This window comes from Mesocricetus auratus, unplaced genomic scaffold, assembly GCF_017639785.1.
Source record: "Mesocricetus auratus isolate SY011 unplaced genomic scaffold, BCM_Maur_2.0 Super-Scaffold_100066, whole genome shotgun sequence".
Taxonomy (NCBI): Eukaryota; Metazoa; Chordata; class Mammalia; order Rodentia; family Cricetidae; genus Mesocricetus; species Mesocricetus auratus.
Window position 1 is genome coordinate 2,365,770 of NW_024429235.1, and position 67,430 is coordinate 2,433,199.

General features: G+C 50.3%; 5 protein-coding genes across 16 annotated transcripts; 2 read left to right on the top strand and 3 right to left on the bottom strand.

The window, feature by feature from the left end:
* Positions 1-16,402: 16,402 nt before the first annotated feature.
* Positions 16,403-24,735, top strand: Rnase13 (ribonuclease A family member 13 (inactive)). Of its 5 annotated transcripts, none has more exons than XM_005139358.4 (5): positions 16,403-16,659; positions 18,462-18,665; positions 19,974-20,079; positions 23,154-23,240; positions 23,461-24,735. In XM_005139358.4, exon 5 carries the CDS (start codon positions 23,469-23,471, stop codon positions 23,928-23,930), a length of 462 nt encoding a protein of 153 aa, XP_005139415.2. In that variant the 5' UTR covers positions 16,403-16,659; positions 18,462-18,665; positions 19,974-20,079; positions 23,154-23,240; positions 23,461-23,468; the 3' UTR covers positions 23,931-24,735. The 5 variants fall into 5 exon arrangements, with proteins under 5 accessions (XP_005139415.2, XP_021079214.1, XP_040592640.1 ...); XM_021223555.2 differs by having other exon boundaries at positions 23,464-24,735; XM_040736706.1 differs by having other exon boundaries at positions 23,154-24,735.
* A 732-nt stretch (positions 24,736-25,467) lies between these two features.
* Tppp2 (tubulin polymerization promoting protein family member 2) lies at positions 25,468-27,929 on the bottom strand. The gene is made up of 4 exons (XM_005087030.3): positions 27,833-27,929; positions 27,445-27,663; positions 26,684-26,837; positions 25,468-25,741 (listed from the first exon to the last, which is right to left on the bottom strand). The coding sequence occupies exons 2-4, from the start codon at positions 27,615-27,617 to the stop codon at positions 25,556-25,558; spliced, it is 513 nt and encodes a 170-aa protein (XP_005087087.1). The 5' UTR covers positions 27,618-27,663; positions 27,833-27,929; the 3' UTR covers positions 25,468-25,555.
* Positions 27,930-32,074: 4,145 nt separating this feature from the next.
* Ndrg2 (NDRG family member 2) lies at positions 32,075-41,399 on the top strand. Of its 8 annotated transcripts, XM_013125955.3 has the most exons (17): positions 32,119-32,182; positions 33,464-33,533; positions 34,607-34,687; positions 34,995-35,036; positions 35,444-35,549; positions 35,775-35,895; positions 36,052-36,114; positions 37,475-37,535; positions 37,753-37,839; positions 37,947-38,003; positions 38,150-38,253; positions 38,840-38,884; positions 39,152-39,203; positions 39,614-39,661; positions 39,888-39,923; positions 40,081-40,132; positions 40,345-41,399. In XM_013125955.3, exons 3-17 carry the CDS (start codon positions 34,613-34,615, stop codon positions 40,509-40,511), a joined length of 1,116 nt encoding a protein of 371 aa, XP_012981409.1. In that variant the 5' UTR covers positions 32,119-32,182; positions 33,464-33,533; positions 34,607-34,612; the 3' UTR covers positions 40,512-41,399. The 8 variants fall into 8 exon arrangements, with proteins under 8 accessions (XP_012981408.1, XP_040592588.1, XP_012981409.1 ...); XM_013125954.3 differs by lacking the exon at positions 33,464-33,533 and having other exon boundaries at positions 32,075-32,182; XM_013125956.3 differs by lacking the exons at positions 32,119-32,182; positions 33,464-33,533 and adding an exon at positions 32,735-32,807.
* Positions 41,400-47,949: 6,550 nt separating this feature from the next.
* Positions 47,950-51,611, bottom strand: Slc39a2 (solute carrier family 39 member 2). Its single transcript, XM_005087033.4, has 4 exons — positions 50,434-51,611; positions 50,144-50,274; positions 49,863-49,913; positions 47,950-49,505 (listed from the first exon to the last, which is right to left on the bottom strand). Exons 1-4 carry the CDS (start codon positions 50,546-50,548, stop codon positions 48,873-48,875), a joined length of 930 nt encoding a protein of 309 aa, XP_005087090.1. The 5' UTR covers positions 50,549-51,611; the 3' UTR covers positions 47,950-48,872.
* Positions 51,612-52,200: 589 nt separating this feature from the next.
* Mettl17 (methyltransferase like 17) lies at positions 52,201-59,009 on the bottom strand. Its single transcript, XM_005087034.4, has 14 exons — positions 58,864-59,009; positions 58,594-58,747; positions 58,369-58,503; positions 56,870-56,951; positions 56,543-56,624; positions 56,194-56,267; positions 55,474-55,568; positions 55,097-55,167; positions 54,710-54,817; positions 54,443-54,511; positions 53,697-53,747; positions 53,144-53,236; positions 52,523-52,707; positions 52,201-52,441 (listed from the first exon to the last, which is right to left on the bottom strand). The coding sequence occupies exons 1-14, from the start codon at positions 58,939-58,941 to the stop codon at positions 52,336-52,338; spliced, it is 1,383 nt and encodes a 460-aa protein (XP_005087091.1). The 5' UTR covers positions 58,942-59,009; the 3' UTR covers positions 52,201-52,335.
* Positions 59,010-67,430: the final 8,421 nt, after the last annotated feature.

The window sequence follows — 67,430 nt, forward strand, 5'->3', positions numbered from 1 at the left end:
CTGGGTATAGTAGTTTGGGTTGGTATCCATGGTCTCTTAGTGATTGTAGAATATCTATCCAGGACCTTCTGTCTTTCAGAGTTTCCATGGAGAAGTCAGGTGAGATTCTGATAGGTTTGCCTTTATATGTTACTTGACCTTTTTCCTTTGCTGCTCTTAATATTCTTTCTTTATTCTGTATGTTTGGTGTTTTAATTATTATGTGTTGAGGGGATTTTTTTTTGTGGTCCACTCTATTTAGTGCTCTGTAGGCTTCTTGTACTTTCATTGGCAGGTCTTTCTTCAGGTTGGGAAAGTTTTCTTCTATGATTTTGTTGAATATGTTTTATGTACTTTTGAGTTGGGTTTCTTCACCTTCTCCTATACCTATTATTTTTAGGTTTGGCCTTTTCACATATCCCATATTTCCTGGATATTTTATGTTAGGAATTTTTGAACTTAAGATTTCCTTTGGTTGATGAATCTATTTCTCCTAGTGTATCTTCAGTACCTGAGATTCTCTCTTCCAACCCTTGTATTCTGTCGGTTATGCTTGCATCTGTAGTTCCTGCTCATTTACCCACCTTTTCTATTTCCAGCATTCCCTCAGACTGTGTTTTTTTTATTATTATCTTTATTTCAGCTTTCAAACCTTTTGGTTTGTCTTTTCTTCCATTTCTTTAAAGGATTTTTCTCATTTCCTCTTTTAGGGTCTCTGTTATCTTCATGAAGTTGTTTTTTTTATTTTTATTTTTTTAAGATTTATTTATTTATTAAGTATACAGTGTTCTGCCAGAAGAGGGCACCAGATTGAATTGTAGATGGTTGTGAGCCACCATGTGGTTGCTGGGAATTGAACTCAGGACCTCTGGAAGAGCAGTCAGTGCTCTTAACCTCTGAGCCACCTCTCCAGCCCCATGAAGTTGTTTTTAAGGTCGTTCTCTTCTGCATCATCTGTGTTGGGATGTTCAGGTCTTGCTGGTGTAGAGTCCCTAGACTCTGGTGGCGTCATATTGTTTGTTCTGTTGTTGAATGTGTTCTTATATTGTTGTCTTCCGATCCTGTCTTCCAGTGAGTACAGGTGGGATCTCTTCCTCTCCTGGTGGGTGTGGGTCCAAGGTTCTCTTCTAGTGGGTGCAAGCAGGTCCAATACTCTGATGGGTCTCATGGTGGGTGCAGGCAGATCTGAGGTACTCCCTCTCCAGGTGAGTGAGAGCTGGAGTAGCTCAGTGCAGTCAGCAGACTCGAGGTTGCTTGGTGAGCGGGGGTGGTGGGTTAGGGGGGTGATTTGACCTGCCAGCAGTCCCCAGGGCAGGAGATCCCAGCATGGCAAGCAGAACTTGAACTTTACTTATTTATTTATTTATTTTGAGAGGAGGCTCTGTGTAGCCCTGCCTGTCCTAAAACTTACTCTGTAGACCAGGTTGGTCTTGAACTCAGAGAACTTCCTGCTTCTGCCTCCCAGGTGCTGGGATTAAAGATGTGTGCCACCAGCGTCTAGCAGAAATACTTAGTTTTTATACTCCTTAGGGAGCTGGTCTTTTCGGAAAATAAAATAAACTAGAAATTGGTTTCATTTGGGAAGAAGCACTAAAGGTGTAATTTTAGCTACTTCAACTTTTCATGGGGCAGATGTTTATCTCCAAAGCACTAACAGCCATCAGAGCTCACCAGCAGTGGGGTTGAAATGGCTCAGCCTTCCAGCCTGCTTCCAGTCTTTGGGACACACAACATGGAAAGGGAGAACCAACCACAACTTGTCTTCTGACCTCCGTGTGAGCATGGCAGGCCCATGCTACCCCCTGCTCAAGAAGTTTTAAAACACTACACAAATAGAAATACAATGAATTGTGAAAAAAATATTCAGGTGCCTCTAAGTGTTTGCCTTCATATGCATCTCAGTTTAAAAAATCATTTATTTAGAATAAGTATATAACGGGCTGAGGAATGTATGTAACTCCTCGGTGGAATGCTTGCCTAGCTTGTTCGAGTCTCTAGGTTCAATTTCTGGTAGCATACACACGCATGTACACACACACATAAACAAATACATGCATAAATGTTGAGTATGGTGACCATAGGAGTACTGAATTGTTAATTATTATTTTGAGAAAAAGTTTATACATTTTTTTAGAGTATTCTGCAAGTCACGATATGATGACAGTGTCCTGTCTTCGGGAAGTGGTGATTTTACTTGGTTGTTTAGTCTTTGGTTACAGTGTGTGTTTACTGTGTCTCTATTTTCCAGCCACGTAAGGGCCAACTCCTCTACTTACTAGCCTCACATCCTGTTTGAATTGTCACTTTCCCAGATGTGGCTCCTCCCCTCCTCCTCCCCTCCTCCTCCCCTCCTCCTCCCTTCCTCCTCCCCTCCTCCTCCCCTCCTCCTCCCCTCCTCCTCCTTCTCCCCTTCTCCTCCCCTCCTCCTCTCCTCCTCCTCCTCCTCCTTTCTTCAAACAGTAACTGGGGATCCTGTTTTCACAGGAGTAGTACTATGCCAGTGAGCTACATCGACAGATCATCTTTCCCAGTTTTCTCCGCTATCCTCAAACCCTGCTTCACTTTGCAGGACTGTGCCTGAAGGTGTGCCCCTAGGGTACCCAGTGAGAGCCACAGGAGCTGAACAAAGCCCCTGGCAAGCTTGGCAGCGTGCTTACTTTGATCTGCTGTTTGCCAAAGGGGGGAAAGGCTACTACTACCATTTGCCAACATCTGGTGCTTTCTGGTACCTGGGATTGGCTGGAGTTTCTTAAGTTTTATTTCTTTTTTGTTGTTGTTGTTGTTTTGTTTTTTTGAGACAGGGTTTCTCTCTGTAGTCCAGACTGGCCTCAGAACTCACAGAGATCTGTCTGCTTCTTCCTCTTGAGTGCTGGGGTTAAAGGTGTATGCCATCACTGCCTGACCTTAAATTTTATTTCTAAATCTTCCTACAGTGCTGTTTTATTTTGTTTTTGTTTATATTTTTTGATAGGTAGGATCATTCCTGTTTGTGCAGACAGGTTCAGGAGGAGTGTTCAAGGTCACTTACCAATTGAGCCAGGAGCCAGGATTATGAAATTCTGCCTGGTTCCAAAGCTCATCTGACTCCAGTTAGATGCACGCTAGCAGGAGGAGTGGGGTAAATCACTCAACAAGTTTGGGACGGCCTCACAACGGGGCTAGTTTGGCAGAAAGTGGACATGGGACACAGGGCACTTTGGGACTGAGAGGGAGGAGGAGAGGAGGCAATGGCCAGGTAATTGTCCAGGACTTTCCAGCTCTACTCTCCAGAGGGAGAGATACTGCCTGCAGTCCAGGCAACAGGGAGATGACCTGGCCCTACCTCAACCCCTCAGGCCCTGGCAGACCGCCAGCGTGGAGAGCCAGGGAAGCACAGAGAGAGAGAGAGCAAGGGAGAGGCATGGCAGGGAAGGAAGCCCTGTCAGCGTTGCCAGCCTGCTTCTGACAAGCATGCTGTGGGCCACGGGAGTTTCTTAAGGTCAAGGGAAATGTGATCTGGAGAAATGAAATGGAACTGGGACCCCTCACCCTCGCCATCAGGCCAAGTGGCAGGCACAGGGAACCCAGCTCTACAGAACTCCCAGAATCCATTTCCTCATGGGTGAACTTTTACCCACTCCTCTTGTCTCTGTGATGTTTTCCTTTCTCGTCCAACTGGTACGGTAACACAGCGGTTAAGGACACCTATTTTTAATGTCAAGGTTCTACCACCAGTCAATCAGACAAGCGCCTTTTAAATAACACGTTTTGAAATCTGTTTCCTCATCCACGAATGAGGCAAGTGATCCCATCAAGTCCGTCTTCAGCAGGGATTAGGCATGAAAGACAGAAAGCCCCCATAAATACGGTGTAGAATGTCATTGTCCCCTTTCCTTCCAGCCTTCTGTCCCTACAGAAGTCACCTCACTCGGTCAGAGCTGGAAAATTCTACTGTGGGATTGGAAACAGCACTGCCTGGGAACCGCACACACCCCTTCTCTGTTTATTTCTTCCGTTTGTCGTATTTCCGTTAAGATAGGACAGGCAGAGACAGTCAGAGGATAAACCAGGAAGCCCATCCCCCTTGAGCTCACTCATCCCTTTCTGGGAGCCACGCCCCTGGCTCTCCACACTGTCGGTCGGCCAGGGCCTGAGGGGTTGAGGTAGGGCCAGGTCATCTCGTTGTCACCTGGACTGCAGGGAGTATCTCTCCCTCTGGAGAGTAGAGCTGGAAAATCCTGGACATGAACAAAAATATGAAGGCGAACTCCTTGGAGCTTGACCCACTAAAGTGTCTTCTTCTTCATTTATTTATTTATTATGTATACAGTGTTCTGCCCAGGTGGTTGTGAGTCACCATGGGAATTGAACTCAGGACCTCTGGAAAAGAACAGCCAGTGCCCTAAACCTCTGAGCCATCTCTCCAGCCCTCCTCTGGCCATTCTTGCAGGCTATCTTCAGGGTCTGGCAGGTGGCGGTCACATTAGGAAAAGACAGATGCAGGCAGACGCTGAGGCTTTTGAAGTCTTTTTGTGTGCTTGTTGGTGGGATCCATGGTTGAGTCGCATGCTTGAGGGCTGGGCTGCATGTTTTGAGAGTTAAATTCTGAGATGAGGTCACATGACTAGGCTTGGTGCTGACTGGGACTTCCGCTACCCACAGTGTCTGGAGCGGGAGGGCAGAGTCTTACTCTGGTTGGGAGCATCTCTCTCAGAAGAGTCACGATGGAAGCTGGGGCTGCTTGGGGCAGAGAGTAGAGACTACTCAGGAGACTGTTTTCCTGTACTTTGTCCTAACTAATCAGCCAATCTCCTTACCTTGATGGCTCCTTTTGTGCACCGTTTGAACTCAACACTACCCAGGTACTGACATCTACCGTGATACGTTTCATGAACCAGTATCTTGGCATCTTATGCCGTGCTTCATCATGAACCAGTATCTTGACATCTTATGCCGTGCTTCATCATGAACCAGTATCTTGACTTTTAATGCCTTGCTTCATCATGAACCAGTATCTTGACCTCTAATGCCTTGCTTCATCATGAACCAGTATCTTGACCTCTAATGCCTTGCTTCATTCTGTTCCTGTCTCCTTTCACTCTCTGCCTTGTCCCTTTGGGTCTCCATTTGCTTGTGTAGGGACTGGAGGAAGCCCTGAGTGAGTGAAGCCCCAAGCGGATGTATATTGTGGGCATGGTCACAGCCATGTCAAGGACCCGAGTGCCTCAGCCTCATGGGAGTGGCAAAACTTTCGCTGGATGAAGCTCAGAGGGATGGCAAAGCCTTCCTTAGGGGTCTGAGTGAGATTGGCTGACCAAGTGTGCACGAAAGCTACCAACTGTAGCTTCACCCTTCTGAATGTTTACACTCCGAGTCTACTAGCCTTAGGAGACTGTTGGGGAAGTCTTGTGTATATGTCAATAAATTACTGCTGGCCAATAGGAATCTAGATAGGTGGGGCTAGGAGTCCAGGAGGATTCTGGGAAGGAGAAAGACGAGAGAGTCAACATGTGACGCCATGGGGGTAGGACGCCGGGAACTATTCTCCGGTAAGAAACATACTTAGATTAACAATTATGGGGTAATTACTTAAGGCAGAGCTAGTCAGTAAGAGACAAACAAGGCCAACAGCTTCATAATTAATCTAGCCTCCTGTGTGTTTATTTGGGACTCATGCGGATCTAGAACCAGGCTGGCGCGGCAGAGCCCAGGCGACTGGCGGGGGATAAACCAAAGCGGCTAGCAAAAGAAAAAGCTTCTCTTAACAGGAGACCTACTACTGAGACTAGTTAGCCCCTCTGTGGTGATTTAAATGAGAATAGCCCTCCCCAGTTCACGTTTAAATACTTGGTTGCAGGTCAGTGGAACTGTTTGGGAAGGATTAAGAGGGAGTGGCCTTGTTGGAGGAGGTATGTTACTGGGAAGAGACTCTGAAGCTTCAAAAAGGCAATGACACTCACTGTTAGCTCCCTCTGTACTTCCTATTTGCAGATCAAGATATGAGCTTTCTCTGGGCGGTGGTGGCACATACGCCTTTAATTCCAGCACTGGGGACGCAGAGGCAGGCAGATCTCTGGAAGTTTGAGGGCAGCTTGGTCTGCAGAGCAAGTGCCAGGATAGGCTGCAAAGCTACAGAGAAACCCTGCCTCAAAAAAATTATCAAAAAAACAAAAAAGATGAGTGCTCAGCTGTTCTTTCTGCCACATGGACTCTAACCCTCTGAAACAGTAAGCTCAGTAAAATGCTCTCTTTTATCAGCTTCCTTGGTCTTGGAGTTTTGTCATATCAACAGAAAAGTAACTAAGACAGAAGTTGGTACCAGGAATGGAGCATTGCTGTGACAGGCCTGACCATGTTGTCATTTTGACAAATGTGGACTCTTGGACTTACAACTAGAAAACAGTTAAACGGTGGGCTGGAGAGATGGCTCAGAGGTTAAGAGTACTGGCTGCTCTTCCAGGGGTCCTGAGTTCAATTCCCAGCAACCACAACCTCACAGCCATCTGTAATGAGATCTGGTGCCCTCTGCTGGTGTGCACAGATACATGCAGGCAAAAGGCTGTACACATAATAAATCTTTAAAAAAAAAAAGAAAACAGTTGAACGTATAAACAGAACTCAATGGGCCAGCCTAGTAGGAGCTCAATGGGCCAGTCTAGTAGGATCTTAGAAGACAGTGGTGCTGAAAGTGTGGTCTGTGAAGGCCAAATTTAAAAGGTTTCCAGCAGGGGAATGATTTAAGAACTAGGATAGAGACCATTCTTGTGACATTTTGGCAAGGAATGTGCCTTTTGCCCCTGTCCTAAGAATTTGCCTGAGGCTAAATTGAAAAGTAATGAATGGGGCTGGAGAAATGGCTCAGAGGTTAAGAGCACTGGCTGCTCTTCCAGAGGACCCGAGTTCAATTCCCAACAACCGCATGGTGGCTCACTATCAACCTGTAATGAGATCTGGTGCCCTCTTCTGGCCTTCAGGCAGACATGCAGACAGAATACTGTATATATAATAAATCCTAAAGAAAAGTAATGGTTGAATTTCTTTGGTGGAGGAGACTTCAAGACAGCCTAACATTGACTCTATATTGACTAGTATCACTCTCAAGTAGGGAGAAAAGAAATCCCAAGTGTATAGTTGGAGGAGAAAGAGAGCACCAGAAAGTTTAGTGTTGGAACCAAGGCTCGCACTGAAAGAGATGAAAAGATTTGAGAGAGGTTTGAAGTAAGATGGAATAAAGAGAGGGTGCCCTCAGGGCAAGGCCCCCTTCAAGTTAAGCTTCCAACTTGTAAAAAGGAAAGGCCTGAGGAATGTTCTGCTCCTAACAAGCAACAACACATCAAAGCTTATGCAAATGTGATTCAAGAAGGGAGCCAGGCTCCAACCCAAGTAGGAAGCCAAACTTGGCCGAATCATTCATGTGGTTATAGCCTTAGTCATGAAGGACAGATGAACAAGGGGTTTGGGATATTCTTCTATTTTCAAGGAGAGCTTCGAGGCCAGGCATATGGCATGTAGAGGGCACTGGGTAAATCTGTGAGAGGAAAGTCTGGATTTTGTTGGTGACTCTGATATTGGAGATGCCAAACCCTTGAGACACCAGCCAAGAAAAGCTGCAGACGGAGAGTGGAACCAGCCAAAGAGGGAGAAGTGTGTTTAGGGGACCAAGCTGGAAGGGCGGTGCCATCTAAGCCATGGGATGGTAGATGTAGAGCTATAGGATTTGGAATTTGCTCCACCGGGTCAAGATGTGAGCTCTCCGCTGTTCTTGCTGCCAGCATCGACTCTAACCCTCTGAAACAGTTAGCCCAGTAAAGTAAAATGCTTTCTTTTGTCGGGCTTGCTTTGGTTCAGTGTTTCCTGGAAATTTATATTCTACAACATTGTCTATTGGAAGTATGTAATTTGATTTTTTGATTTTACAGGGGAGTTGCAGTTGAGAGATTTCCTTGAGTCTCAGAAGAAACTTTGGACTTTTAAACTGTGTTGGAACTGTAAAAGATCACGGGGACTTGTGAAACTGGACTAAGTGCATTTTATATTATGATAGTACTACTTAGTGGCTTGCTCCTCGTGGCGTGTTCAACCTGTTTTCTTACAGAAGCTAAGACCACCAGCTCAGGGGTGGCCCCACCCACAGTGGACTGGGTCCTCCCCTCTCAGTCACTAATCAGGAACATTGCCCTACAGGTTTGCCTACATCCTGGTCAGTCTTCTGAGGGCATTTCCTAGATTGAGGCTCTCTCTTCTCAGGCGACTCAAGCTTATGTCAAGGGAGCATAGAAACTAGACAGCATAGGAAGGGCGTCCTCAGGGAAAGACCCCACCCATACAGGATTCCAACGTGTAAAAATTTGGTGGAACTCTTTGGGAAGGATTATGAAGGGTGACTGTGGTGCTTTTGAAAGACCCCCCCAGTAAGGGGAGACCCTCACTCATGTCTCGGGATAAGCCGACTCCCCAATAATTCAAGAGAGACCGTTCTTGCTGTAAGCACACAAGGTTTATTCGGGGAACCAGTGCACTGGGGCCGAGCTCATGATCCTCACAAGGGCAGAGGAGTTCGACCCTCAGTAGCTGCAGTCGGGGGCTTTTAAAAGGGAGAAACCGAATCGGAGAGTTAGGAAAGCATCATAAAGGATGAGAAGTTAAATGATAGCTTATGTCTTAACAGGAAGGTTATCTCAAGCAAGCATTCTTTGGGCATTGTACAGTTAAACATTGAACAGGAATGTGGTGAGCTAGTTCCTGGATCAGAGAGTGTTATCTTTTAAGTTTATCTTGAGGTCTCCGGTTTCTCAGGAGAGGGCAGAAGGGCAAGTCACTCTGTGATGGGCTAGTCGCTAGGGGTCTAAAAATGTTGAGTTGGGATCTCTCACTTTGAATGAGAATGGCGCCCATAGGCTCATATGTTTGAATGCTTGGTTCCTTGTTATTTGAACTGTTTGGGAAGGAGTAATAGATGTGGCCTTGTTGGAGTAGGTGTGTCACTGGGGTGGGTTGAGCTTTGAGGTTTCAAAAGCACATTTCAGGCCCAGTGTCTTTCTCATTGCTCCCTGCCTGCGGGTCAGAACGTAAAGCTCTCAGCTATTGCTCTAGAGCCATTCTTGTCTGCTTCTCACCAAAATGATCATGAACTAACCCTCTAAAGCTGTAAGCAAGCAATCTCCCAATAAAATGCTTTCTTTTTTCCAAGAGGTATCTTGGTCATGGTGTCACTTCATAGCAATAGAACAGTGACAGAGACAGAAATTGTTATCACGTACTTGGGTATTGCTGTGACAGCCTGACCATGCTATTGTTCGGAGAAATATGGAGGACTTTGGATTGGAAAAGTGATTGAATACTTTCAGTGGGTGTACTGGCTGGTTTGTGTATCAGTTTTAGACAAGCTAGAGTCATCACAGGAAGGAGCCTCCGTTGAGGAAATGCCTCCATGACATCCAACTATAAGGCATTATCTCATTTAGTAGTCAATGGGGAAGGGCCCAGCCCATGGTGGGTGGTGTCTTCCCTGAACTGGTGGTCCTGTGTTCTATAAGAAAACAGGTTGAGCCGGGCGGTGGTGGCGCGTGCCTTTAATCCCAGCACTCGGGAGGCAGAGGCAGGGGATCTCTGTAAGTTCAAGGCCAGCCTGGACTACCAAGCGAGTTCCAGGACAGCCTCCAAAGCCACAGAGAAACCCTGTCTCGAAAAACCAAAAAAAAAAAAAAAAAGAAAACAGGTTGAGCAAGCTGCGTGAAGTAAGTCAGTAAGCAGCACCCCTCCATGGCTTCTGCATCAGCTCCTGCCTCCAGGTCCTGCCCTGCTTGAGTTCCTGTCCTGACTTCCTTTGGAGATAAACAGAAATATGGAAGTGTAAGCCAAATAAACCCTTTTGTTCTCAACTTGCTTTTTGTTGCAGCAATTGAAATCCTAACTATGACAGTGGGGCTTAATGGGTGTGGTGCTTTGAAAGAAAATGGACAGACCGCATAGGTGGTGTGGCCTTGTTGCAGTAGGTGTGGCCTTTTTGGAAGAAGTGTGTCACTGTGGGGGAGGGGGATGGTTTTGAGGTCTCCTGTGCTCAAGCTACACCCAGGGTGGCACACGGTTAACTTCCTGTTGCCCGAAGGTCAATATACAAACCTCTCAGCTACCTCTCTGGCACCGTGTCTGTCTGCAGGCTGCCATGTTTCCCACCATGATGATAATGGACTAAACCTCTGAACTGTAAGCCGGCCCCAATCAAATGTTTTCCTTCATAAGAGTTCCCATGGCCATGGTGTATCTTCATAGCAATAAACCCTAAGACAATGGACCATCTGAGTGGGAGCATAGAAGACAGTAGTGTGGAGGGTGATTTGGACTATAGAGGTTTGGTTCTAGAAGTTTCAGAGGACAAGAATATTACTAAGTGGCCCATAGACCATTCTTGTGATATTTTGGCAAAGAATGTGGCTGCTTTTTGCCCTTGTCCTGAGAATCTGCCTGAGGTTAAATTGAAGAGTTTGGATTAATGCTCTTGGCAGAGGTGATTTTAAGACAGCTAACTATCAGCTATGTCACACGGCTACTAGTGATTACTCTTATGCAAATCTATAATGAAAAAGAACCAGTGGGGCAAAAAGAAGCATAAAATGCAGAAAAGGGGACCAGGAAGTACAACGGTGGGGCCGAAACATGTGCTGAAAGAGATGGGATGTTTAAGGAAAGTCCTGATTCCAAATGGAAGGAAAGGAGTGACACCCCCGGGACAAGACACCAACCAGATAATCCTGCAGCCTGTGAAAGGAATAAACCAGCATGGTTCCTTCAACCTAGAAACCATGAACAACTGAAAACTTATGCAAATGCAAGTCAAGGAGGGGGCCAAGTTTCAACCTCAACAGACAGAAGTAATTGGCAGCTTGGCCATGTGTAGTTCTGGATTTAGAGTTAGGGAAGATAAAAGGGGGCTGTGGAATCTTCCTTCATGGTTAAGGAAAGGTGCTGAGGTCAGGAATGTGGCAGGAGAAATGGCCAGAGAGGCCATTTCATGAAGCTGTGAAGGTGAATCCTGGATTACACTGGAGATCCCAAGATGTTGGAGATGCTGGAGACCCGGGATACTTTCCAAGGAAAACTGTATTCAGGGTGTGGTACCAACTCAAGAGAGAGAAATTTGTTGCAGTCAACCAAGTTGGGAGGAGTGGGAGATTGAACAAGCCATCTAAGACAGAATTTGGAGTTTGATCTGTGGGTCTCAGTCTCACTTTGGTCCAGTATTTCTTCACTATGCCCTCTTTCTCTTTACTCCCTTTTGGGTTGGTTATGTAAATTCTGTGCCATTGTATGTCGGAAGAATGTGACCTACTTTTCCATTTTACAAGAGTTTACAGTTAAGAAACCGCCCCAAGACCCAAAAGGGACTTTGAACTTTTAAACAGTTTTGAGACCGTTAAAGGCTATGTTGACTTTTGAAGTTGGACTGAATATGTTTGCATTGTGATGTAGTTACAAGGCTATGGGGCTAGGTAGTGGAATGAGAATGGCCACCATGGGCTCATGTGTTTGAATGCTTAGTCCCTAGTTAGTAGAACTGTTTGGGAAGGATTAGGAGGCGTGGCCTTGTTGGAATAGGTGTGTTACTGGGGGTGGGCTTTGAGGTTTCAAAAGTCCATGCCAGTCCCAGAATCTTTCTACTGCCGAAAGGTCAGGGTTTAAATTCTTAGCTGCTGGACCAGACATGGTGGCCCATGCCTTTAATCTCAGCACTTTTGGAGGCAGAGGTAGGTAGAGCTCTGTGCGTTCAGGCCAACCTGCTCTAAATAGTGAGTTCTAGAACACCTAGAGCTATGTGGAGAGATCTTGTTTTTAAAAGAAAGCCTTCAGCCGGGCGTTGGTGGCACACGCCTTTAATCCCAGCACTCGGCAGGCAGAGGCAGGCGGATCTCTGTGAGTTCGAGGCCATCCTGGTCTACAGAGTGAGTTCCAGGACAGCCTCCAAAACAATACAGAGAAACCCTGTCTCGAAAAAAAAAAAAAAGAAAAGAAAAGAAAGCCTTCAGCTACTGCTCCAAGCAGCCTGTCTGCTTCCCACCACGATTGTCATGGACTGATCCTCTAAAACTCTAACCAAGCAATTCCCAAATGAAATGGTCATGGTGTCTCTTCACAGCAGAAGAGTAAGACGGTGACCCTGTTGTAGGAGATATGTCACTAGACTTGGAGGTTTCAAAAAGCCCGCACTATTCCCTGTTAGCTCACACTCTCTCTGCCTCCTACTTTTCAGTCACGATGTGAGCTCTTAACTATTCCTGCTGCTATGCCTCCACCCCGCATCATGGACTTCAATCCTCTGGAACATAAGCTCGATTAAATGCCTTTTTAAAATATGACTTGCCTTGGTCATAGTGCTTTATCACAGCAATAAAAAAGTAACTTAAGACACCCTTCTCCCGTACTGTGCATAAGAAACATGCTGGGGCTTCAGGTGGCTGCAGAAGTTTTGACTCTGTCAGAGTACACACAGCACACAACCCCAGCCTCTCTGTATGTGTGTCTGTCCTTCCTTCATTCTCTCACTGCCCTTTGCTAGGGTTCTAGACCCAAGCTGGGCAGGATGAGACACCCTTGGACTCCCTATGTCCTAAGTCTATATTTCACCCCATCCCCATTTTTGTCTCATTTTTTCCTATCCTCTACATCACTGCCTTCTCTTCCATGCTCTCCCTCTTCTGTCCATTTTATTGCTGACCTGACTCATCTGGACTGAGCCTACGCTTCTCTGTCCTCCCTTCTCAATTATCTTGGTGCTGGCCCTCCTGTCTTTCAGTGGCTGTGCTGGCTGGTTCAGGGGCTGGGGATGCATCTGCCTTGGCTGGACTGGCAGTCCTCTGAGGACCTTTGCAAGTCCCAGTTCATTAAAGACAGGCATGCTGCCTCTCACTGGGTACAGGCTGGGGAGCAACCTATATATCAGGAAATGAAACAGCTTCAGGCCTCTCTACTTGTACATGTACCAAGTAAGAGCATACCTATGGAGCTCATTGGCCCGCCTAAACATATCCAGCAAAAAAGAATCTTGAATCCTCACATTCAAAACTGTATTTGGCCTCTGGCCACATGGTTTCGGTAACTCCTATTAAAACATCTGACACAGGTGTCAACTCAGCTGAATTTCAGAGAGAGTTGACATTAATCTTTTACATGTACCTCTGACTCAGTATCTGGTGAAGAGTCAATCCCTGTGGCATTAAGGATTGCATTTTTCCTAAGTTGTGGTATAGACAGAGCAGTTCAGAAAGTTAGTTGGCACAACTTCTTGCCATCTAGGTATACTGCTTGTCTCCTGGAGGACTTGGAGGAAGCAAGATGTAGTGGAATAATCTTTTTGTTCGCTGTGAAGATGTGTCTTTGCCAAGGTGTCTTCTGACTGGTTTAATAAAGAGCTGAATGGTCAATAGCTAGGCAGGAAGAGGTTAGGCGGGACTTCTGGGCAGAGAGAAAGGAGGAGGTGATGAATCTAGGAACGAGCGGGATGCCAGAGGAGATGGAGATGAAACAGGAGGTGCAGCCGGGCGTTGGTGGCGCATGCCTTTAATCCCAGCACTCGGCAGGCAGAGGCAGGCGGATCTCTGTGAGTTCGAGGCCAGCCTGGTCTACAGAGTGAGTTCCAGGACAGCCTCCAAAGCTACAGAGAAACCCTGTCTCGAAAAAACCAAAAAGAAAAAAAAGAAAGAAACAGGAGGGGCAAGATGGAAGGGGGCAAGTCTCAAGACAAAATGTAGACTGATATGAATGGGCTGATTTAAGTTATGAGAGTTGGTGGGAAAGCCTAAGCTATAGGCGGGGCTTCAGAATTAATGATAAGCCTCCATGTTGTGCTTTGTGAGCTGGTGGCCTAAAGAAAAGGCCGTCTACAGCAACAGACAGGAACGAATCTTCAGTCACCATGGCCAGTGCCTCAGTTATTCCAAGATTCATTTCTCCAAGCCTCCCCAGTTCCAGGTACTGATCAAAGCCACCTCCCTTTACCAAGAGGTGGCACCTAGCCTCTCCCATTCTTTCCCCGCCCTTCCCTACTTTATAGAAAGTTGTAGAGCTTAAACATCACCCAAGTGTTTTGCGTTTAAAATGCTATCAAACATGCGGCCTCAGCCCTTCCTTCACTGGACAATTCCTGCCCCCGTGGTGGTTACAGCTTGTGTTTGCCCTGCTTTGGGAGCTCCCGAGAGCCTGGAATATGATGCTCGGCGACAGGAAGCATCTCTTTCAGGATAGGAGCACACAGAAAAGGGGTGGATGAGAGTCACCGGATCAGGTCATCTCCTGCTCCTGAAGTGCACACAGTAGAAAGAGCAGCTGCTTTGTGCTGCTGGTATAGCCAGTGTGTATCCGTGCATGAGACAAACGTGCCTGCTTTGCAGAGCTTACATTACTCCGAAGAAAGACTGAAAACACGTATAACCTCACTCAAAGGGGTAACTGCCAAGAGAAAGCAGAGTAGGCTGGGGTAGGCGGAGACTACCCAATGAGTAGACCATCAGGACAGAGAGACAAAGATGCGAGGACAGATCTGTGCTTGTCTGGATGTTCCCAGTAGAGGGGGCAGCGTTGGGAGGCCCTTAAAGCATGCAGACTCCTGGGATGCCGGAGGAACAGCAAGGTGGGCAGTGTGGCTTAGTCCAGAGAAAGGGGAAACCTTAGGACCACGAGAGAGCTTGTGGTTTCACTCTGAGGAGTCAAGGGCCTGCTTTGAAGGACACCTAATCCGTAGACACACGTGAACCATGTTGATTATGAAGTTTATGTTTTGGTCTAAGAATTAGGGTTTTTTGTTTTGTTTTGTTTTTCGAGACAGGGTTTCTCTGTATTGCTTTGAAGGCTGTCCTGGAACTCGCTCTGTAGACCAGTCTGGCCTGGAACTCACAGAGATCCGCCTGCCTCTGCCTCCCGAGTGCTGGGATTAAAGGCGTGCGCCACCAACGCCCGGCAAGAATTAGGATTTTTAAAAAATGTACTGTGGTAAGTTCTTTGAGTGTGGTAGGTATACTCTGTCTCCATCTCCCTCCCCACAGACGTTGGGATTTTGAGCAAGGAAGCACGTTTCAAGATCAGGGAGAGGTCACTTTTGGTAGACAGCTCAGCTGCGGTGACTCAGGATGGGTTTCTGTAAGAACGGGCGGTGTTGGAAAAGTACAAGGCCACTAGATGGCAGCACCAAGAGCAGGTTCACACAGGTCTCTGCTGCGTTTTCCCGGGGGAGGGTTGGCCCCGAAGCGAGAGAGCTGTTTGTTCGCTTCTTTGTTGAGGTGTCAGAAGTTCTGGATGGACTGTTCTGCCACGCTGCTATAGATACACAGGTACAAACACGCACACACGCACATGCACACACATGCACAAGCACGTGAATGAACAGAATCCACATTTAGATCTTATATACTTATTTATGGAGAGGGGAGGGGGGAAGAGAAAGAGCTCCGAGGCGATGAGGTCAGAGGTCAAGTTGCAGCAGTCAGTTCTCTGATTCCACCCTAGGGGCAGCAGGGACTGAACTCGGGTTGTCCAGATTGGTGACACATGGAGCCATCTCCCCAGTCCCAGAACCCACGTTTTAAAAATAGGCCGTGGACCAAATTCATCTCAGCTCAGTCGAGTCCTGCCCGCTGGAAGCGCAGGCTAGGGTGGGGAGGAGGGAGCAAGAGGCTCTAAGCTCATTAAACATTCTTCGCTTAGAGTCCTTTGCAATTTCCATTCTCCCCAAGTATGAGGCTCCCAAACCGCGACCTGAGCTGCTTTCCCGTCGCTGCATTGTCCTACTCGCTCCTAACTCTACTATTCCGGGCTTTCCAGAAGGCTGCCTTCCTGCTACTGGGTCCCAGCGAGACAAAACGAGGCTCTGCTGTCTCAGGCCAAAGGGGAAAGGAGCAGGCCTTCACGTTTGCACACAGACGTTGAAGTAGGAAGGTGGAAGCCTACAGTCTGCGCCATTCAGGCTGAAACCTTTGCCTGACACTTGGATTTGGTTTTACTAGCCCTCACTATTCCAACTTACAAGGTCGGCTCCGTTTTGCACTTGGTAGGATGGGTTTTCCCCCTTTGTGTTCATTGCATTCGTGGGAAAAGGAGGAAAACATGAGGGAAAGAATAACGACCGGAAGGAAGGCAGAGCGAAAGACGATGGTAGGAAGAAGGTGCCCACCCTGGCCTTCTGTGTTACTGGAAACTGCTGTTGGCCCAACTTCTTTCTGTGTGTGTGTGTGTGTGTGTGTGTGTGTGTGTGTGTGTGTGTGTGTGGTTAAAACTTAGGGTGGGTCTTACGGAAATCCCAGCAGTGCCAGGTGGATCGCTGCCTGTGTTCCCACAGGACAACAGCTGCTGCTTCCTCGAGCCTGCGGTGGGAGGGAGCAAGGGGGCGGGCAGGGAGACAGAGAGGCTGGACCTGGATTAGTGCCTACCCTTCAGAGCCAAACCTTGCTTCCGGAGTTCCACACAGCCCACAGCCTCTAGATACCAAAGGAAAGCCCATGGGAGAGCGTTTCCCTCCAGACAGGAGCGGATCCAAGTCCTGTCAGCCTGATGTAGACCTTGGATAAATAAGGGTAACAGGCACATTTTTATATTTGGAGAAAGTGAAACATACTCCAACGTTAGGGTCAGCTGCGGGGCTCTCTTCAGGCCTTTGGATTCCCATGACCTTTCCTGGAACAGCTGTGGATTTGGAGGAGGCAGCCCTGACCGAAGGTTAGAATCCTTGGCTCCCAGACCTTTAGACAAGCTAGGCCGTAGGGGAGAGGGGCCTGGTCTTAGGGTGAGGTTATCAGGTTATCTGTGCCCTCAGCCCCTTAGTGAAGCACTCCTGAGTTACAGCCAGAATTAGTTCCTTAGTCCACACACTCAAGCCTGCACTGCCTGGCAGGCCTGCCTTTCTAACTTTGTCTTATGGGTAGACATGATTTTCATAATCTTTTTTCATGCTACTTAACTTCTAACTGCCCAGGGAGACTGGTTCCAGGGTCTTAGAATAACCACCTTCCTCCTCAGGAAAATTTTTTCAGATTCTCCCAATTCCGAGAGTTGTTTGTTTGTTTTGTTTTTGTAGGAGAGTGGGGGGACAGAGTTTAATGCGACCCAGGCTGGTTTGAAACTTGCAGTGTAGCTGAGGATGGTCCTTGAACTCCTGATCTTCCTGCCTCCACCTCCCTAGTCTCCGTAGTATGGGGATTTCAGGTGTGTCCCTCTGCAGCCGGTGCTCAGGATCAAGCCTCAGCCTTGAACACTCTGCCAACTGAACTTTCATCTCTGCGTTCCTGCAATACTCACTGTCTTCCAAGAAATATGATTGGGGGGTGGCAGAGAGATGGCTTAGCAGTTAAGAGAACTTTGGGTGGCGGCGCACACCTTTATTCCCAGGACTGGGGAGGTAGAGGCAGGAGGAGCTCTGTGAGTTCAAGACCAGCCTGGTTTACAGAGTGAGTTCCGGCATAGCCAGGACTGTTATATAGAGAAACCTTGTCTCAGAAAACCAGAAGAAAAAAAAAAGAGCGGCTGGAGAGATGGCTCAGAGGTTAAGAGCACTGACTGCTTTTCCAGAGGTCCTGAGTTCAATTCCCAGCAACCACATGGTGGTTCACAACCATCCATAATGAGATCTGGTGCCCTCTTCTGGCGTGCAGACATACATGGAGGCAGAATAAATAATAATAATATTATTTATCATATTATAATATCATAATAAATAAATAAACTTAAAAAAAGAGCACTTGCTACTCTTCCAGAGGACCTGAGTTCAGCTTGTAGCACACACATCTGGTGACTCACAACTGTCTGTAACCCAGCTCCCGGGTATTCTATGCTCTGGCCTCCACAGAAACCTGTACACATGTGCACACACCTCCGTGCCAACCCAAGTGACACATTTACACACCTACTTATGATTTAAACACAAACCTTGAAAAAGAAATCATGGTTGTGGAATAATCTGTTTGTACACTGTGAAGATGTGTCACTTGGGTTGGCTTACTAAAGAGCTGGGCGGCAGGGTTTTCAGGGCAGAGAGGATGCTGGGAAGAAAAGGGTTGAGTTGGGTGGAGACACAGAGGAAGCGGGAAAGCCTGATGGACGGTATGGAGACGGGACAAATGAGCCTTGGAGCAGCACATGGAGGAAGAGAAATGGGTTAATTTGAGTTGTAAGAGCTAGCCAAAGACAAGCCTAAGCTACCAGTCAAGCCTTCATAATTAATAGTAAGTCTCCGTGTTCTGATTTGGGAGCTGGCTGGCAGGACAGAGAAAATCTGCTTACAAATTATGCCCAGTGTAGTGGCGCAGGCCTTTAATCCCAGCACTTAGGGGGCAGAGGTAGGTGAATCTCTGTGAGTTCCAGGACAACTTGATTTACATAATGAGTTCCAGGACAGTCAGGGCTACATAACAGAGAGACAACGTCTTAAAGAATCAATAATAATAATAATAAATTAATAAACACAATTTTCTGTCTGGACTCTTTGGTTATCTTTCCATACATATTTATTGTTTTCCGCTTAGACTGTCGGTCATCAGGAGACTAGATTCATCCATTAACCGTGGTTCTACTGCACCTTGCACAAAACATAGCAGAATGCCATGAACATAAGCACCGTGTGTGGCGCAGCGTATTCCTAGCACTCAGGAGGCTGAGGTGACAGGGCAGATCCCCCCAAACGCTACAGGATAGTGCCATTGCCACTGGTTCCCCTCTGGAACTTGGAGGTAAGACCTTACTGCTGAAGATACCACATGCCTGCATCATAGAACGTGGAGAAATCAAGCCAGTACTAACCTGCAAAATCCAATCCTACTGGCTAGCTTTTTCAGTGCTGGAGAAAGTGCTGGAAAGCCTGCGGGAGAGGGGGAAGACAAACCATCAACGGTCTTACCCAGCTGTGGACCCCCACACGCAACAATAATGAGCAGAGCCTGGCGAGATATGCCCAGTGGTGCAACAATAACATGAATACTAGGGGGTAACCAACAGCTTTCTGATTATACTTAAGGCCTGCTCCAGAGGATAGAACTCATGCCTGTAACTATAAACCTGGCCAGGAACCAATGGCCGGGGGGGGAGGGTGTCACAGACCCCAGGGGAGAACCTGCTACTAATTTCACTAAATGGACCTATCAAACTGCCTTTACTGTGGGTCTAACGGTGCATATAAAGACGTGTACATGCGAACGTGATATTAGTGCAGCTCTCAGGTCTCATCAGAGAATCTCCCCCTTTGCCCGGAGTGACGGTTAATTGCGGAATCACAGCTGATCAAAAGCGCAGGGGGATGTGAGTGTGCGAAGCTCAGCCCTAAATCCTCCATCTGTGTCACACCCTCCTCCCTGCAAGGCTCAGGGACCATCAAGGGAGAGGGAGTAGATATAAGGGCCAGCGGCCGGGGGAGGAGTGCTGTGGAACTCAGTCTTCTGCCTGGGACGGGACTGTTGCACAGCGGCTGAGGCTGCCTACGCACGATCGAGTCAGCCAAACTTTCAGCACGATGGAGAAGCTCACCAGCCCCATCCCTTACCGACGGGCTACTGGCAGTCGATGGTTGCTAGGGGACAGTCAGTTTTCGGCAAGGGTGTAGCTAGCCCCTGGTAGTGTGCCCATGCTCCTAGATGTCCCTACATCCATGCATGAGGGGCACTAGTTGGACTTAGCAGATTGACATGCTGTTGAGTTGGGAGCAAGGCAAGGCAGTCTGGGGGGAAGTTGCGGGGGGCTGGGGGTCAGTGTGGCCTAAATACATGTTTGAAATCTTCAAAGAATAAAACATTTTTTAAAATTCTGTCATAGTAATCATTGGAGACTTTGTGGAGATGAGCCCCAGAGGCTTCGTTTAGAGGGGATTCTGGGTTGGTGGCACAGGGGTGTAGACTTGTCATTAGGTCTGCTTAGGGAATAAACGAGGCTCTGAAAATGAAAAAACCGAATTAATGTAGAACCTAGGAAGCATGTTTCCAGTTACCTATTTAACAAAAGAATTACAAGGCCTTCCTTTCATGCTTATTGTAACATTATTCTCACAGCCCTCTGAACTAAGGAAGGCGTTACCTTACAGAAGATGAGACCAGAGCCAGCAAGTGAACCTCTTCCTCTACAATGCCCTCTTAGGTTTTGGAATCTTGTGGCCGGGTGAGTAGTGTGGGGGGGGGCAAACGAAAGGAGCAATAAAAAGCTCCAGCTGCAGCCTGGAGGGCGTTGGGGTGAGACGGCGTGACTGAAGTTGGAATCACAGACTTGGTGGTTGGCAGCCTTAAGCACAGTTTCAGTCAGCCGGGCATAGGCACTGACTTGCAGCCTGAAGGACAGCCACTTGCCTCTACCGGCTTCATCCTCAGTAGTCTGGAGTGTGCACAGTCCTCAGGGGAGGTCTTCTGTAAGGAGACAACCTCAGGCTGTCCCCGTGTGAACTAGTTATGGAGTGAATGGGGCAAGCGGGGACGGGAAGCATCGGGGGCATTCTGAGCAGAGGGGACAACACAGGGGCGAGGGTGTGGGATTCAGTACCAGCTGGGACACTGACAGGGATGTAAATGCAAATGCCGACATGGACAAGAGCATGGCCATCTTGTATCCTGTGAGACGCTGACTGGGTTATACATTGTAAGAAACACGGAACTGTTGTAAAGGATTAAGCAAGACAGGGAATTTTAAGACTTTTTTTAAATTTATTTTTCAGTTTAAATATAGATAAGAAACAAGGTTGCTTCACAAGTCAGTTCCAGGTCCCTCTCCCTTTCCCTCCCCTCCTCCCGTGCCCTCCCCCTAACCCCCCCCATTATCCCCTCATTTCCCCAGGGAGGGTGAGGCCCTCCATGGAGGTGTCCATAGTCTGTCATTTCATATAAGGCAGGGCCTAGACCCTTCCCCAAGAGTTCAGGGTGAGAGTGCATCTCACACTGTTGGATGGGAGTCCAAAGTCCGTGTGTATACTCGGGAAAGACGTTTTTTTTTCTAATGTGTACGAGTCCAGAGAGGTCAGAAGAGTGTATCAGATGCCCTGGAGCTGAATTTACAGGTGGTTGTGAAGTTACAGGTTATGTGAGTGCTGAGAACTGACTTGGGTCTTCTGGGAGAGCCGCCGGTGCTCTTAACCATTGAGCCCTCTCTCCAGCCCTGTGGGAACCCATTTCTTTCTCAAGTCGAATGAAAGACACTTGAGACTTAGTGGAGTTGAGTGTGTGAGGGGGAAAAGGGAGGCTGAGGTGGGAAGGAGATATGCAGGGGAGGGGAGTTTTAAATAAGACTCTGAGGGCTGCGTGGCTTATGGATTCGTGTGTATACTGAGGAGTCGCCGTGAGCCAGGCGCTGGGCCAAAGCTCTTGATTGACAAGTAATGAGTTCTAACACCACTATGAGGTATAACATCCTATCCTTACGAACAGACGAGGCAGAAGCTTGGTGAACTCAAGTGATATAGCACGTGCCACCTAAACTATGGAGCCAGGACCTGAGCCTTGATGATTTTACCATCATGCCTTGTGATAGGCTCCTCTGTCCCCCTAACTATCAACCACAAGGCATGATGGTAAAAAAACGAGGAGGCATGTACCGGACTATAAGCATTAGTGCTAATATCAACTTGATAGACTGTGGAATCACCTGGGAGGTGAGATTCTGTGCATGCCTTTGGGGCACAATCCTGACCCCAGTAACTGAGGTGGAGAAACCCAGTGGCTTTTGGCAGCACTGTTTTCTGACTGGGATGCTGGGCTGTATGAATGCAGAAAGGGAGCTGAGCCGCAGCTTGCGCTCATTCATATCTGCATCCTGACTGGGTTCTATATGACCAGCTGCTTCAAGACCCCACTGCCTTGACTTCCCCACCCCCACTGGGCTCTCCTTGATATATGAACTGGAATAAACCCTGCTCTCTGAAGCGGCTCTTGTGACAGCTTCTTACCATAGCAACAGGAAAACAAAGACACAGCGAACTAAGTTTGAGGAGAATAGATTGAATTTTGGGCTCTCGTTTGTGCAAGCCAGAAAGAGCAGGTCCAGAGGAGGCCGCAAATGAAGGACCGACCGCAGAGAGAACACTAATGTGTCTCTCTCTGAGACCAGCTCCTCCTTCCCCTGAGCTCCGCCGTGAGCCCCAGAGAACCCGACGCTCAGCCTCCTGACTCCCTTGTCTGCTGCTGAAGGTGAATAGCTTCTAAGAGGAAGCCCAAGGAGCTGGGCGGGGTGATGCACGCCTGTGTTTCCAGCACTCAAGAGACTGAGACAGGAGGATAACCAATTTGAGGCCAGCCTGGGCTACACAGTGAGACCCCTGTCACCAAAGGAAGCCCCCAGATATGCAAATGTGGAGAAGACCTACAGGAGGGGGCCTGAAAGGCCCGAGGGAGGCGAGGGCTGGAGCTAGCAGGCTCCTTGTTGACTTTGATGAAGATCCAGACATTTGATAAAAAGCTGAGGAACTTGTTAGCCCTTTCCATAGCCGGACAAGCTACCGCGGACCAGCCAATACGAAGAATCTGATCTGGCCAGGTGGTTCACATTCTCTCAAGTCCCAGGCAACGCTATCAGAGCCAACCAGGCAACCTTGAGGCTCCAAAGGCTGCATGCGGAGACTTCTAGCAGGGCCCTGAACTGGCAAGCCTCGAGCCGCACCACAGGTGCAGGGTGTTGGCACAGTCAGCCAGGCATTGGGGATGAGGACTGTGGGGAGCCCTTGAGGAGGTTCTTTGTTCGCAGCCTGTCCTTTTGGTGGAAGGTGTCTATGCACATGGCCCCAGGGGCTGGGAAGTGGGATGAGACAGAGGTGAACCCTTGATCAAAGGTAAACAACTTTGTTCTTCAGTGACAAGATGGCTCCTTCCTTCCCACGTCCCTGAAAGCAGGACCAGTGGGCCAGAGCAGACATCAAAGAGGGCCCACGGACTCACTGGGGGCTTCTGGCCAGGAGGTTGGAACGAAGTGTTCTGAGGATACCGGAGAGCAGACCAGACAGCAATGTATCTTTCCTCCTACCCATCAAGCCCCCTTATCACAGGGCTTCTCAAGCCCAGGGGATGCTCCCTCCTTCCATACGCTCTATCCAGAAACCCTTTAAGCCTCATCCCACCTCTAGGCTGTAAGTAGCCTTAGGCTAGAGGCATCCCTGCCTCCCACTCCCCCCTCTGACTTCAGGTTCTTCCTGCCAGAGCTGCCAGGGACTGGCCCAGCTGCCTGCTCTCTCTTATTCCTTCTGTGTTTACCATAAGAGGTACCAGGAACTGGGAGCATCCAGAGGCATCTCTCACCCAGGGACCAGCTGGACCTTTGATTCCCTGCTGCAGCCCAAGGACTGGGTAAGACTAAGACAGGGTGGTGAACCACTGCAGAGGAGGGTTGGCTGGAGACAGCTGGCCTTGAGCAAGTGCCTCATCTCTCTGGAGTGTTAGGGTTTGTAAGGCCCTGGGCGCTTCCTAGAGGGAATAAGGGAGGCACACAGGGAAAGTGGAGCATGCTGGAGGCTTGGGGAACGGGGACAGTCTCTTTGGGTGTCTCTCATCGCCTCACCCCTGCCAGCAGAAGGCATGACACCAGTCGTGACCTGGCTCCTCGTCCTCCAGCTCGTCTTACGGCCAAGCCTGGTGACAGGCATCAAGATGGAGATCGCCATCAAGAACTTCCGCACCTTACACGTCGACTACCCCATGGTCAGATACCCGAAGGGCTTCCTCGGGTACTGTAACGGCCTCATGGCCTACGTGAGGGGCAGGCTGCAGGATTGGTACTGCCCTAAAGTCCACTATGTGGTGCATGCCCCCTGGGAAGGCATCCGCAAGTTCTGCAAGTACAGCGAGAGCTTCTGCGAGAACTACAACGAGTACTGTACCCTCACTCAGAGCTCTTTCCCCATCACAGTCTGCACCCGGGGCTCTAAACAGCCACCAACCAGCTGCAGCTACAACAGCACGCTGACCAACCAGAGGCTGTACCTGCTCTGCTCCAGCAAGCATAATGCCGAGCCGATCGGGATCATCGGCCTCTACTAGGGGCTTAGCCGGCAAACCAATCCCAACATGTTACACGCCACCCCGCCCCAAAGCCTGTTCCCAAAGTCAGAATCCGGCTTCTGCGGCGGAGCCCCGCCCTCCGTCAGGCTCTTTTCACCTTCTCATCACCCCCACCACGAGCTTCGCTCTCCCAGCGACAGTAAAACCCACCCAAGAAGCTGACGGCGTCCAGCTGGCAGGGCTTGTCTATCTGCTGGGCCAGATCCCGACGTCTGGATGGAGGCCCAGGCCCCAGCTCGCGCCATGGCAACAGGCACCCAGTTCCAGGATTTCTCCCTGATTTTAGTGTCGGTCTCCCCAAGTTCCCTTATAATTCCTGCCACTCTTCCGCAAAAAGGGACCTCCCTGCGACCCTCAGGCCCATGTTGCCTCATCCCCCCCACTCAGCCCCCTGCCTCCAGCCTGCACCCCAGTGATTTTCCCTTCCACTTCCCCACCATGGAGTCTGGTGCTGCTTTCCCCTACTCTCCCGACCACTCGGAGCCAAGCTGCCTACCTTTTCCCATCCTGTCTCCCATTCTTCTCGCCTCCGAGGCACACTGGTATTTCAAGTTATCTTCCTTGTTCCTTCCAAGGTCCCTCGGTCCCCCTTTCCCCTCCCATCTCTACCCCCCATTTCCCAGACTCCAGGGCCTGAGCCGCTCAGGTGGCAGATGATGAGGCAGGCCCAATTTCCAGTAGTGGGAAGTGTAAAAACCATTGGGGGGAAACTGGGCAAAAGGTTCTGTATTGACTTCTTGTGGATCTATAGTAATTCGCAAAGTAAAAACCGTCCAAAACCGTCCAACTCAATTGTCATTTAATTCCCTCCCCAGCTTTTGGGGTCACGCATCGTTGACTATCCTTCAGAACTACTCTTAGCAGATTTCTCTTCTCTTCTGTTCTGTGGGCATAAGGATGGAGGTGGGGAAAGGTGGAGACCTTCAGTTCCAGCAGTTGTCTCTGAGTTCAAGGCCAGCCTGACCTAGAGTTCTAGGCCTCCAAGCTAGCCAGGGCTTCACAGTGAGACCCCTGACTCAAAAGTAAAACCAACCAACCAATCAAAAATAGAGCTGGAAAATAGATTTGTAAAATAGATTTGTGATCTGTAACTGTGTTGGGCTTCCAGGGCTTCCCTTCCTGGTTTTTATCTCCCAACAAAACTTGGACTCTAAGTTAAAGTTGGGAGACACAATACTAAGTGATTGTCTGGGTCATGAAGAACTATGACCCCCTTTGGGGAGATAGAAGGAATGGGGACCACTGTTGTGCAAACACAGTTAGCGGCTGTTTTTTTCTTCTGCATCTGATTTAACTATCTCCAAATGGGGACTACATTTGGAGATATTCTCCAGCCCTGGTCTCAGGAGCAGTTGCCAAGGAGACTCCTACATTATGACTACTACCATGCGCGACGCTTAGGAGGGCAAAGGGTCCCTGGCTGAAGACCCTGGCTCCTTGGGCTTTCTCCCCTCCCGGAGCTCCTCTGCCTGTGGACCACTCCGGTCCTCATAGTCACGAGACGGAACTCACTAGGTGCTGCACACACAAAGTTTATTATCCCCTACATTTCCTGGTGTTCACACCACAGGGTCAGGACACCAGCAGGCGGAGACGGCTCTCCTCTACTTGGTTTTTCGGTCGTAGGTGCCAGCCCCTTTGTAGCCGCTCACGTAGCCAGAGTTGTTGGCGGTGTCCTCCCGTCCCTCGATGCCCTTACCCTTGCCGCTCTCATCAAAGCGCTCCTTGTGGGTTCCGGTGTACTTGCTGGTGTCTGTCAGCCGATCCACCCCGCCCACCGTCGTTGCTTTCTGCAAGCCAAGGGGAGCGGGGGGGCAGCTTTGAGCCTCCTCCCCTTCCCCGCCATCACGGCCCTCCCCCACACAGGGTCTTAGAGCCTTATGGCACATACTGGGAGTGCTTTGCTCTGCATAGTGGTGCTTCCTGAGGCCCAGACACAGCTGTGGGCAGGAACTCTGACAGAGAGCCATCGACTCATGATGCAGGAGAGTTCTCCTATGGGAAAGGACAGTGGGTTTCTCTGCATCCAGAGGAGTTACGCTGATCCGGCTAAAGCCAGAAGAGGGCCTCAGGCCCAAGCCCTGCTCCAGCGTGCAGCGGCGTGTGCGGAGCGAACAGTTTAGGAAGAAGAAGGGTGAGAGGCAGGAGTTCCGAGATTAAAACACACGGGAAGAGGACTGGGGGGAGCAGGCACCAAATCCCTCCGATGCCAACGTGCCTCCGAAGCGCCTCAAGAGCGAGGTGTCTAGACAAGGCTTGAGAGCGAGTCTGAATTGCTCTAGTGAGGGAGCTGGGCTGTGGCTAACGGCGTGGCTGGAAGCACCGGGTGCGCGTGAAGCAAGTCTCTCCACACCACAGTTCTCACTCAATGACCACAAGGCTTCTAAAGTCTTCCAGTACAGGCTTTGCACCCTGTCTCAAGTCACTTACGATGCGGACAGGATTTGGGGCGGGGACTAGAGCGGTGGGGTCTAAGGAAGTGGAGAGCTCCAGGCTGGGGGTGAAGAAGGCTGTTATTAAGGCAGGTGTGGCAGCGCACGCCTGTAATCCTAGCATTTGGGTGGCTGAAGTATGAAGATCTTCAACTCAAAACTAGCCTGGATGGCGCAGCCAGTTCCAGACCAACCTAAGCTACATAGAAAGGCAGACAGACAGGAAAGAAGAAAGGACGGAAACAAGGAAGGAAGGAAAAAGAGAAAGGAAGACCAGCAAAAACTAAGGACGTTACTCACAGTAGCACCGGTGGTGGCGGGGTCCTTGCCTTCCATGAGTTTATAAACATCCTCCAGCGCCTCGTCTGGGCTCTTCTCTTTGAACCGCTTTTGGCCCAGCTCCTTCATCGCCTCTTGAAACTGTTGAAAGGTGATGGTCCTGGCATTCTTGGCCCTGGCCAGTCAGACAGAGATCATGTAACTATGGAGTGTGAAGTCATTGCCTCCCAACATCCACCCTTTTCTGAGTCAGATATGGCTTATCCTGCCAGCGAATCTTGAGATTAGGGAGCAGGACAGTGCCAGATGCTTCTTATAAATCTTCCATCCTAAGAACTGTGCCTTGGGGGGCTGGAGGGAAGGCTCAGAGGTTAAGAGCACCGGCTGCTCTTCCAGAAGTCCTGAGTTCAATTCCCAGCAACCACATGGTGGCTCACAACCATCTGTAATGAGATCTGGTGCCCGTTTCTCACGTAAAGTTGTATATGCAGATAGAGCACTCACATAAAATAGAGAAAGAAAGGAAGGAAGGAAGGAAGGAAGAAAGAACTGTGCCATCTGGCCGGGTGGTGGTGGCGCACGCCTTTAATCCCAGCACTTGGGAGGCAGAGACAGGCGAATCTCGGAGTTCAAGGCCAGCCTGGCCTACAGAACAAGTTACAGGACAGCCAGGGCTGTTGCGCAGAATAACCCTGTCTTGAAAAACGACGACCACAAGCAGCAGCCAGAGCTGCTGACCGGTAACTGCCTTTTCACCTCATTCCCCGCCTATGGCCCCTTACTTCACTTTGCTGAACACAATGTCCACGTCTGTGGAGGTCACGGCCTTTCCATCCATGATGCCACAGTCCTTACAGAGTTTGGCGAAGTTCTTGTTGCTAATCTCAGAGCCATTGCTGGACGACTCCCCAAAGACAGCAAACCGATGGAATGTGTTTTCTGCTTCTGAGGCCATGGACAACTGTGGGGCGGGCTGGGGGAGGGAGGCAGACAAGGGGGGGGCTGGGGAGCGAGGGACAAGCATGGTAAACTGCGGGCAGCACCTGGAAAGATCTGTCCTCCCCACCTTTCCACCCCACTGCCTGCTCGCGCCTCCCCCCCCCCCCCCCAGCACTGTGGAGACTAGTGCCAAGCGTAAGCTCCTATGCGCTGGTAACCCTTCTCACATACCTGGGTGCCTGGGTGGAGCCTCTGTGTGTGCAGCTAGGTGGGAGCCTGACTGAGGAGAAGGTGGGGGTGGCAGGGAGATAAAAATGTTCAGGTAACAGAAAGCACTGTGACGTCAGAGAAGCTTTATGACATCACCTCTGGCTCTGCCTTGGGCTTCTCTGCTGTCTCTCCTTCCGGCATCAGAAGCGGACATAACACTGCCCTCCTGCTTGGTCTCCTAGGCCTACGGACCAGCATGCAGAATCCCTCTGGCTGTGGAACACCACCCGCAGCAGCAGGGATCTGAAAGGGCTTCTACTGTTGACTTAGCAAAGGACCTGTAGTGTAGTAGACCTATATAAAAGCAGTGTGAAATGTACCAGAGGGTATGTTTCAGACTTGGAGAATCTCCCAGATAAGTTCCTGAGCAGTTCCAAATGTCCCTTAATGGTCCCTTTCTGGACAAAAGCCCTGTAGGAGACATGGGCTTTAGGAGACATGAGCTTCAGGGATCCCATTGTAGAGATTGGTCATGCTCTTGTCTTAGATAACCCGACCGTAATTCCTATAAACAGTTTGTAATCTTATAAATTCATTACGGGGGTGGGGGTGGTGGCGGTGGTGAACACCAGGTTGATCTCTGAGTTTGAGGCCAGCCTGGTCTACAAATAAATAAGTAAATAAGAAACCCATTCTTTTTCATTCCTATTCCTGCACCTGTAATTCAAGTCTTTTTCAAATTCAATTTAAATGTACAGGTGTACTGCCTGCATGTATGTCTATGTATCATGTGTGGGTTGTGCCCATGGACAACAGAAGAGAGAATCAGGAAGGCATCTGATCCCCTGGAACTAAGGTTACAGCCGTGGAACTAAGAGCTGCCATGTGGGTGCTGGGAATCATACCCTCAGGACTCCCAGGTCCTTTGGAAGAACAGTTAACCTTTTGACAACTAAGCTCTCTCCAGGTCCAAGTCTTTTTTTTTTTTTTTTTTAAGATTTATTACATATATAGTGTTCTGCCTACATACCAGAAGAGGGCACCAGATTGAATATGTAGATGTTTGTGAGCCATCATGTGGTTACTGGGAATTGAACTCAGGACCTCTGGATGAGCAGCCAGTGCTCTTAACCTCTGAGCCATCTCTCCAGCCCCCAAATATGGTTTTCTATCCACCATTCCTGCTCAAGAGCAGATTATGACACGTGAGTACAGTGACACCAGCTTGTAACTACAGATCTCTGGAGGCCAAGGCAGGAAGATGAGTTCAAGGTCAGTTTTAGACACATGGCTAGTTTGAGAAATACCAGATACCCTGTCTCACAGAATGACTATGCTATGACACAAGAGTAGTCAGGACTGCCGGGCAGTGGTGGCTCAACGCCTTTAATATCAGCATCGGGAAGCAGAGGCAGGTGGATCTCTGCGAGTTCAAGTCCAGCTTGGCCCACAGAGCTAGTTCTAGGACAGCCAGAGCTATTATACAAAGAAACCCTGTCTCGAAAAACAAACAACAAAAGAATGGTCAGGACTGGAGAGGTGGCTCAGTGGTTAAGAACACACAATGCTCTTGCAGAGGCCCTGGGTTTAATTCCCGGTACCTATATCAGGCAGCTAACAACTGCTAGTGATTCCAGCTCCCGAGCAACACGATGTCTCTGGCCTCCATGGGCATTGCACTCACACTCTAACACATAAATCAAAATAAAACATCTTTTTGAAAAAGCATAATCTCTGGTTCTTACTGTCAAATCTTTTTTGCCCAGTGTTCAAGGGCACAACTTGGCGCCCCGGTCTATCTCACCAAGAGTCATCCACCTGTCACTAACATTGCTCTTAGCTGGGGCCCTAATGGCATAATAGTTAGGCACTCAAGAGGCTACCTGGTGGAAAGAGAAGGGTCCCTGGAGGGGAGTGAATCTGGTGGGGAGTCAAACCCTAGGTGTGTTATCAGCTGGTGGCCATGGGCAAGTCATTAATATTTCTGGGTTTCAGTTTCCATGTCTGTATCATTAAGAACAATGATACAGCTTTGGGATCACACAGACTACCTACTCTTAAATTCTTCAGGGTAGCCAGGTGGTGGTGGCACACGCCTTTAATCCCAGTACTCACAGGCAGAGGCAGGTGGATTTCTGTGAGTTCGAGGCCAGCCTGGTCTACAAAGTTACACAGAAACCCTGTCTCTGGGAAAAGAAAATTCTTCAGGGTAGTTCTTGATTTTCTGACTATTCTTTCCCTACTGCTCTCTGCCTGGATAAAGCACCCCTTTTCTCCCACTCAGATAATCCATTTCTCATCTGGGTGGTCCACCCCAATAACGAAACCTCTTTCCCATGAATTATAGAAACGTGGCTCTTAGCCTGCGGGTGCCAGCCTTCTGGGGCAGGGGTTCAGAAGTATTGCTAGGGACCCTGAAATCTTTCACTAGACACAAGAATAAGTGCGAACATTAAATAGTATGCTTTGTAAATGCGTGCATGATTGTCAGAGTACTGCCAAAAATTACTTTTAAGCATTTCTTAATTTCTAATTTGTTCTGTCTTCATCAAGGGTTACTAAAATCATTCTAGGGAAACGAAAAATCTCTTCTGTGTGGAGAGCAGTGGGAGCCTGCTATAAGACTTGCTCTCTAGGCATTCATCTTATAGGTTATTTTCTCTAGCCTTTTCTTTATTTATACATGTTTCCTCAACCATTGGATCACAGAGCTGAACAAAACTTTACCACTTCTTTGAATTTCACCTCCCCAGTGACCCCCGTACTGCATGTGCTTGGACTGTCACTTAGCTGCAAGCATGGCTTGAAGCTACTTTTGGTCCAGAGAAAGGAGATGAGTGCCATGTGGGGACACTTGCACTCAGGTCTGCCTTGAACCTGTCCTCACAGTAAAGAACAATGGGCTGGTTGTGTCATCAGGGGCTGCTTAGAGACCTCCCCCCCAAGGCCTAGGAAGTAACAGACCTCAGTGGAAATTTCCCATCTTCTGCCCTCCCCAAGCCCCTGTGTCTGCCCCTTATCAGGTTCCCCCTGAGTCATCCTGACCCAGAGACAGATTTAGATGCTGGAACCTTCCAGTCTATTCCTCCCCCTCTCCAAGTATGGCTACTTTGGACTCGTGAAAGAAGCCTTCAGGCTGCAGTGCTCACTGAGTCTGGGTTCTCTTGATCTCTACCTGCCACGAGGGCTGTGGAATTGTTTCTCCTCTCACTCATCCCTAGCTGTGATCTTAATCCCGGCATTCTCTTGTCCAGGAGAGCATTAAACCTGCGCGGAGGGGCTAGGCAGAGAGCTGGAGTGCCAGGTTTCTGTGCCAGTTTCTAGGGCAATACTTATGAAGGGGGCAGGAAAAAAGAGCAGACGAAAACTCGAGGCTCCATTTGGGGGATACAGGAAGCTCTTTAGGTCTAGGGTGTTTTTTTTGAAGGCTGGGTTTGAGCCTCTCCAGGTCTCCTCCTCCTCCCTCCGGGCCTCTCCTTCTTTCCAACAGACCTGCCAAGCGGGGATGAAAGGGGCATTGATGTTCCTTGGGGAGGGGGGCTGTGGGTGGTGAGGGTAGTTCCCAGGCAGGGGGAGGGCAATTTGGGGGTCTCGGGGGTGCAGTCTGTGCTGGTGTTTCAGCTGGCAGCTCCAGTTCCATTGGACATTGTTTTCAACTGGCCTGGCGCCCAGCCCCCGAAATGGCAAGTCTGGCACTAGGCTGAAGGGGGATGGGGTAGAGTTAATCCTGGGAGCAGGGGTACAAGAACGAGGGCATGTGGGGAAACTCAATCTGGTTGTCTAACGGAACTTTCAATCCCCTTAGTCACATCAACTACTCCACGCCATCAAACCTTCCTTTAAAGAGCACAAGGGAGGGTGTGTCTCGGATGTGAAACGTGTGGAACGCCTTAGGATAGGATGGTAAACCCACCTAGGCATGAGAGTCGGCCTAGGAGACAGTAGCTCGGGAGACGGTCGGCAACGGGGCGCTGCCACTTAAGTCTTTCTAAAGCAGACCTTGCCCTCCTTTTCCGGGTTGGACTGGGAGGGGTTAGCGCCTCAGCCACAGGGTCTCTTGGGTCTCAGCCCAGGACATCGAGTCCTCCTCAAACCCTTACTCCACCCCTGCAGGGTTAGCTCCGCCTCCGCGCCTGTTTACACGGGAGTCAGAGCCCTCGGGGGGTCCCCAGCCCCTCCCCTACGCCCACTCCGGCCCCCCCTCCCCGCGTTGGGTCCTTGACCCGGGAGTCGCCGTTGGCCATCATCGTCCCCCTCCTTCGTTCACCCTCTATTTATAGCGGCCCCCAGCATTTCCATCCCCCCCTTGCTTGTTGTCCAACTTCTCGCAGAGCGCGGCCGGAGAGCAGGCGGCGGGACTCGGCTGAGGAGGTACCAGCACCCCGTGCGCTCGGAGTGCCTGCGCCCTCGACGCCCTGTCCCCAGACTGGCCGGCACCACCGCCCCTACCTGCCCGGAGACCGGGTCTGAGCGGTGGCCCTCGCCCACCTCCCCCTCCCTGGACCTCGCTCTCTGCTTCCGGGCGGGCGGAGCTGAAATCGTGGGACGTGGGCACCCTGGGTTGGCCTCCCCGCTCTGCCCGTCGCCGCCCCTCGATCTGGGGGGCTAGGAGGAGAGCCAAAAAGTTGAGCCCGGCGGGGCCAGGTCTCATTAGGGGGCGCCGTTGGGGTGGGCGTGGGGGGCTCATCTGGAGGCTTAGGGGGTGCCCACGCGCACCCCGCTTCCCGCGGCTCGGGCTTGCGGGGAGCACCCGGAGGAGAGCCGACGGGCATCCCCGCAGGGCGCTCCCCTGCGTCCCTCCCCTTCTCGCCCATCCTCCAGCCGCCCGGCCGGGCGAGGTAGCGGGGCGTGTTTATTGGGGGTCGGGGCGGATCTGCAGGGAGATGGCCCAGGGGCGGGCCCGGGGCGGGTCTGCGGGGAACCCGAGCTTGGGCGGACCTAAGTCAAAGGCAAGTGAAGGTGGCGGCGACCGCGGCGGCGGCGGCGGCGGCAGCAGGTAGGGGGAGGGGCAAGCGCGCCGCCGGGCTGGGAAGGCGCCGGCCGGGAGGGTGGGCGCTGTGGTCCCCGGGGCTGCGGCTCCCTCCGGGGGAAGGGGCTGGCGGCGAGAGGCGCCCCGCCGCCCCCTTCCGACGCTACCGAGTGCGGGGCGTGTTAGGGGCGCGCTGGAGATGGTGCCCAGGTCCTGGGCGCTACGTGTCGGCCGTGCGAGGGTGTGGGTCCCGGACGAGCACCAGCCGCCAGGGACTCACGGGGACAGGTTTCGGGTTTATGGGAGCGGCCAGTCACAAAGCCCTACCCATCCTTCCCCCAGCTGGCACGTGAAGTCGGGGGAGTCCGGAGGATACGCGACCGCCCTGCTCCCCCTCGGCTTTCTCCACTAGACCCCCCAGCTAGACGGGGTGGAGGAGAGACGTGAAGGCGTGGGGCTTGTTCAGTACTTGTTTGTTTTTAAAACGGTGGAGGAAAACGTCACCCAGTACTACCTACATTATCAGCGGTCAAAACTGAGCAGTAGCGCCCAGGCAAGGTCACACGCTAGGGGCAGTGGGGTAGGACCCAGAGGTTCTGACACAGTCATGCCCTGTCGCCTTGTCCCCACTCCCTGCTCTCCCTCCCCTTGCCCAGTGTGAGCCTGCTCGCGTTGCCCCGCAGGCCCCTCCAGCTTGTACTGATTGAAGTCTGGAGAGGACGTGTTCTCTGGACTCTGCGGAGATTGGGAAGGGTTAGTGACCCTAGGGAGTCTGGGTGGGTCTTGGCCGTGGCGGTATGTCCCCATGTCATTCACCTTGTTCATGTGTTTCCTCAGACCCCAGAGTCAGGACTGGGAACCCTGACCTGTAGTCTCACGGCACCCGACCAATAGGAGCGCCGTAAATTGACCCCACCCGCCCCGAGCCCCAGGCTTGCTTCTTTACGGGGCTGTACAGGGGCTCCCTAGAGCTCAGTGTGTTGGTATACGCCCATGTACTTGGAAGGGAGAGCTTTGAGTCGCCAGAGGAAGGGATCCGTTGGTTGGATTTTGGATATCTGTGTCCCTCTGTTGAGTACTAATTGCCTTAGTCATTTTTAGGCCCTCCAGATGCTGACATTGGAGCTGTGGTTGAAGGTCACAGGACATTGCCAACGCTCACCGCTCTATCCCTTGGTACACTTAGAGCGTACCCAGTTAGGGAAGCTGCAATGGGGAGTGTGGGGTGTCCCCTAATGTAGCTTAAGAAGCCAGAGCCACATTGCTCCCCGCCCTGGTGTCCCTCCAGGACGGGAGAGGGTGTTGTGGACTATCAAGAGGGAGGAGGATCACCTGGAGGCCTGAGTGTTGGAGGTGGAGGGCCGCAGGGGGCTGGCAGTCTGAAGAGGCTGAAGAGGCTGCTGTCCTTCCTCCTAGTTAGTTACCCTGGAAGTGGGCTAGGGGAGCCAGAAAAGCCCTCTGTGTCTCCGAGTTCTCAGCTCTGGGGTACCTCCGCACACCGCATCGACCTGGGCTGAGGCTGAGCGGCCCCCCAGGCCTGCTGTCTGTCTGTCTGTCTTTGCTTCCTTCCTTCCTTCTTTCCTTCCTTCCTTCCTTCCTTCCTTCTTTCTTTCTTTCTTTCTTTCTTTCTTCTTTTTCTCTTCTTTTTTCTTTTTGAGACAGGGTTTCTCTGTGTAGCCCTGGCTGTCCTGAAATTCACCCTTTAGACCAGGCCGGCCTCGAACTCACAGACATCCCCCTGCCTCTGCCTCCTGAGCGGCGGGATCAAAGGCGCGCGCCGCCGCCACCACCGCCCGGCTGGTTTACCGTTTCCCTTGTCCCAGCAGGCCACCATGGCAGAGCTGCAGGAGGTTCAGATCACCGAGGAAAAGCCGCTGTTGCCAGGACAGGCGCCTGAAACTGCCAAGGTTGGTCAATGGTGGCTTCTTGACTTCCCTGCCTCAGCCCCATCCTCCGGAAAGTCCCCGAGGCCTCCCAGCTTCCCCGGGCCCGGGGCTGTCATTCCGACTTCATCCTTCTCCCATCTCCTGTCCTGGACACTGTGGAAGGGAGCCCAGAGCCTGTCTCGTCACCACTAACCTTCACCCTCTCCTGTCTCGTTCTTGTCAATCTTCCTGCGTCTGTCGGTCTCTCTGTGCCTACCTCTTTGTGTCTGTCTCCGTTTGTCACTCCTGGCGCTTGTGTGTGTGTGTCTGTCTGTGTGTGTCTCTCCAGGAGGCCGAGTTGGCTGCCCGAATCCTCCTGGACCAGGGACAGGTAACTGGGGACAGTGCCAGGGCGGGAGGACATTCTCTTCTCTCCCCCGGTATTGACAGGGCCCCACTCAGACTCTTTACATTCTCCATCTTACTCTCTTGACTCTACACCTTCCCCATTCTCCATCTTTCTCTCTTCCCTTCTTCTCTCCTCTGAGTTCCTTGATTTCCGGCCCCCACTCTGACTCTACACCTTCCCCATTCTCCATCTTTCTCTCTTCCCTTCTCCTCTGAGTTCCTTGATTTCCGGCCTTCCATTATTTTCTGCCTGCCCATCCAGTTCCACGGTCATGTTCTCCTAAAACCCATCGACCCTGTTTTTAACCAATTTTTCACTTCTTTTTTTGCCTCCCCCCTTTGAAAAGCTTCAGTATATTTTCTCCCTGATGGCTGCCTCTTTTCTTACAGACCCACTCTGTGGAGACACCTTATGGCTCCGTCACCTTTACCGTGTACGGCACCCCCAAACCCAAACGCCCAGCGATATTCACCTACCATGATGTAGGACTCAACTGTAAGACCGTCATTGCTTCTCCTGCTTCTTCCTGGAAGGAGGCAGGGGAGGGGAAAACCCAGTGTGTGTGTGGGGTGGTCGTCACCAAGGTCAGGCGGGGAGCCAGTGACACACCAGAGGAATCCCCCTCTGGTTTAGCTGGCGTCAAAGCTAGGATGGGCTTTGGCACGAGGATGCTTTTCACTTCTGATTTTGTTGCTGAGGGGAGATGTGGGTTCTCTTTAGATAAATCTTGCTTCCAGCCACTGTTTCAGTTCGGGGATATGCAAGAAATCATCCAGAACTTCGTGCGGGTTCACGTGGATGCCCCCGGGATGGAAGAAGGGGCTCCCGTGTTCCCTTTGGGGTAAGGCTTTTCATAAGCAGGTGTGTGTGGATGGTGGTGTAGGGCAGTGTGCAGTGCACTAGAGAGATTGGAAGTGAAGGAGGCAGAGAAGGTTCTGGCACAGGGTGTGGAGGTGTGTGGGGGCAGACTGGTAACTTCAGCATCCCTCTTCTCTAGGTACCAGTACCCGTCTCTGGACCAGCTGGCAGACATGATTCCTTGCATCCTGCAGTACTTAAAGTGAGAGGCCCCAGAGGGAGGGCAGTGGGCTTGGAATGTTGACTGTCAGAGTAGTCTCACTGCTGAGTGAGGGGAACAGGATGAAAGGGTTTGTACTTGGCCCTGTCTAGGCTTAGGGGAAGCATCTCGGGGTGCAGGCAGGAGGCTCACAGCAGGCAGGAGTTGATATCTAGACTGGTTTTGTTTGTTTGTTTGTTTGTTTTTGTTTTTTTGAGACAGGGTTTCTCTGTGGCTTTGGAGGCTGTCCTGGAACTAGCTCTTGTAGACCAGGGTGGCCTCGAACTCACAGAGATCTGCCTGCCTCTGCCTCCCAAGTGCTGGGATTAAAGGCGTGCGCCACCGATATCTAGACTGTTAATTGCTACTTCTGCAATAAATGGTAAAGACTTGAAGCAGGGAACCTTTTCTGATCCGGAAGTTAGGCAAGAAGAGGTCCGGGTGATCTCATTCCCGAGGAACTAGATAGACCCGTCTTGGTCCCCATTCCTGTCTTCCTGAGTCACATGTGGTACACTGGGAGCCAGGTGTGGAAGACAGTGGGGGGGGTGGGAGATCAGTCTCACAGGGGCCTCTGGCCTGGGGAGGAAGATGCTGATTTCTGGGTGCGCTCTCTCTCTCTCTCTCTCTCTCTCTCTCTCTCTCTCTCTCTCTCTCTCTCTCTCTCTCAGATTTACTTTTATTTTAGGTGTCATGAATGCTTGCTTACATGTATGCATGCATGCCATATAATATGTGTGGTGCCCACAGGGACCAGAAGAGGGCATTGGAATCCCTGGAATTTGAGTTATAGATTTTTTTGTGAACCACCATGTAGGTGCTGGAAATCCAGTGTGTGTCCTCCGCAAGAGTAGCAAGTGTCCTTGACTGCTGAGTCGTCTTGCCAGCCCCTGACTCCTGAGATCTTTTCGTAGCTTAGCTTTTCCTGGGCACCCTGGCTCTCAGCAACTGCGGTTTGCCTGCTTCCCTGTCTCCTCCGCTCTTCCGGCTCACTAACATCACACCTGTTTCGTGTTTTGCTTTAACATCACACCTGTTTCCGTGTTTTGCTTTAAGGTCCATAGTTTCTGTTCCTCTGTGGAACCGGGAGTCAGAACAGGTTTCAACTTGTTTCCGAGAGTTGAGAATGAATGAGCTGTGTGTGTGGGAAGAGATGTGTGTTTCCTTTCAAGATGCTAGTTCTCCGAGAGGAAGTACAGGCATTCTTGGGGCCTTTCTTTTTACATGCCTGAAGGAAAGGCCTTTGCTGTCCCCTTTGGTGGCTGTGACCCCCCCACGGAGGATGGTGAGGAGTTTGAAGAAATTGGGCTGTGACAGATTCTGATTGCCAGATCCTGTTGACCCATGCATTTCCCTTTTACAGTTTCTCTACAATAATTGGAGTTGGTGTTGGAGCTGGAGCCTACATTCTGTCACGATATGCTGTAAGAAGCAAACTCTGCTGGACTGGGGAAATGGAGGTGCCCCACCCATATTAGACAGACAGTTGTAGGCACGGTCCGCATCCCTGTAATTCCAGCATTTGAAGGCAATGGGGAGCAGGGTAGAGAGTATAGGTCATATAGGAGTCCAGGGGAAGGTGGGGGGGGGACTCAGTGAGGTGGGGTGCCTGCCTCTGATCCCCTTTCTGTCACCTCTTAGCTGACCCACCCGGACACAGTTGAAGGTCTTGTTCTCATCAACATTGACCCCAATGCCAAGGGCTGGATGGATTGGGCAGCCCACAAGGTTCGGAGGGGCTTGAGTTCTGACTTCTTGGGTGGGGACCGCCCTCGGATGAGGGCGCAGTGTCCCTTTCCCCACAACGTCTTGAACTTGTTCGACTGCCCTTGCAGCTAACAGGCCTTACCTCTTCCATTCCGGAGATGATTCTTGGACATCTTTTCAGCCAGGTAAGTAAGTGGTTGTGGAAGGCGGAAGGAGCTGAAGTAATTACCAGCAAGGACTTGAACGCCGGCATAGGGTCTGGGGTGTGAAGACAGTTTTAGCCACGGTTGGCTTCTTTTTCCAACCCCACTTCATCTCTTGTGTGCTTCAGGAAGAGCTCTCTGGGAATTCTGAGTTGATACAGAAGTATAGAAATATCATCGCACATGCCCCGAACCTGGAGAACATTGAACTGTATTGGAACAGTTACAACAAGTGAGTGGGTGTGTCTGCATGGAGAGATGGGACTGGGGAGAGGGCCGTGTGCAGTGTGCAGGGCAGGCAGGGTTCCGAATGCCGCTTTAGCACAGGAGTAAGGGCATTCTCGTTCTTTTTTCCTTATTTTATTTTATTTAATGTGCATTGGTGTGAGGGTGTCAGATACCCTGGAACAGAGTTACGGACGGGTGTGAGCTGCCATGTGGGTGCGGGGAACTGAGCCCAGGTCCTCTGGAGGGGCAGCCAGACTCTTGTCGTCCCCTGAGCCCTGAGCCACCTCTCCAGAGATCTAGGGCACAGGTGATTATTGGTGGCGTGCTTTGGGCATGTGCCTGCCATCTTCTGTGGTCCCCTCTCCCTCCTTTAACTGCTGGGGGGAATCAAACCCGGTGCCCTGTAGATGCTAAGCAGGTACTCTGCCTCCAGGCTGCAAACCCAGCCCGGTGTTAACTTTTCATCACCAGTAGCTGACTGTAAAAAAAAGGGGGGGGGGAGGTAGCGTCCTACGGAGAATGTAGTGTATCTAGATAGAGACACCACTGCCTGTTAAAAAAAAAAAAACACCTCTTTGAACCCTCTGTAGCCGCCGAGACCTGAACTTTGAGCGAGGTGGTGAGATGACCCTCAGGTAAGACGTTGGTAGATGCAGCCTTGCCCTGTGCCTGGACTGCCACTTGGTGCTGGCAACCCTCAGCTGTTGTAGCGAACTGACCTATTTGACTGCATTCTGTGTATCAGGTTGCCGCCCTTTGGGCCTTCCCCTTTGGTGGGTCAGCAGGAGGGGGTGGCTGGTTCGGGGCCAGCCTCCTGGGAAGCTGCTCTCCTAGCTGCTCTCCTGGGAAGAAGTGGTGGGTGAGGAAGCCCAGGGCTCAGTGCCTTCTCCCCGACCCTGTAGGTGCCCCGTGATGCTGGTGGTAGGAGACCAAGCGCCTCATGAAGACGCTGTGGTTAGTAGCGACTTTTTGGGGCTAGTGGGGGGGTGTTGTGGTTGTAAGTGCATCTTGCCAAGGGGCAAACTCTGGGACAGGTGGAGCGACTTTAGGAAATTTTATTCCTATTAAGAAGTAGTTGGGAGCCGGGCGTTGGTGGCGCACGCCTTTAATCCCAGCACTCGGGAGGCAGAGGCAGGCGGATCTCTGTGAGTTCGAGGCCAGCCTGGTCTACAGAGCGAGTTCCAGGACAGCCTCCAAAACAATACAGAGAAACCCTGTCTCGAAAAACCAAAAAATAAAAAATAAAATTAAAAAAAAGAAGTAGTTGGGTAGGGGGCTGACAAGGAGAGGAAGAGCAGGGTCGCTTGGAGGGGAAGTGCTGCGGGGAGGGCAAGCTCGTTCCTTCAGTCTCCCACTTATTCCAGGTGGAATGTAATTCAAAACTGGACCCCACACAGACCTCCTTCCTCAAGGTCAGTAGTCTGCCTCCAAGCCTTGCTTGCTCCCGGGCCCCCCATCCAGGACTACACATACTCTAAATTCCAGCGTTTTAAGCCTTGAGGGTTCTTTGTGGGTCCACGAAGCAGAGACCACAGGGACCAAGTGAGGAAGGGCGGTAGGAAACAGCCCCTCCCCCTCTGCGTGGGTCGTCCTGTCCATCCATACGTCCTTCTTTTCTGGGTGCTCCTTCACGAATAGATGGCTGATTCTGGAGGGCAGCCGCAGCTGACTCAGGTGAGTGTCCCCCCCCCCTGACCGTGGGAGGGGGAAGCAGGTGAATTCTTGGCGTCCCTGATCTGTGTGCCCTTCGCCTCTGCTGTGGCCTTGGGCTTTCACGGTGTCTAACCGTGTCTCTCTCCTGACTCCCTCTTTCCTTGTAATCTGCCCACAGCCAGGCAAGCTGACTGAGGCTTTCAAGTACTTCCTGCAAGGCATGGGCTACAGTGAGTATTGGGACGGAGGAGGCCGCCGCGAAGGGAACCCATGGTCCCTAGGAGGGGCGGGCTTGTTTGAGGTTGACTCTTGGATGCCCACTTCTCAGGAGTCAAGCTCGCTGGGTCCCCGGCCGCCGGGATTGCTTTTTGCCTTCACCTAGGGTTACCAGCCCCCTCCTGCACGGATCTCTGGCGGCTGGCTCACCACTCTGTTTCCGCAGTGGCCTCATCCTGCATGACTCGCCTGTCTCGGTCCCGTACGGCATCTCTGACCAGTGCAGCCTCCATCGATGGCGGTCGGTCCCGCTCCCGCACCCTGTCACAGAGCAGCGAGTCTGGGACTCTCCCCTCTGGGCCCCCGGGGCACACCATGGAAGTCTCCTGTTGAATGACCCTTACACGGCCCTGGTGTGGAACCCAGCCCCCCACCTCCTGCAGCACTAACCTGAGAGGCGTATTGGGGCCAGAGTAAGATCTGCTGGGAGATGACCTTGATCTTTAATAGCTACTCTAACCTTGACCTCTAACCTGTGATTTCCTCTAGCTCCTAGGAGAGGTGTCCTAATATCTCTTAGAGATGCAGGCCCCCTAAATCAGCCCCTCTCCCGTTTTGGTGTTGAGAAGTCTTGCGTCTTCTCTCCCTGACCTAGGCGTGTGTAGGCGAGGAACGAGAAGCTGTTATAGCTGCCGTGGGGCCTCCTTCACCCCCTCTCCTTATCCCATATTTGCAAGGGTAGGAGAGGGGTGTGTGTGTGTGTGTGTGTGTGTGTGTGTGTGTGTGTGTGTGTGTAGGTAGGGGTGGGAGATGGGGAGCTCCATGCCCCCAAAGCTGACTGTGGCTTTGCCTTTTCAAGCCTCTGAAGGCATTGGGCCTAAACGAATGTGTATCTGGGAGGCTTGCTGGTGGGTCGCTGGTCCTTACAATGTGACAGAGATAGCCAGCATGTAAAAGTGAAGGTAGAGTGGGAAATGGTGGGTGGTGGTTAAGAACATTGGTGGAAGGATTGGAGCCGGGGCCGTAGGGCGGGGCCATTGGTAGAAGGATTGGAGCGGGGCCGTAGGCCGGGGCCTGGGCCCTTTGACTGCACTAACTTCGGTAGCTGTCAGTGTGCACCTCCAGTGGGACTGGGGAGAGAGCTTAGGGCAGACTGCTTGGGGTCTGGCATAAGGGTGGGAGGGCTGCCTCGGGCTCTGACCATAACCGTTACGTGTAGAGCGTGACCTCCTGTCTCCCACTTCTGCTGTGACAATAAACAGAGGAAACTGAGCACCGTTATTAATTGTGACCTGAATGTGTCCATCCTTCCCCTTTTCTGTCTTCTCCTTGGTCCTCTTAAAGTGCTGAAACCCGGGAGCTCCGCTTATGGAGTACAAACACTTCACAGAATGTGATCATTGGATCCGAGAAAACGATATTGTTCTCTCTACTAATCGTGTTTTTAAGCCTTCCTTATCATTTGTGGGTTGTTGAGTAAGACTAGGACTGAGGTGTCATCAATATCGTGCTCTTGAAGAAAGATGACTGTGGGGCTGGAGAGATGGCTCAGAGGTTAAGACCACTGACTGCTCTTCCTGAGGTCCTGAGTTCAATTCCCAGCAACCACATGGTGGTTCACAACCGTCTGTAATGAGATCTGGCGCCCTCTCCTGGTGTGCAGATATACATAGAGGCAGGATGTTGTATTCATAATTTAAAAAAAAAAGCTGACTGAGGGCCTGGAGAGATGGTTCGGTGCTTAAGAGCACCAGCTACTCTTCCAGAGGACCTGGGTTCAAGTCCCAGCACCCACACGGCAGCTTATAACCACCTGTGATTCTAGTTTCGGGACATCTAAACTTCCTCTTTTAGCTCCCAAGGGCACTGGGAGTCAAGAAAGTCCCAGCAAAAGGGAACTTCCTTTGAGGATTTTATTCATTGATGGACTCCAGGAGGATGTGGTAGCTAAACACGGATAGTTCTTCAAGAGCCTGTTAAAAAAATGTAACAGACAGTGGAGATTCGGATGTCTTGAAGCTGTTGTGGCTTGATTCTTGGGCTCTTGAGGCAGTAGGAGGAAGGGCTAGGGAGATGGCTCAGGAGACGTCCTTGTACAATCGTGAAGACCCGTGTTCAGATCCCTAGCTCACCGTTTGGCTCTGCACCTTTGGTCCCAGTGCTGGGAGGTGGAGACAGAAGGGTCCAGAGTGCTCACGACCTGGCCTGTCTAGCCAATCACTGGGTGCCAGCTTCAGTGGGGACCTAGTATTGCGAGAATTTTCTTCCGGAGAGTTTGGACCTAAACGATGTCTAGCCCCTCCTCATGAGGTCCCAATGACAAACCAAAGTTTACCCTGGGACTTCGGATGACCTGGGGCTGTGGATGACCTTAAGACAGGCACACTGGAAGGTGCACCCCACATCTGTGATGACTCCCTGTAGAGAGAAGCCTTTTCCTTGTCAGCCGATTGGTTTTTCCCCACCAGTCGCCTGGGCTCTGCCTCGTTGTGGTCCCCAAATAACACAAGACGTTGTATTAATTATGAAGCTGTTGGCCTTGCTTGCTTCTTACTGGCTAGCTCTGACTTAAGTATTTATCCCATAACTGTTAATCTAAGTATTTATCTTACTGGAGAAGTTTCCAGGCTTCTTATCCCTATGGCGGTTACATCTTGACTCCCTGTGTTTCTCCTTCCCAGAGTCCTCCTAGACTCCTAGTCCCACCTGTCTTACTTCCCTATTGGCCAACAGTGCGTTATTGACATATACACAGGACTTCCCCCATCAACTCCCCATTGCTGTTCAGGCGGAGCTCTCGTAGTCTTCCCCAGGCCGTATACCGTAGCTTCTTTTTCAGTCCAAGGCCTCATGGAATGAATACAGAAATGGTTGGGAGGAGTGGCTGGCTTCTCAGGTGGGGGTCCAGGGACCCTGCTTCCTCCCCAAATATCAACAGGCCTGGCTACGAGGATCTTTTGCAAATAGATATGATGACGATGGCTGTTTGACTTAGAGGGTTGTGATGGACAGCACCCAGTCTCAAAAAATGAGGTGTAGCATGATGGAGGAACACACTCAAAAGTCCATTTCTGGCCTTCACATGGGGGTGTACATACATACACTTAAACAGGAGCGCACACACACACACACACACACACACACGCAAGTGAGAAAGCACTTTATGGAAGTGTTAGAAGGAACAATGTGATACACAATATGGGGTTTTTAAAGCTTGCCTTATGGAAACCTCAAGTGTACCATTTTCCCAATGACACTGGCAGGCTGAAGCCACTAGGCATCAAGTGCTCACATACAGACGTGGTAGTGACAGACTTAGTCCTTGATGCTGATGCTTTTTCCTTTTCTTTTTGTGCTGGGGATTGAACCCAGAACCTTGGACATGCTCTACTGTTGAGCTATGGTCCTAGCCCTGATCCCATTTAGATGTTGTAGGCCAGTATTGGAAGAGGGTGTTCCCAGGTTAGGATTAGGTGTTGGCTGGATCAGGAAACAAAGATGCCTGAAATGCCACAATGATGAAAAACTGAAGCATGGCTATAACCACTGGGATTGCTTAGCAAAACATGAGGAAAAAGTGAAAAACTAAGGCCTCAAGGTGCCTTTATCGGTGTAGCTGCTGCTGTGTGTTATGGGAGGATTGATCTTGCTTAGTGCCTGTACCTGCCTACAAAAGTCATTGTTAGCAGAGTAATTTTCACACCTAGGAAGATGTTTTACTTAAGTGTACACGTATTTGAATGCAACTATAGATGTTTCTGTTCCAGAAATCTAAGGTAGGAAAAAAAGATGGTCTGCAGTAACTGGGGGCAGGGGTGGGGGGTTGGGTGGCGTTTGCTGTCCTAGATTGACCCCCCTTTTTTTTTTTTTGGCTCTGCATATCCTAGTTCACCCATGGAGACACAGTGCCCCCCCTGTGGTCAGCAGGGTCCTCCATCACTTTACCTGGCTCCTAGGTTTCCCGGTTTTATAGCACCATTGTTGAATATAAGGCTGTCCTGAAATCAAGGCCGGCTAAGAACTCGGAGGCTTGGGGTGCTGTACAATTTGACAGAAGCAGAGTCACAATTCCCTGCTTACTCTCTCCTCTTTAGACTTAGGATTCCTGTGTGAATCTTACTTTATTCCCAGGAATGTGAGTGTACTCCATACTTTAGCTATCAGTAAGGTAAGAGACTGCTCAGTGGTAATGAGAAATCAGAAAAGAGTGAAAAAAAAAGTGTTACAGTTCAGTAAAAAAAACACGGCAGGGCCGTGGTGCACACCTTTAACCCTAGCGCTCCAGGCAGAGGCAGGTAGATCTCTGAGTTCAAGGTCTACAGAATGAGTTCCAGGACAAAGAAACCTTGCCTTGAAAAACCAACCAACTAACCAACAACAAAAAAATCTGGATCTCCTATTTTTTCAAGGAACAATGAGGAGCTTCATAATGACATTTTGGTCATCCTGGTGTATATATCTGCATATGTGATCACAGTCCCACAGATCATTTCCTTAGGGACACCAGAGCTTTCTTGGTTTATATAATGCACTCTCTAATGTTTCACAATGACAAAAAACAGACAAAATCACCTAATGTATGTTTCTCAGAACATATCCCCATCTTTAAGCAATATATGATTATACCAACAAAGCCAGGCAGTGGTGGCACACACCTTTGATTCCAACACTCGGGAGGCAGAGGCAGGCGGATCTCTGTGAGCTCGAGTCCAGCCTGGCCTACAAAGCTACACAGAGAAACTCTGAACAAATACAAACAAACAAATAAATGGTTATACCAACCAAATAGTGACATTACAGCAGGTAGGGTAGAGTAAAAATATGGTCATAGGAAATATGGGAGTGGGAGACATAACTTTTAAAAAGATTTAGGAATAACTGGAAAAGATGAGTGATTTCTGACTGGAGGCTCAGGGTTTGGTGAGGAAATATGGTACCCAGAACAATGTAGCTTATATTTTCCAGATCTCTCTGCCAGCAGACTCTAACTGATAAGTCCATGGGAAGTGTAGGGCACACTCTGTGTTTGACATACTTCGACAAGGGAGAGTCACTAAGAACACAAACCAAAACTTGATTCTATGGCTAGGATTTTGTAAGCATTCCCAGAGATTGCTCCTCTCAATTGCTAGCATCAGCGGGCTCCCCTTCAGGTCAGCTAGGGAACTAGAGGGTGTCCATCCCATCCTATCCCATAAGCTCTGGCAGATGTTCACTGTGTCTAAGAACAAGGGGGTAGTGTTTTCTGTAGTGAGGGAGGCAAGCTACTCCAAAACGTATTCAGGGAAGGACCAAGAGGCACAGGCTACTCTAGCAGAGTGAGTCTGGGGCTTTAGCTCATCTCTCCCTTTCTGTGGTTTTGGGGATCAAACCCAGGCCCTCATGCGCACAGGGTAAGCAGCTGTCAAACGTGTTGATTCCTGATGACCTGCCCTGTTCCAGTCAATTCTCTGAACTCTGGTTTCTCTTGTGTTCTTCACAAATCATTTTCATGTGTCTGCATCATCCAGACCAAACTAAGCCTATCTATCCCCCAGCCTCAAAGCAAAGGGGAGGCAGGAAGGGCCCCAGAAAGGTCCCTTCAGAAGACAGCCTATTGGGAGCAGAAATAGCAAGCTGGCTGTGTGCAGGAGGTATGCTGGAAGCCTACTTCCTAGTTTTCTTCCTAGGTATATACAAAATGTATGAGGGAGTGACTGAGAGATGGGGAAGGTGAAGGTGTGAATTAAAGTTCCTAGAAATAAGTCTACACACAACGGTCCTCCGGGGGTGATGGGCTGGTTGGAACTTAAATGGTTGTGAGGTTGGAATGTTGCAGGTCTGGTGCTTAATTGCAGTCTATCTTCTGCTGTCTTTAGTCCCTTGGATAGCCATTCATGACCTGCCTTTGTGTCAGACTTGACATCTTTCTGACTACCAGATAAGATCTTTCGGGATGAATTAGTAGATCATTAGCTTTCATTAACCCTGAGAACTAAGAATGTCATCAATGGCCTTTGAAGTTTTGATTTGTGACTTTGGCCTATTACTATAATGAATGCTAGGCATGGTTTTTCACACCTTTAATCCCAGTATTTGGGACGCAGGGGCAGGTGGATGGATGTCTTTGAGTTTGAGGCCAGCCTGGTCTGTATAGTGAGTTCCAGTCTAGTAGAGGCTACATAGAGATTCTCTGACTCAAAATGAACAAACAGAAAACAATCCAAAACAAAACCAAACCAAAAGCCCCCAAAACAAAACAAAAACCAACCGACTGACCCAAACAAAAGCAACTACAAACCTCACGAAGCTGTCGTCCTGGTGGAACATGGAATGTGGGGTAACCTTGATCTTTTTCTGGGTCATAGCCACTCCTATGTGGCCCCAGAGAAAACGTCCTCTGTGATTGACGTCATCACAGGACGATGTGAAAATTGTCACACGCATTCCTGATTACTCCACCAGCCTGGATGTCTTCCCTCTTGTTCTCCAGTCTCGTTGCTCTAACCGTCTTCTGTTCCAGCCTTCTTATGGCTGCGCCGGCTGCCACGCAGCTGCCTCCCCCTTCCCAGCACGGCTCTGACGCCGGTGCTTTCTGAAATCAGTCTGTCCTCTCCCGGTGCAGATGCTCTGCCTGGTGTGCTCCAGATGGCGCCCCCCTCTAGCATCATGTCCGCTCCAAAATCAGCACACGTCTGGCCCTGGGTGGCAAGAATTGGGGGGGAAAGAAGGAAACAGATACGGGGAGGAAATTAAGTACCGGTGGCTTTGGAGAGGAGGTCAAACGGGAGTCCCAAGTTCCAGGGGTGGACCAGGACAGGGTTCGCAGCTCACCAGCAGCTCGAGGAACCGAACTTACCTCGTCCGCATCAAATGCTGATGGCGCCAGTGATCTAGAACCAAGGGGAGAGCCACAGCAGGCCAGGGTGCTCCTCCTTCAGTCCCTGTCACAGCTGGACACTTTTCTGTAGTAGGGCTAATTCCCCAGCCTCCATACAAACACAGCTCTTTCGATTCACCCTGCCAAAGTCCTGACAAGATCATGTTCATGTAACCACAGCAGGGCATGGATGACGCCCAGGACAGCTCTGCGTCCAGGTGGCTTGGCCAGTCTATAGAGACCTACCTACCAGCCGTTTCTAGCCCCCGGCTTCGGTCTGGTTTTGCCCAATAGGACATTAGTAAATCAGATCGAGAAAATAAGATTATGTTAGCACCTTCCTGGTTGGGTCCCTGGAGATCAAGGCTCCAGCCCTCTGAACCGGTCCTTTCTAGTTTCTGCTACCATCGAGCTGATTACTCAGCCCCTGGGTATTGCACGCTCCTTGCTCTGTCTGAACCCTGCCCACACACCTTCCTGAATGCCCTTCCATTCATGCTTCCTCAATTGTGCTGTGCACTCTAGGCGCTGATCTGGAATTCTAACACACAGGGTGAACATGGGTGTTGGGAAGGGAACCCACAAGGAAGGAAAGGCTTCTCGGGGGGCTTTTCCATACAGTAAAGGAAAATGACTTCTGAGGCCCCGCTGGCCAAGTGATCAGACTAACTTTTCTGGATGCCAGTTTTCCTGGGTTATTTACTGGGATAGCATCACTGCCGGAGTTGTGCAAGTGAGGTGTGTGTGTGTGTACAAACAGCAGCACAGCCTGTCATGCTGCAGGTGTTCCCCGCCGAAGCCATCGCCGTCGGCACCCCGGGTTCTCCCGCATACCTCAGGATGTCCCGTCTCCCACTCCTGTTTTTGCCCATTTCTCATCATTCTCTGTTGTGGAGACAGGATTTAGATTTCTTACTTTTTTGAGGGAGGCGCAGTACATCAGGAAGGAGACAAAGACTCAGACAAGAACGATTCGGGAGAGTTCGTTCGTGTTAAAGCTGTTTGCGGCATCACATGAAAATCACAAGAAGGGGCAGAGTGGTGAGGGTGTGAGCTTCAGGGCACACCTTTCCTGTCTTATTTCTTCACCGGAGTGTGAGATGCTCCAACTAGGCCAGGGCAGGGGAGCCGGTACCCTGTCCCTCCTCAATTCCAGGAGAGCTGCTTTTTTGCACTGTCCTTGGTAGCAGCTGGTCAGGCAGGCGGAAGGGGAGCCGCTAGGTGGTTTACACTTGAGAATAATCACCGGAGGTATTTATTTGGCGCCGGCTCTACTCTGCAGACACTGGCTTTTAATCCTTCAGCCCGTGGCAGCCAGAAAGAGAAGCTCAAGGGTAGCAATGGTGTTTTGGACTCAGCGTGAATGGCAGGCACTGAGAGTGAGGTGAGGTAGTCAGTGGAGGAGGAAGATCTCGCCCTGGTTTCTGTTTTTAAATGCCCTTCTCCCTCTACATGGTATTCTATTTCTCAGCTCCCAGGGGCAAGGCAACAAAGGGTTGTTGAAGTCCTAGCAGTCTTGCTATGTCTGGGGGAATGACCTGTAACCACGAAAATGACTACGGGTCCCGATTCCCCCCACGCCCCCTTTTCCTCATCATAGACTTGAATTACAGTGTGGTTGAGGGGAAACAGTAAAATGGGCATTTTATTACACATACTAGCTATTCTGGAGTGATGGTCTGGAAACCAATTTTCCCGTTAAACAGGCACGTAAAACATCCTGTCTAAGTCTCGAGCAAGAACAGGATCTCACATATATAAAACCTGGGATAGTTCGTGCCTAGAAAAATGCTTAGTCTCACTGAAAAAAAAAATGAGTGAGGGCCAAAGCCATTTAGGGGGTGTCCTCAGGAGAAGTCATCCTAGATAGGTCCGTCAGTGCAGTGAGGAACCTCTCAGGCCCACAAGGCAATAAGAGCCATGAAGGCAAAACCAGCAGCTACACAGCCATACTTGGCCAGGGGGGCCTCAGGGCAAGCCAGCTCCCGGGGCAAAATTTCTAGGAAGGTGACGTATAGGAATGTGCCAGCTGATATTCCCTCTAATACAGCCTGGGCTAATCCCTGCTCCGGCCCCGAGGCCCCCCCAGCCACAGTCAGCCCTACGGCTAAGCCCACAGGAGACATGAGCGCTAACGACAGTACGCAGAGCGTGGCCCACCGCGACCCGGTGCCAGCCTTCAGCAGCCGCAGGCCTACGCTGAACGCCACAAGCCCCTTATGAGACAGAACGGCCACGCAGAGCTGTATTGCAGCCGCCACTGTCGTCTGCAGCCCCACGGCTAGACCCTCGAAGACGGAGTGAAAGGACAGAGAGAGCAGGAGGATGAGGGTGCGCAGGGGACCCCGTGCGGGTGACGGCACAGGCGGGTGCTTGTGGAATTCAAAGGCGTGAGTCCCTCTCCACTGCTCTCCCTGCACTGCTGGCCCGCCAGCGTCCCCGTGACAGTACTGCAACGCCAGCGACTCCAGGAGGAAGACTAGGAAGAAGCCCAGGGAGATGACGAGCTCTCCATAGGGATACTCCACCTAGGAACAGAGAAGCGGCCACAAGTCAGGAAGGGGAGGGGATCCAACACCGGGTGCACACGCGGCCAGGAGAGCCAAGAGAGCCCGTGTGACAGAACGAAGCGGGGATGAGGCTGAGCAGAAGGGAGGAGACAGGAGGGGCTGAGGGTCAAGACGCAGCTTGGGTTAGAAATAAAGAGGCTCCAGGGTAGGGAGGGCAGAGTAAGGCAACAACTTTTTCTGAGGGTCCACAAAGGAAGGGTTAGGTGGGCCCCTTCTGAGAAGAGACTCCTGGCACTCTTCACATATCAGAAGGGCATGAAGAGCCCTGGTTCTCTTCGCCCTGCAGACAGGCAGGTGCTAATAGCAGACACTTACGTAGCTGGAGTCAGCATCCTGAGAAGAGTTTCCCTTACTTCCTGTACTGTTCTAGGGAGACGGAAACAGAAATCAGACTGAGTCTGGGGCAGCGCTAGCTCCTGTCCTGCCCTTTCCGAAACCAAGCTTCCCTTGGACGCCCAGCCTGACCACCTTCCATCTTCTGTCCAACAGCTGCTGTCCCACGCGCCCTGTGCTCTGGGCCTTCCCCGCCGTCTCCCCAGGCTCCTGGCTACCATTCCGACCCCATAGCCCCGTCACTCGGTGTCTCTGCTACCCACCTGCACCATGAACTTCTGAATTTCCGACTCAATTCCCCCCAGGGCTTCAGCAGTCATATGCATCAAGCCTGCTCCCAGAAAGACACCAGCAGAGACACAGCCCAGGAGGCTGAGAACTCGGTAGTGGTGACCTGGTAGGGAAGCAGAAGTTACCCTCCAGTCGGCAACGAGACGTGGGAATGAATGGGGAGAGCCACAGACGGCACCCGGTGAGTTTGGGGGAGGCGCATGCGAACCCAAGCCGGGTGTGGGGAAAGGCCTGAGACGAGCCTTGGTTGGCGTGACTGTACCTGTGGCTGCATCCATCTGGAACCACTTGAAGCAGATGGGAACAAGGCCACAGCCCAGTGTGAGAGCCAGAAGGGCCAGCAGGCAGCCGATTTTCACTCCCAGCAGCACCTCCATCTTTGGGGTGTAGGATGGGAAGCGGCCTCAGGATGTCGAATGCAGCCGGTAGCAGCTGAGGTGTCCAAAGTGGAGCGTCCCCTTGGGTGAGTTCCAGAGACTGCTGATGGCCTCTTTGTCCTGGCCGGTCTGGGCTCACGGGGCCTTAGCTGCCGCATAGCTGACTAGGGCTCAACCCCAGCCACCAGCCCTCCCACTGTCCCGAGGCCCCTCCCCTGCCACACGCCTTCCAGAGCTTCCAAACCAGAAACTCCAGACTCCCTGCCAGGTATAGCTCAGTGAAGTTTTCTCTTCAATGCTGTGACTAATCCAAGAGCTCTGAGGAGTCTTAGTTCATGTCTGGGGTTGATCTAACCTCAAATGGGGCAATCTAGGGTAGTTAGGTCCCAGGTAATTCGTATGTGGGGCAACTTGGTTCTGCCACAGTCATGACATTTAATCTAAGCCCTCCGCACTGCCTACCCTATCCCGAGTCTTACAGGTTGCTGTGCTGATACTTGAACTGAACCCTTTCAGAGAGGATTTGGGGCCACTTGAGGGTAGAGGGGGTGGGGCTGAGCAGAGGGCTGCTATTCTTCTGTGGGAATTAGCGAGCAAAGGGTTTTCCCTTTCCTCTAGTTCCAGGAAAATAGCTCCAGGCATGGAAATTTCCAGGCGGAGTGGAGATTCCTAGTGTTACAACATAGACACTGCCACTTTTCTTTTCTTTTGAGACAGGGTCTCATTGCGTAGCCCTGGCTAGCCTGGAACTCTGTAGACCTTGATAAACTCACAGAGATTCACCTGCCTCTGCGTCTCCAGTGCTGTGATTAAAAGCATGGGCCACTATGCCCCACCTGTCACCACTTGTGACTGTGCCTGCCAGTGAAATTGTTGTTTTTTCTCTTACACTTCTCTTTCCCTAAGGTTTAAAGGAACCCACAGACTTCAAACAAACAAAAAAGCCAGGCAGTGCACTTTCTTCCTTTCGGTCAAGATAAGCTGTGCACCTCCCTGTTGCTATTCCTATAATTATCAACTGTTAACCTTGTCATTTTTGTCAAACAGGACAATTTACAAACTTGATGTGCGGAACCTCAGTTGCACAATGGTCCACCAGATGTCCATCGGTGCCAGGAAATCTAAGAACTCTGATTCTTATCAAGGCCTGTGAAGTCACCAACTTGCCCCTTCCCTTTATAGCTCATAATTACGCTGAGATAGACAGATGGGGGGGCTGCCTTCCTGACTGTTTTGGGGTTGTTAGTATTTCCTGTTGTTGCTCTGGAAGGGAAACAGGAAGATGGAAACAAACGGGAGCACTCTGACTAGATCTTGATGGGGGTAGAGATGAAGGCTCAGGTCTGAAGGGACCAACCTTGAGGGAAAGGAGGAAAACTCCAGGGAGGGCTACCTTGGAGAAGAGACCGGGGTAAAGAAGTCGGCTAACTACTCGTTCCCACTTACGAGGTCCACGTAACTACGGGTTGAGACCTGCTGAGGCAGCTCTCACAGGGCCCACCTGCGCTCTTACCCCATCGCCCTAGCCATCTTTCAAGGAAGAATCTGGTAGAAGCTGTGAGATCTCACTGCCTGAGATCTTGGCACTCTCTTCATTACAGATAGGTCACGACAACTGACCCCTGTATCTTTAAAGAATCATTAAAATTCACTTCTGTTCTTAAAAGATTTATTATAAAAATTTCAAACAACTACAGTCCCAGGGGTACCAGTACTCTCTTCCTGGACACCAGGGGGCTTCGGCCTCGGCAGGCATGATGGGAGGAAACACTGGCTGTACACTCTTGTCAGCTCTCGGCGGGCTCTTCAGCAGGGCACGGAGGAAGCGCAGCTGGACCTATCACAGGTAAAAGGTCTCCCCAGGAGCTGACGCGGGCACAGCGATACATATCCCTAGGGTGCACACGCACGGGAAGGAGGCGTTAGCATGGGTGCGGGTCCTGGTTACGTTTCCCCAGCCAGTCACATCTATACCTGCCGTGCCGACGGGCTGTGACCACAGCATGCTGCATGCTCCCGTCTGGACAACAGAGGTGACAATGCACATGACGAGGCCGTTTAAGGACAGGCTGGGTGATCCGGGGCCAGCGATTAGTCTCCTTTGGCGACCCCCTGGCAAGGATCACTACAGAGAACGTTTCCTCTTTTGGATTCTTATTCTAAAAGAACATAGGGGCTGTTTAGAGGGAACAAACCTTTTAGCTCCCTTCCCCTTACATGCCTGAAGTCCTTTCTCATACTCTAGAAATCACATAGAGCTCCACATTATTCCAGAATTCTCCAGCTCTTCCCACATTCCCCCCTACACACACACACACACACATGTATATATACACATATATAAGTATATACATATATAAATACAGATATACACATATATGTATAGATATACACATACAAACACACACATGTATATATACACATATATAAGTATATACATATATAGATACACACACATACATATATAGAGATACACACACACACACACACACACACACACACACACACACACACACACACACACACACACACCCCCATCTAGCTACCCTGTTTCCCCAGGCTACTTCTTGTTGCACCGCTCTGGAGAGTACATACCCAGCTGAAGGGGATGGGGTGGTAAGCCTGGGAGAAACTGCAGGCCAGGGACTTGGAGGCTGACAGCTGAGGACAAGGAAGCTCATGTGGACACTGCAAACACACAGAGGATCCATCAGTGATGCCGGGGCCGGGGGAGGGAGGACCCTTGGGGGAGGGCCCTGGGGGGAGGACCCTGGGGGGAGGACGCTTCTGGTAGGTGCCTGGTGCACAACCTAACGACGGCCTGAGTCAGACGCCCTGAATTCCACAGGGGAGAGGACAGAGTCCCGAAAGCTGTCCTGACCTTCACAGGAGTGCTGTAGCGTGTACACAGAGCCCACGTACACATCGTACACACAGTGAAAAGTAAAATAAATATAAAAGTACCCAGAAACAAAGACTTTAAAAGTTCGAGTCACTAGGGGACAGGAAGAAGGGAATACAGGAGTGAGGGGTTGGGAAAGCCATGGCGATCAATGGCGGAAGCGGTTGACAGAGGAGAGGAGACTGACTGGGTGTCACCCCCTTGCACTTCTGACGATCTGACAGGACAGGAGGGAGTGCTACTTACGGGGGCAAAGACAAAGCCAGGCTGAAGGTCCAAAGGGGACTTCTCTTTTCCCTGCAATCAAGGAAATACAGCTGACCCTGTGGGAGCTATCCTCATAGTCCAACTGAGACCTCAGAATAATTCCAGTACTGGCAAACCATCTTCACCGAGTTCAGTTGGCTACAGCTCTAACGTGCCAAACAACGGCAGGAAGGCAGGGACTTGGCACTGCATTCCCCCACCAGGAACCTCCACTCAGGAACCCTAGTAAATTTATATCGGTTCACATGGTTTCACTGAGACAAGGTCCTTGGGTCAGCAACACCTTCAATCAGGAGTCAGCAAAGCAATTTTTTTTTTATTGTGTATACAGTCTTCTGCCTGCATGCCAGTGGAGGGCACCAGATCTCATTCAAGGTGGTTGTGAGCCACCATGTGGTTGCCGGGAATTGAACTCAACCTCTGGAAGAACAGTCAGTGCTCTTAACGGTTGAGCCACCTCTCCAGCCCAGCAAAGCAGTTTTGGAAAGGAGCAAGCAACACCCGTCTCTGAGGTACTTAACTGCAGTCTGCAGCATGAGCTCTGTCACAGACATGCACATGTCCAGCTCCCAGGGCAACAGGTACTGTGCTGGGTTTGGCCTAGAAACTCTCATTTGCCAGCCACTTTGCTGAGTCCCCATTACGGACGTGTGACAGCCACCAGCTCCAAGGCAGTACCAGTAACTACGAAAGAAAGGCGGAGGACCGAGGACAAGGAGCCTCACCTGGAGGACCAGGTTCCTGGCATCCATGAGAAGACGGTGCCCAGCTTTTGTTCCGTTCTCCACCAACACCTGTTTAAAGCAGAGGAAATAAGCAGGCACTCTGGGTCCCCAAACAAACCAGCAGCTCTGCAGGGGGGCGGGGCAGCTGGACTCCCTAAGGAAGTGCAGAGAGCTATAAAAGAGAAAAACACTAAGCGGCAACCAGAGGACAAGGCACAGAACCACAAAGCTGCTTTAAAACCTGACGGGGAAAGGATTTCAACTCACCAGAAAATGGCTTGTCTTACGCCACAAGGTCTGAACTACCTCAGCTCGATCAGCCTTGCTGGGTAGTTCACTGAGGGCGAAGGCTGACACGACCACATCAAACTGGACCTGAGGACCAAGACAGGGGACACAACACACCTGACATCACCCTGCCCAAAAGCACAACAAATTCCTAGCCTCTAAATCCTCCTGGCCCCAAGATATCTCATTACGCATTCCAGGCTGGACCCAGTTAACGGTGATCCTCCTGCCTCAGCTCCTGAGTCTAGTCTTAAATGTCTTCTATTGCTTCTTTTGCCGTCTAACACACGATGGTGGGTTTCAAGGCTGAAGCCACAGCTGCCCACCTGCCGCGCTGTAGCTGAGAATAACTTACTTGCTACTTGCCTTGGGTGACACAGGTAGAAACTGTCTGAAAAAGACACCTGGGATACAGGGCTTCCCTGATTCCGAGCCACCTGTGGAAGAAAGATGCGGCAGCTAAGGGAGACATGAGCTTTGCAGCCAGAAGTTTACACTCAACCAGGAGACAAGCCTTGGGTAACCCTAGCTGAGAGGTGCAGGGCTGTAAGGGAATACTAGACAGGTGACCCACTAACCCCATCCAACCAGCCAGAGTCCCACAGACCTCTAACATGGTTCCACTGCATTACAGGAAGAAGCCCAGATTATCTGAATTTATAACCTTCTCCTCTACGTCCCAATAAAATACCTTCCTAACTCCCTCAACTTTTGGAAATCCCTGGATTAGAGTTTGGTCTCACCTTTTAGTAGCTTCTCAGCCAAACCCAACATGGCTGCTGAGCTGTCCACACACATATATTCACGGAGGCTCTGGCTCCAGGTACTGTGAGCAGCCCTGACATGGCGAGATGAAAACCACCAGTTTTTATGACACGTGGTCATTCCTCTCTTTAAAACATGATTTACTATGGATACAGTTTTGGCATGTATGCCCACAGGCTAGAAGAGGGCACCAAATCTGACCACAGATGGTTGTGAGTCACCGTGTGGTTGCTGGGAATCGAACTCAGGACCTCTGGAAGAGCAGCCAGTGCTCTTGACCTCTGAGCCATCTCTCTAGTACCCACATGGTCATTCCTCCAAGAGACCCACCTGCTCTCAATCCTGCCCCTGGGGAATCAGGGCATTACATTAAAACAGATAAACTAACTGTTATTTTATGTTCTCAGTGCATCCACAACTTCTGAAATAAAAGGCAGATGATTAAAAAAAACTGACTTGTAGACAAAAGAATTTTGATTGGCATGTAAAATCTTTTCCCTACACTAAGTTGCTTTCTCTTTTAACCCAAGCGCGGAGCCTTTTTCATGTGCACTGCTTTGACTCTGACCCCAACTCCAACACCTTCTTCTGCCTCGCCTAATCCAAGGGCAACGGCATCGTGGGTCTAACTTTCTTTTCTCTAGCATCCCAGTTTCTTGACACCGAGGTGGTACACAAAGGTTAAGAAAGTTATTTACCAGGCAACAGAACCAGTGCCGGATCCAAAGTCCATCAACGTTTGCGGCTGGAACTCTGGAACGCGAGCCTGGATCTGGAGAAAATGCATGACACCCAGAGAAAGGTCAGTTAGCACTAAGGGCCTCAGTGAAGGCTAGGGGACAAAGACAGAGGCGGGACATGAATGCATTGTAAGATTCAGTAAGAATACTTTGAGATAGGAAACATCTCAGTGACGCTAAACCTTTCTCAGTGTCACAGAATTTTTCCAAAGGATAAGCAGTATAATTAATAGCATCCCAAGAGCTCCTATCACAAAAGACTAATTTACAGATAAAACAATGATAAAAGGGTCAGGTGGGAACTCACCTCATGGAACGCCCTGAAAACCGCTGCAAAACCACCGTCCAATCTTGCTGCCATGTATATCAAACTGAGTTCTTCATTATAACTGCAAATAAATAATAAAAACCGGTCATATCCCCCACTAGGAAATAAACCCAGTCCCATAGTCATGCTTGAACGTTTATGAAATGAAAAATTTGCAGAGGACTCTTCTGGGTTTCCCTTCCCAACGTAGAACAGTCCAGGGAGCTTTCTCAAACACAGAGGTGACTAATTCTCTTAGCTCTCCTCAAATTCAATGTTTCTTCTCTTTAGAGAGAAGAAACTTGTACCCCTTCTACAAGTCCTTACCTGAGTTTCTGCCAATGGTAGGTAGTTCTACGCAGGGCCTGCAGTACTGCCCCACGAAGTTTCTCCTCTGTCTGAGTCGAGTCTAGGGTGAGAAGGGCTGGAGGTGAGGACCCGGGACACCTGGTCGGATCCAGTGTGGCACACGGTCTACCTAATCCTCCCCCATGCCCACACGAGAAAGCGCTCCATGTTCAAGAGAAGCCAAACCCAGAGAAACCTCAGGAGACAGTAAACCACCACCAATCCAGAGTGGACCGAATAGTATCCCGCCTCTGACAGGACCTTAGTCAACTTAACCTATCCAAGGTTTGCTTCAGAGTAAACAGAAGTCTGATAAAAAACTAAAATTTCTTTTACATTTATTTACTCCGTGCCGTGGGGAGTGCTTTTACTCTGTGCCATCTCTCCTGCCCATGTGATAAAAATTTAAAAGCTAGAATAAGGGCAACTCTATGGACATTTTTACTTCCTTTACACTTAGGAGACATCTTCAATACTCCAATAGAAAGACGCTTGGAATCTAAGTCTCATGAGCGCGTTGAGCTCAGGGCCACGTAGTAACTCTGAAAACACCCACTGCAGTGGTTTGACTGAGAACACCCTCACCAGCTCACTGATTTGAACGCTCGGTCACTATTTGAAAGGGTTAGGAGAGGTGGCCTTGTTGGAGGAAGTGTGTCACTGGAGGTAGGCTATGAGGTTTCAAAAGGCCATGCTAAGTTGGGTGTTGGTGGCGCACGCCTTTAATCTCAGCACTTGGGAGGCAGAGGCAGGCGGATCTCTGTGAGTTCGAGGCCAGACTGGTCTACAGAACGAGTTCCAGGACAGCCTCCAAAGCCACAGAGAAACCCTGTCTCAAAAAACAAAAAAACAAAAAAAAAGGCCATGCTAAACCCATAGTCTCTTCCTGCTGCCTGCAGGTCCAGATGTTGGAATCCATGTCCACATGCGTGCAGTCATGCTCTTCCAGATGCTGACCACAGAGTAAACCTCTGAAACTGTAAGCTAGCCCCAGTTAAAATGCTTTCTTTCCTAAGAGTTGCCGTTGTCATGGTGTCTCTTCACAGCAATAGAGCACTAAGACAGCTCCTCTGAACCAGGACATGCAGGGAATACAAGATGAATAAGGGGCAAATTTGCAATACGCAGTTCACAATCTTGAAAACAATCTGAAATGTAATAAGTTTCTACTCCTGAAGTGGATGTCAGTACTTACTAGCCAGCCACCCGTACCACCTCTGTTTTACCTGAATCAACATATAGCCATAGTCTATCAGAGTTGAAGTGGTAGGGAAAAAAAAAATCAAGAAAACAAAAAAACCCGAACATCTAAATTTCTGACTTTATCCAATCTCCAAGGGCAACCTCTGGTCCGATCTACCCTCTAGTGTAGGAGCATCGGATAACAACGGCAGCATTTATCCGAGAGATTTGTTATCCCTTGCTCCTAACTCCTCACTGACATTTCAGTACGGTTCGCTTTTGGGCTTAAATCCCACCTTGGCTCTCCAGGAATCTTTTCTCCAGATCCGCAGCCCGTCTTTGCAACTCCTCGGGCTCTACTGGCAAATGTCGGCTCCAGAGGTAGTTGGTGAGTGCCTGCACCTGCTTCTCCACGCGGGGGACGGGTCTCTCTGTGGCCGCAGACGGGAAGACACATCACTATGTGCCGGCCTCGCTTGCTGCTTTGGTTTCTCCCTTCCTCCCTTCCCGCAGTTCCTCACCGAGCAGCAGTAACTGGGCTGCGTCAGCCAGCGCTTGCGGCAGCCGCACGTGCGGAAGACGCAGGATGCCGGGGTGCTTGCGATGGGGCTTCTTCCCCAGAAAGTCGGAATTGTTGTCTACCTGGGACACACCGGGCACGAGGGCGGCGAAGGCCTGCAGACCGGGAAAGAAGCAGGAAGGGTGGCAGGTGGCCGCTGCGGGAGGCATCGCCGAGGCCGCTCCTCCTGGAAACGCACGCAGCCCTGCCAGCAGAGGAAGGACGCACTTACCCGGGACTGGGATGCTCGAAGGCTGCGGCGCGGTCTGCAGCAAGACAGGAGAAGCTTCACCTCCCTGGCGGTAGCCATGGCTCCGGGACACACCGGAAGCGGAAGCGCAAGTGTCTGTGACCCTCGGACCAAGTAGTTAGAAGCGTCTTCCGTTGGAACTTCGACCCGGACGGTGTCAACTAATGAGAAGAGGCGTCTGCTGGCAGCCAATAAGCGATCTGTATGTACATCTTTTTGCGACGGAAGCCGTGCGCGGGAGGGGCTTAGTCACCAGAAGGGGCGTGGTCTCAAGCCTGGGCGGGCCTGGGGGCGGAGACCAGCGGGGCAGGGGCGGGTTTGGGGGCGGGGACTCGCGGGGCAGAGGCCTGGGCGGGGGCGGGGCTGAGAGTTGGGCGGGCAGGTGAAGACAACGTGTTGACTTCCTTTGTCTTCCTTTGGTGCTAGAGAATTCTGAGCCCTGGCTGGTTTCCCCGGGTAAAACGGGAGAATACCGTAACAAAAATCAGATTTAGGTGATCAGTGAAATTTAGGCGTAATGAAAGCTAATAGTTATTATGCTTAGCAGTTTAATAAATATAAAGCCTAACTGATTTACTTTTTCTTCCGTTTGTCAGTTGTCTTTCCGAGTGTGCTCCAGGCTCTCGGATAAGAGCTTCCACATAGTACACCGAATTCCCACAAACCTCTGCTACAAACCTAATGGTTAAACGCGTACAAGATCGCGAATTTATTAGGTGACAGCTGAATTAAACGCTAGGGAATTGAAAGTCCGACTTACATCTTTTAAACAACGCTACACTGGGTATGGTTGGTCCTTGGAATGCAAATGAAGAGTTTTATGCTAAATGTTCCGAAGTGCTGATGCGCGGCATTAAAAAGGCCTCGGGGTGCAGCTGCGCTTGGCACCGCTGTGGTTTCGTCTTTAACCTCGTGGCTGTAGAAGCGGACCCTGCATAATCATCAGATAGAATAATTATAGGGCCACATATGGGCAACCGTGTTAGCTGGATACTTAGACGCCTGGTTTGTATTTGGGTAGTAGAGATTTGACTTTATCTCTGGAAAGAGTGTGGCTGACAGCTGTGGAAATGTGCTGCCACCTACCGCAAGTTTCCTTTCTTTTTCCTTCTTTTTTGTTTGATTTCGTTTTTCAGAGAAAGTCTCTACATAGCTCTGACTGGCCTGGAACTCACTATCTAGACCAAGCTGGCTTAGAAGGCTTAGAACTCACAGAGACCTGCCAGCCTTTGCCTCCCAAGTGCTGGGTTTAAAGGCCTGTGCCCCATGCCCAGCCTAAGCTTTGCATTTCTTGTATTTTAGTTTTATGTTGAATTACTGGCTTGTGCTGAAACAATAAATATCACTGCCACTTACAGGTCTGTCATGATAGAAGACTGACTGGGTTGTTTTATTTTATTTATTTATTTTGTAGGCAGGTATCAGAACATAGGGTATGACTCTTGGTGAGATTCTAGAGCAGTGACAGTTGATGACTTTAAAGGGTTGTTGTAATGATTAAATATGAAAATGCCTGGGTCAAAGTAAAGCTTCAATACCTTTATGCTACTATTTTTATAAGTACTTTTGGAATTTGGATTTTGAAAGGACATGGCTATGTGTTAAAATTGTTATTCTTTTTTTGATTTTTCGAAACAGGGTTTCTCTGTATTGTATTGGAGGCTGTCCTGGAACTCGCTCTGTAGACCAGGCTGACCTCGAACTCACAGAGATCCACCTGCCTCTGCCTCCCAAGTGCTGGGATTAAAGGCGTGCGCCACCAACGCCCGGCTAAATTGTTATTCTTTATTCATATCATCTAAAAAACAGACATGAAAAAACAAGGTTTTGGGGGCCAGGGAAGACTGAGCACTGGGGCCGGGCATTGGTGGCGCACGCCTTTAATCCCAGCACTCGGAGGCAGAGGCAGTCGGATCTCTGTGATTTCGAGGTCAGCCTGGTCTACAGAGCGAGTTCCAGGACAGCCTCCAATACAATTCAGAGAAACCCTGCCTCAAACCATCACCCCGTCCCCCCCAAAATAGACTGAGCACTGGGGAATGAGAAGAAATCTCAGAGAATTGGTGGTGTCTGTGAATGACATTTCTCTTTTCCCTATCAAACTGCTAATAGAGATGTAACTTTTTTTTTTTTTTTTTTTTTGCTAATGGCCTAAAAGACATTGTTTTTCATTGGAAATACAACATCTCAAGAGCTGACTGTAGTGGTTTGAATGAGCATGTCCCTCATGGGCTCATATGTTTGAATTTTTTCGGTTTTTGAGTCAGGGGTTTCTCTGTGTAACAGTTCTGGCTGTCCTAGAACTCCCTTTGTAGATCTGCCTGCCTCTGCCTTCCAAGTGCTGGGATTAGAGGCGCGGGCCAGGTTGTGTTTGAATTCTTTGACCTCAGTTGCTGGAGTTGTTTGGGAAGGATTAGGAGGCATGGCCTCATCGGGCTTTGAGGCTTCCGAAAACTGGTGCCTTTCTCAGTGGCTGTCTCTGCCTTCAGCTTGTAGCTGCATATGTGAGCTCCCAGCTGTCCCTGATACCATGCCTTCTCTCCAAGAGTGTGGAGTGATCCTCTGGAGTCCTCAGCCTCAACTAAACACTTTCCTTCACACGTTGCTCTAATCATGGCATCTCACAAAATCTCTGCTTTTCGCAAAATTGTTGGTTTTGTTTGTGTATGCATGTGCGTATATGCGGACATAGCATGTGTATATGAATGTGGTATGTGTATGGTGAGTGTGTGTGATGTGTGTATACGGTGCGTGGGTGTACAGGTGTGCTGGTGCCATAGTGTGTGTTTGGGGATCAGAGGGCTTCTGGGAGCAGCAATGTTGAGTCAAAGCCCCACTTGTTAGCTCTGCCGCTGGCCTGTGTTCTCTAGGCTAGCTGGCAGCAAGCTTCTGTGCAGTTTTCCTGTCTTTCCCCGTTTCACTGGCGGAGTGCTGGGATTGCAGAAGTGCACTGCTGTGCTTCTCCTCAGGCCTGGGTGGCTGGAGTTTAGCCTGAGCCATTTCCTCAGGGCCTCTTTCTTTTCCTCCTTCCTCCCTTCCTCCCTTCTGTCCTTTCTTCCTCCCTCCCTCCTTCCCTTCCTTCCCTCCCTCCCTCCCTCCTTCCCTTCCTTCCCTCCCTCCCTTCCTTTCTTCCTCCTTCTCTCCCTTCCTTCCTCCCTCCCTCCCTCCTTCCCTTCCTTCCCTCCCTCCCTCCCTTCCTCCCTCCTTCCCTTCCCTTCTCCTTCCTTCCTTCCTTCCTTCCTTCCTTCCTTCCTCCCTCCCTCCCTCCCTTCCTTCCTCCCTCCCTCCCTCCTTCCCTTCCTTCCCTCCCTCCCTCCCTCCCTCCCTTCCTCCCTCCTTCCCTTCCCTTCTCCTTCCTTCCTTCCTCCCTCCCTCCCTTCCTTCCTTTTGGGACAGGGTCCTGCTGTGTGGTTCTAGCGCTGACTTGGACCTTGCTATGCAATCAGGCTGGCCTCAAACTCATGGCAATCCTCCTGCCTCTGTTTCTCAAGTGCCGGCATGAAAGGCGTGTGTTCACCACCAAACCCAGCTTCTTTTTCTCCTCCTCCTTCATCTTCTGCTGCTGTTTTCCCACCAGCCCCGCTGTTTTTCCTCTTCTCCCCCCCTGCTCCTCCTCATTTGACGGGGTCTTTTTATGTAACCTAGGCTGGCCTTGACCTTGGGACCCTTCTGTCTTTTGCCTCTGGAGTGCTAGAATTTACAGGTACACGCCATCTGCGTGCCGGGATGCTGTAATTCGGAAAGAGAAGCCACATCATATAAATAATGCATTTTCTAAATTTGACTTACATTTCTCATCTCAGACTTTTCCTGCTGCACCCCCGTGTCACAAGGCTGTGCCTACCTTTGGGGGTCTAAGTATGAGAAAGCAGCTCCATTTTTTTCAGAGGTCTGGAACCATTAAACTGTCTTTAGGATGTATGAACCAACTAAACTTATTCTTTTCCAAGTTGCTCCTGGTATGGGCTTTATCACAGCAACAGAGAAACCTAACTAAGGCACCACGTCCCCAGATTTATGGGGGTGGTATGCTGTGTGATCAGCCCATTTGCCACCAATTACGCCACCCCTGGTATGGTCTCGTCCTGTGATGACTGGGATGCCGAGTCAGACAATAGTTTCCTTCAAGAGAAGTCAGGCTACTCCGTGTGCCTTCACTTGTATGTAGAAGAGGCCTCTACCCAGCCTGAGAAACTGCACACAAAGACCGGAAGACAGTTGAAGCTTCAGTCCTGGGGAGCTCAGTGAAGCCCACAGTTATAGTGCCTTCCTCTGCTTGTTACCTGGGTTTTGTGACAGGGTCTCTTTCTGAAGCCTCAGTCCTGGGGAGCTCAGTGAAGCCCACAGTTATAGTGCCTTCCTCTGCTTCTTATCTGGGTTTTGTGACAGGGTCTCTTTCTGTAGCCCGGGTGCCTGCTAAGCTCCAACTGCTGGAGTTAAAGGCACTTTTCAGGACTGAGTCCTCCATGAAGAAAGCAGAGTCTGCTGTGGAGAGTCTGGCTGTCTAGGTGCTGTCGCAGGTATCGGTTATGTGCTCCCTGTGCTAGTGAGGTTTCTTTTGTCGACTTGACACAAACCAGGGTCATTTCAGAAGAGAGAACCTCAGCAGAAAAAAAATGCTCCCTTTAGATTGCCAAAGATGGGGAGTCTCCCTTTCCCCCCCCCTCTCTCCTTCCTTCCTTCCTTTTAAGAAAGAAAGGGTTTTTATTTTTATTTATTTTTATTTTTTTATTTTTTGAGACAGGGTTTCTCTGTGTAGCCCTGGCTGTCCTGGAACTGGCTCTGTAAATCAGGCTGGCCTCAAACGCACAGAGATCCACCTGCCTCTGCCTCCTGAGTGCTGGGATTAAAGGCCTGTGCCACCGCTGCCTTAGGGTCATATTTCTTGGTTGATGTGGAAGGGTCAGCTATGGTGGTTTGTGCCACTCTTTTTTTTTTTTTAAAGATTTATTTATTACAAATACAGTATTCTGTTTACACTCCAGAAGAGGGCACCGGATTGAATTGTAGATGGTTGTGAGCAACCATGTGGTTGCTGGGAATTGAACTCAGGACCTCTGGAAGAGCAGTCAGTGCTCTTAACCTCTGAGCCATCTCTCCAGCCCCCGGTTTGTGCCACTCTTACATAGGTGGTCTATGGCCTCTGCTTCAGGTTCCTGCCTTGGCTTCCCTCCACCATGGACTACCATCTTTGAGGTGAAATAAACCTTGTCCTCCCCAAGTTGCCTCTGATTATGATCTTTATGTTAGCAACACAAAGTCAAGCTAAGAAAGATACTGCTCTTCTGCAGAGCATGATATGGCACTACCAAGGTTAGGGGAAAAGCCCTTCCTGTATTTCAGGTTTGAGCCTGAGATATTTTGCTTAAGGGAAAACACTGGTATTCAGTTCTTAGCACCCATATTAGACAGCTCACAACTGCTTTTACCTCCACGTCCAGGGGTCCAATGTCCCTCACCTCTCTGGGCATCTGCACTGTGTGCACATTGCCTCCTTTTCACATAAAATAAAATCTTAAAAAAAAAAGAAAGGAAATCTGGCTTTAGCAAGTTTTAGAAATGATTACGGTGTTATTAATAATTACTGTTATTTTGTTCAGAGAAACTGTACAGAAATGAGCATTGGAGAAGCTACTCTATTCTGAAGACATGCGTGTTAAACTTTGGTGTGCAGTACTGTTTCTCTGCCCTGTGAGTGGGTGTGAACTTCTTGGAAGGCTATTTGTGGTGTATCCAGAGTCAAGGGGCTGGCCGTGTTCCTTTGATCCAGTGTTTTCAATTTTGTCGTGTCTACAGGATTCTTTGTGGTAGATTGGCAGGTATGAGTTGCATTCCTTTGCCCCTGGGGTATCATGGAGGAGCTCTGCTCTCCCTGAGACCCTGAAAGGGAGGCCCTTGGTATCACGGAAGACCTCCGCTCTCCCAGAGATCCCGAAGTGGAGGTAGTTTCTTAAATAGGAAAGACAGGCAGGCATCTGGAGCCCAGGCCACAAGACAAAAGTCCCTTTATTTTCTGTAGCCTTTCTACCTGGCAAGCACCCCTGTTGGGGCAGCAATATCTTCTGGAAGGGCCGTGGAAGTGACTAGACTAATAGTTTGAGAATTATAAATCCAATGGAACTGTTTTTTATGAAGGGCTTAAACAAAGGAGCTTTGGAGAAGGGAGGGAAGTTTTGCTCCACCAAAGGGCAACATAAAGTTTCTATTTTTCTATCTCAGTCTCCTCTGAAAATGGAACAAGAGTGATCACAATTGTTCTATTGTCCCAAGGCTTTCAGGTTAAGAGGAGTGTGTTAAAAAAAAAAAACAAAAAAACTTGTTGGCCAGATGATGGTGGTGCACCCCTTTAAACCCAGTACTCAGGATGCAGAGGCAGCCTGATCTCTGAGTTCAAGGCCAGCATGGTTTACAGAGTAAGTTCCAGAACAGCCAGGGCTACATAGGGAAGCCCTGATGAAATGATACAAGATAAAATAAACATAATAAGTGCTTGCTTGTCGTGAAGAGTCAGGTGGACAGGGGTATGGGCAGCTGGGGAGCTTTGCAGTAGAACTGTCATCACCCCGCCATGCGACCACAGGCTAGAACAAAGGGACATCTGTGTTAGGGACCAGGACAGCATCCGTGAAGTGTCCCCGTCTCTTCCAGAAAAGAATCACACAGCCTGTGCTATTTATAGGCCGTGCATCACAAGTGAATTTTCGCATTAAATTTTCCAGATGAGGAAAATAATGATTCCTCCCTGTGCTTTTGTCAGATCAAGGTGGGAGCTTTCTTACTCCCAAGAGAAGCTCTGAGTCCTGGGGGAAGGAGGCCAGGCAGGGATGAGCTGGCTGACTGGCTAAAAGGCAAATGACACAGAGCCTGGCCTGAGAGACTGACTGGGCATAGTGCACAAGACATGCAAGCTGATACAGATAGAATCCTGGTGGCTCCCCCCCCCATTTCTCTCTCTGTCTCTGTCTCTGTCTCTCTCTCTCTTGGTTTTCTGAGACAGGGTTTCCCTGTGTAACAGGCCTGGCTGTCCTTGAACTCACTCTGTAAACCAGGCTGCCCTTGAACTCACAGAGATCCACCTGCCTTTGCTGAATGTGCGATGGGATTAAAGGCGTGTGCCTCTACCTCCTGGTTCCTGGTGACTTTTTAAATTCTATCTATCTATCTATCTATCTATCTATCTATCTATCTATCTATCTAATTTTGAGGCAGGGTTTCTTTGTAGCTTGGGAGCTTGTCCTGCATCTCGCTCTGTAGACCAGGCTGGCCTTGAACTCATAGAGATCCACCTGTTTCTGCCTCCCAAGTTTTGGGGTTAAAGACTTGCGCCACCTGGTGCCTTTGTAAGGTGAGAGACTAACAACACATGCATGCCCTCTGTCTCTCGCCTTGTGAAGCCTGTGTTGTCACCTCAGGGTTCTGCAAGAAGGCCATCACCAGATATGGCCCCTCAGTTTTGGATCCCCCCAGACTGTGGGTCAAACTAAATTTACCCAGTTTGTGGTGTCGTGTTTTTAGCAACAGAAAACAAGCTATAAACGAGGCATTTCCCCACCTGATTGGTGAGAAAAGCCGGGCTCAGGGAGCAGAGCCAGTTTTTATGGAGAACCTCGGAATCCGGGATGCTTGCGTTTATTTCGGCTCACCTGCCAATCACGTGAGTCTGACTCACCCCTGGGTTGTTGGTCTCTACAGCGCAGTCTCCCACACACCGTGGGAGCCCTCGTGCGGTCAGCCTGAGTTTCGATCCCCTGAAAGATAACAAGTTAGGACTTGGCCTCACCACCCTCTCCTGCTCCTCGCCAATGCCCGACACTGCTGCACGTTCATCTCGGGAGGAGCCCGGGTGTAACGCAGCTCCAGGGACTGAATCCCTGGCCATCCTCAGCCTGGAGGGGGGAAGGAAGGGTGGGGGCGTGACATCAGGGCTGTGAAGAGTTCTCACTGGAGGGTAGAGGCAGCTGCGGGGCCTCATCTGTAGTCCTGGGGAGAAGGGTGGGCCGGCGTGAGGCAGGAGCTAGTAAGGGTCTGTGCGAGCAGTCAGAAGGCAGAGGTAAGCAATCTGTCTCCCGCTCTCTCCTCCTCCCTACTCCTTTCTTCCTTTCTGTCTTGTTTTTTTCCTCCTTTCCCTCTTCTCTCCTCTTCTGTCTTGTTTTTTTCCTCCTTTTTTCCTCCTTTCCCTCTTCTCTCCTCGCCTCCCTCCCTCTCTCCTTCCTCCCCTTTTACTGGAGAAGTCTACCGCTGAGTTACATCTCTAGCTTCCTTCTTTCCTTCCTTTCTTTCTTTCTCTCTTTTGTATTTACTTATTTTATGTATATGAGTGACCTGTATTCACGCACCTTCAACGGTCCATCAACACCTTCAGATGCAAGAGAATAAATGACCAGCAACATTACTACTACCAGACGTTGGAATCCTTCAGTGAACTAAAGAACTCAAGCTAACCAACACATGGGTTTCTAACTCACCATAGGTCCAAGTGTCCTCCTGGAGAAGTTGGAGTATTCTCAGGGCCTGTGTGTAGTGGGTTCACATAGGGAGCTTGTCTCCTG

Coding starts and splice junctions, on each gene's coding strand:
- Slc39a2 (XM_005087033.4), bottom strand. CDS start 50,548: ATGGAGGTGCTGCTGGGAGTGAAAATCGGCTGCCTGCTGGCCCTTCTG. Junction 50,275..50,433: donor CCAGATGGATGCAGCCACAG/GTACAGTCACGC, acceptor CTTCCCTACCAG/GTCACCACTACCGAGTTCTC. Junction 49,914..50,143: donor TTCAGAAGTTCATGGTGCAG/GTGGGTAGCAGA, acceptor CCGTCTCCCTAG/AACAGTACAGGAAGTAAGGG.
- Rnase13 (XM_040736706.1), top strand. CDS start 23,469: ATGACACCAGTCGTGACCTGGCTCCTCGTCCTCCAGCTCGTCTTACGG.
- Mettl17 (XM_005087034.4), bottom strand. CDS start 58,941: ATGGCTACCGCCAGGGAGGTGAAGCTTCTCCTGTCTTGCTGCAGACCG. Junction 52,708..53,143: donor ACCCCATCCCCTTCAGCTGG/GTATGTACTCTC, acceptor ATGTTCTTTTAG/AATAAGAATCCAAAAGAGGA. Junction 52,442..52,522: donor ACAGCCCGTCGGCACGGCAG/GTATAGATGTGA, acceptor TGTGCACCCTAG/GGATATGTATCGCTGTGCCC.
- Ndrg2 (XM_013125954.3), top strand. CDS start 34,613: ATGGCAGAGCTGCAGGAGGTTCAGATCACCGAGGAAAAGCCGCTGTTG. Junction 35,550..35,774: donor CCATGATGTAGGACTCAACT/GTAAGACCGTCA, acceptor GGTTCTCTTTAG/ATAAATCTTGCTTCCAGCCA. Junction 39,204..39,613: donor CGCCTCATGAAGACGCTGTG/GTTAGTAGCGAC, acceptor CACTTATTCCAG/GTGGAATGTAATTCAAAACT.
- Tppp2 (XM_005087030.3), bottom strand. CDS start 27,617: ATGGCCTCAGAAGCAGAAAACACATTCCATCGGTTTGCTGTCTTTGGG. Junction 26,838..27,444: donor ATTGTGTTCAGCAAAGTGAA/GTAAGGGGCCAT, acceptor CTGACTGGCCAG/GGCCAAGAATGCCAGGACCA. Junction 25,742..26,683: donor CCGCCACCACCGGTGCTACT/GTGAGTAACGTC, acceptor CTTGGCTTGCAG/AAAGCAACGACGGTGGGCGG.